The sequence below is a fragment of the Scyliorhinus canicula genome, chromosome 5 (assembly GCF_902713615.1).
Source record: "Scyliorhinus canicula chromosome 5, sScyCan1.1, whole genome shotgun sequence".
NCBI classification, from domain to species: Eukaryota; Metazoa; Chordata; class Chondrichthyes; order Carcharhiniformes; family Scyliorhinidae; genus Scyliorhinus; species Scyliorhinus canicula.
In genome coordinates, this window is record NC_052150.1 from 121,667,518 (window position 1) to 121,739,606 (window position 72,089).

Here is a 72,089-nt window from a genome sequence, read left to right on the forward strand (position 1 = left end):
CCGGTTGAAATTGGACACTGGCGCATCGGCAAACCTTTTCTCGAAATCCGATCTCGACACCATCCGCGTCAGACCAAGCATTCTTCCACCGATCTCCAGCAATCCTGCCGACCTCTGTGACCACCGCATTGGAGGCAGTCCTGCCTATCCAAGTGCAGGCGGTCTCTGATCCACCCTTGAGGCGGTCAACCAGAATACAACATTGTCACGGTGCCCAGATGGCACTGGCAGGGGCACTGCCAGGCTGGTGGTGCCTGGCGGACATTTCCTCCGTTGTGGGGATTAGGTCCGTGGATGCCCTACATGTGTGGCATGCTGTTGGGGGTGGGAGCGGAGCTGTGGACCCCCTCAGAGGTGAATTGGAAGGTTGGGTGGTTGTGGGTTGATTTTTAGGAATGCCATCAGAAATAGCGTCCCAATCTCTTCCTGCGCTGAGGAGCTCTGGTGAGCGAAGCTCCTCAGTGCAAGAAATGGGAATAAGTGCGGCCTCGAAGGGGCGTTCCCCACTGAGGCCACAAATTGCAACACAGTCCCGATAGAGAGCGGGATGTTCCTTGGCGCTGGGAGCTCTGGGAAGCACCCGGATAAACGTGCTTGTGTCATGTGAGAGTACTTTTAAGAAATGGGTGTTTATAAATGGGCATGTATATAAATATCTGTATTGAGAGCACCTTTAAGGAATGGGTGTTTATTACTGCAGTGATGCAAGAGAGTGGGTGGAGCTGGGCTGTCTGTCAGCTTTTTACTTTTGTTTTTGAGCAGGTTGCAGGATGTGTTTTAGTTTTGTTTTCAGAGCTGGAATAGTTGCAGTCACAGCCAGAAGGTGTATGAATCTCACTCTGTAATCTCAAGACTGTAAATCAATCCAGGTGATTTAAAACTAATAACAGTAGTAAATTCAACCTGATGTGCTTCTGGTAAAAGGTGTTTTAAGTCTTATGGATGTTAAAAGGAAAGATTAAAGGATTACTTAGTGTTGTATTCTTTGGGGGTTGTATTTGAATTAATGGTTGCTACGATGTTCACTGTATGTTTTAAAAAGGTTAACTTGGTTCATAGAATAAACATTGTTTTAATTTAAAGGTACAGTAAAGCTCTGTTTGCACCATACCTGTAGAGTGGACCGTGTGCTCCCCATGCCACAAAGTATGAAAGTTGTGGGTCAGGTGAACTCCATGATACACTTTGGGGTTCTCTAAACCCTGGCCCATAACAAATTGCGGCCTCGAGGGGGTTAAACGTCTATCTATTGGATTGGCTTAGTGAAATTAAAGACAGTGAGGGGTGAGCATATTGTGGTTGCTTTTTAGGTGTGGTATTCTAGTTTAAGTGGGGAGTGTGTTGTGGACAATGACTCTTTCAGAGGCTCTGAAGTTTCTGGGGGTGGAGATGGTCACATGCTATACCTTACGGATAGAGAGTAAAAGCAGGCTGTTAGACATGCCGAAAACATTGCAGTTAACATTATCTGACAAAATGCTAAAAGATGAGGTAATTATGGCGGTGGCAAAGCATTTAAAGTTGCCTGAGATACAGTTTGACTCATTGTAAATAGCAAATATTCAGTTGCAAATTAAACAAATGGAACATGAGAAATAATTAAAGCAGCTTGAATACGAAAGAGATAGAGAGGAAAAAGAAAGAGAAAGGGAGATATTGATCAGGGAAAAAAGATAAAGAGAGAGAGTTTGAACTTCATAAAATGGCCATGAAGCATGACAGTCATTTACAATTGGCAGGCATAAAGGGAAACGCACGGTTGGTTGATAGTGATGAGGATAGTGAGAAAGACTGTCAGAGTCAGAGGCTTGGTGGGGATCTATTTAAATATGTCCAAGCATTGCCAAGGTTTGATGAGAAGGAGGTAGAAGCCTTTTTCATTTCATTTGAGAAGGTCGCTGAACAAATGAAATGGCCACAGGGCATGTGGGTATTACTGATTCAAACAAAGCTGGTAGGTAGGGCTAGTGAAGTGTTTGCATCACTACCAGAGGAAGTATCTGAGCCGTATGAGGGGGTGAAAAAATCCATCTTAGGTGCATATGAACTAGTGCCTGACGCCTACAGACAAAGGTTTAGAAATTTAAAGAAATAATTTGATCAAGCACATGGGGCGCGATTCTCCGCTGCCCACGACGGGTCGGAGAATAGCGGAGGGCCTTCCCGACATTTTTCCCGACCTCCCGCTATTCTCCCGCCCCCACGGCCACCCCACGACACGAATCGCTGCTCGCCGTTTTTTACGGCGAACAGAGATTCTCCCCTGGCCGATGGGCCGAGTTCCCAGGCCTTTACGGCCGTTTTCACGAACGCAAACACACCTGCTCTCACCGTTCGTGAAAACGGCCGCAAAGTGCTGTCCCGGACAACCATGGCACCGATTGGCACTGCCGTATCACGGCCGTGCCAAAGGTGGCATGGGCCCATGATCAGTGGGCACTGATCGCGGGCAGCGGGTCCGATACCCGCGCACTTTTTGTCGCACCGCCGTCCGGCAGGATCAGTCCGCGGGGCGGCTGAGGGGCATGACGGACCGCGCATTCGTGGGTTTGACGCATATGCGCGATGACGTCATCTGCGCATGCACGGGTTGGAGCCGTCCAATCCGCGCATGCGCGGCTGACGTCATCGTGCGCGTCAGCCGCCGTGACTCTTAGTGGGCGGGCTTAGCGACGGTCGCTAAGCCCGCGATGCCGTTCTTCACGGGGCCGCGCTGCTAGCCCCGACCGGGGGTGAGAATCGGGTCCCGGGAGGGGACGCGGAGGCTGCCGTGAAACACGGCCAGTTTCACGGCAGCCTTTACGACTCTCCGCATTTGCGGAGAATCGCGCCCATGGAGCTTGAAAGGCTCAAACAAAGTAATTTTGATAGGTGGATAAGAGCTTTGAAAATTGACCAAACCTATGAAGCTCTCAGAGAAATTATACTTTTGGAGGAGTTTAAAAATTCAATTCCTGATGTGAGAACTCATGTGGAAGAGCAGAGGGTTAAAACTGCGAGATTGGCAGCAGAAATGGCAGATAATTATGAATTAGTTCATAAATCAAAGCTTGGTTTCCAATATCAGTTTCAGCCTGTGAGGGATAGAAACTGGGGACATGAGAAATACTCAAGTGGTAAAGGTAAAGGTGATCTGATGGGAGACAATAAAGAGAGTGTACCTCAGATTAAAAAAGAAATCCTGGTGGGTGGAAGAGACATGAAATGTGTTGGTGTTTGACTGTCAGTCAGTCCACTGGCTGACACTTTGTAACTGCCAAAATCTGATCTTCAAGCTTGTCCTCAGAATCCTCTGGCACCCAACAGCACAGCCCTTTCATATCCACACATGGCACCTGTTTTAGACCTCCCTAGCCCATCAAATGTGCAGCTCACAATATCCTCTCTTTGTCCCCCGCAGGAGAATCTAGTCCATAGTATGAGGGAAAGGCCGAAGACAGGGTTCGTGGAGTCCCAGAGATCTGAGCCCTCACCTCCTATGAGGAATGGGTCCTGGAGAGCACGGGGCTGTCCAAGGAGAGAGCAGTGACCAACAGCACGATTGGTCTGCGCCAGAGAGGTGAGAATCCACTACACCTTCACCCAGATAACCTGTCTCAAGTGAGCTGTTGATGTCCCACCAAACTAACCTTCCATTTCACTGAGCACATGTCCATTGTTTTGCAGGATCACCATCTGATGAGGCCAGGTTTCCAGAGTCGTTCCACCTCGCTGCCACCCAAGAGACTACCACGGAGGAGAGCTCCTAGAAGATAATCAGCGATGTGTCACATCTATCACCTGCACCCTCCAAAGTGCAGATTCACACATCTTGGTGGGCTTATAGACTTCAGGGGCACAATCTGGTGAGCATCACACAGCTGCTGATGCACATCAGGTGGAGGAAGAAACATCCAATGGAGAAAGCTGTCGGAGGTCTGCGGAATCCCAGCATACAGCTGGGTCACAACCAAATGCCCAGCCTTTGGACAAGGTACTTCCCCAGCTGATACAGATAATACCCCAGAGCTGTGAGATTGAGAAGGGGGTGTCAGCGAAATTCCTGTATTTGTAAGACCTATTAGAGGAGTCCAAAAGTCTTTAGGCACAGGGGATGGTGCTAGCAATGCGTGGCACCCAGGCTAACACTGCTCGGGTGGCCATCACAATGGAAAACCTGGAGCACGGCATCCATGTCTTGAGTGGTGGTGTCCAGGTCATGACTCAGTCCTCGACAACCATTGCTGAGGGCCTCAACATCTTATTCCAGTCGATGGGGGGCATGCCCCAGACACAGGTAGACATTGTCGAGGCACTCCAGAGCATGGCCCAGTCACTGAGGACCATCGCTGAGGGTGTCAGCACCATACTGCAGACAATGGGGAGCCTCCAGGACTGACAGAGCCAGATGACTCAGAGGCTTCTGAAGCTCGCTCCAGCTTCTGCTCCCTCCTATTGTGTCCCTCAGGGCACTACGGGACCTTCATGAAGGAGGAAGTGCTGGAGACTAACCCAAGGCCTGCCACCAAGGAACCTATGACAGTCTCCAGTTCATCTGATTTCCTGCCTCCTAACACCGGTGCTTCTCAAGGGTTTCAGCAGAACAGGGTGACAGGCGATGCCTGTGACACCAGTAACTCGGGTGGGGCCCTCCGGCTCCAGGCTCTCCAAAGGATGTCCATCAAGGACATCAAAGGCCACAGAGTGCGGCAAACAGTAGTCAGCCTCCACCTCCGATGTGCATCCTGAGGAAACACTTAGATTTTGAGGTAGAGCACGGAGGACTAAGAAGATTAACGATCACTGAGTGGGCACTGGGGCAGGGTGGGGGACAACATCGGCAGCTAGCGGCTGTTATAGTTTCAATTGTTCACCTGAGAAATATGAAGCCTTTGTCACATGATTCTACATTTTGGCTGGACTGCACTCCTACCCCATGTTGCCCCATGCTTTTCCCCCCCATTGCGGGGAGGGGGGGGGGGGGGGTTGGGGGGGGGGGCACCATCAGTAGCTAGCAAGAGTTTGGGTTTCAAGTGTTCACTATTAAACATGTTACACCTGAGAAATGTGAAGCCTCTGTAATGTGAATCTGCATTTTGGGCTGGCCTGCACCTCTGCCCCATGTTTCCCTACTGCTCTTCCCCAGCCCCTGCTCGCCAACTACTGTGATAAACCATGTGAAAGTTATGGATGAGAGCCAGTTGTCGGCAAAAAGACAGATCGAGGAGCACCAGAACTTACTTCACAGTGAGTTATCATCACCCTCCTACTTTGTATAATGACCCACTGACAGTGCCAACTCAGGGCCAGCACCTTGGAATTAAGGTACACAGAGCCTGAGAGCATGGGACAGGGTAACCGGTGTGGGACAGCAGTAAATGTGTGGGGAGAGAATGAGTGAGGGTGAGAATGGGTGGGAAGGGGGTGAGATGATGGTCAAAGCCGCATCCTCAGAGACGCGGGTGAGGATAAGTATCTCCCTGGTCCTGTGGGCATGCAGAACCCTCACCGCCAGCTGTCCTCTGGAATCCCATCAGTGCTGAACAATTGCCACAATTGTACAACGGTGATTTGCGAAGTGGTAGAAGATATTGGGTGAACGACCATCCATTTTGAGTGGGCACCTATAAGGAGCAGAAACACTGCTTAAAGGGCCCCGCAGATTTGGAATGCAAGCGCACTCAAGGGTGTCCTCGCCATTCCCAAGGGTGGGGAGAGGCTGATGAGGGAGCCTCTGGTGTTCCTGGTAATCCACACATTGTTGCACCATTCGCTCGATGTCGCTGTCGTGTCCTGGCCACCACACGTAGCTCTTCGTGAGAATTTTCATTTTAGAAACACCCAGGTGTCCACTATGCAAATTGGCCGTGAGATGACCACGTGACCTCCCCACAGGAGGATACCATGCTCCTCACTGAGCTCCTACTACTCTGCAAGATAGGCTGACAGCTCTTCTGGGGGGTTTCCTTGTAGCCAGCCACACAGGAAGATGCAACGTAATCTCACAAACACTTGTGAAACATGGGATTCTCCGTTGGCTGATGCAGAATCCAGAAACGCGATTGGCCGGAGAACCGCGCATAATGGGAACGTTGTGGCAGATGCCAGGTGTCCTACAGAATATCATGCTCAGGTTCCTCAACAGCGGCATTAATGTATTCTCCTCCACACATACAGTAAACACCGGTTGCATGTCATTAGTGGGCCTAATGGTATTCTCCGCAGCCTCTGTGATGCTCCGTCTCTGCCAGGATAAATCACCGATGGCGAGTCTCACTTGTGGTTTTAAAAATCGGGAATCAGGCACAATGGCTGATGAAGAAGAGAGAGGAGGTAAGACATGCAGAGCCGTGACCATGGGCTGCCGGTCCTGCTGCTGTCTGCGAGGGGGGCAGTGGGGGGGGGGGGGGGGGGGCAGTGGGGGGTGAGTGGGGCATCTGCCCAGCCCGGGGAACAGCAAGAGAATGGGCGGGTGTCCAGGGGATGAGCCGTGCAGTCGGGGTGACACACCCGGGTCAGTGAGTCCAGCATGGACTGCCATTGCCATCTTGCAGCACACCCCACTGACACGCCCTCTGAGGCCCATGGTTGCGCAGAGCGACACCGGCCATTTGGGTTCCCCCACCACACCAGCCCCACCCCGTAACCTACCAACCACCCCCCCCCCCCGCCAAAACTGGTTGCTACCCACCAGCAGGCCAGCACGCTGCCCACTCAGGGGCAAACCCACAGGAAACCTGACAAGAGGGCTCCAGGCTGAAATGGGTTCCAGTCAATGAACGTGCAGCTGGTGTGTGACCATTAGATGTACATGATGCATGTCTGCATCCAATACCTGGGCAGTGTGCACAAAACCTTTATCCTGGCACAGTCGATGGTTCCTGGCAATTCGAGGTGCACCCCCAGCTGAGGGGTTGGGTCTTGGGCGACAGGAATTATCTGCTGCGGTTGTGTCTGATAACACCTATCCGGAGGCCACATACCGATGCTGCAACGATGGGTACATCATTGCAACCATGCTGTGAGGAAAGATGAGATCGAGCAGTTCTTCGGCATCCTGAAGTTACGGCTCAGTATAGCGCTCAGAGTCTCCCACATCGTGGTGGCCTGCTGTGTCCTCTACAACATCGTGCAGCAGAGGGGCGACACTGGAGGAGGATGAACTTCAGGCCTCTTGAAACGAAAAGGATCCGGTGGGAGGGGAGGATGCCAGGAAATGGGGCCCAGGCAGGTACCGGAGGCCACACAATGCGTGCCCCTGGGCCAAAGCACGTGGCACAATAACACAGTGGTTAACACTGTTGCTTCACTGCGCCAAGCTTCCAGGTTCGATTCCCAGCTTGGGCCACTGCCTGTGCGGAGTCTGCACGTTCTCCCCATGTCTGCGTGGGTTTCCTCCGGGTGCTCCAGTTCCCTCCCAGAAGTCCAGAAAGACGTGCTGTTAGGTCATTTGGACATTCTGAATTCTCCCTCTGATGTACCCGAACAGACGGCAGAATGTGACGACTAGTGGCTTTTCACGGTAACCTCAGTGCAGTGTTAATGTAAGCATATTTGTGACAATAAAGATTATTATAAAAGCTCACGGGACGTTCTAATTGCCTCCATTTTCACCAATTAGTAGGCCTGGTCAGAGGCACCCCATCCCACCCCGACACCCCCTCGGGCTGACAACCCCCTCCCATGAACACCTTGCCTGTGCTGCCTCCCCCTCCCTTGCAATCCCCTCCGATATACATACCTGCCACACAAGGGGTGTGGGCCTAGGTTAGCAGCAACAGCGGGTCTGATCCATGGTGTGGAAGCTGCTGACAACCCGCTACGTGATGAGCTCTGGTGCTCTGCATCGTATGACAGCGTCTGACACCTCCCCGTAGCACCTTCCACCGTCCACCTGGGTGACCCCTGCATGTGAGCTGGCCATTCCATGACACGGTCCCACTGAACTATTGGGGTAGTGGAGGTGGGGATGGTGGGGGGAGTGGGTGGGGAGGCAGAGGGGCATGGGGTGGAGAGGGATGGGGGTGCGGCACCGGGGTGGTGAGCTCTGGCTGAACTGGTGCATGATGCCCAGCTCATGGTCACACACCAGCTGCACCTTCATCGAGCGGAATTCCTTGTGGTTTGTGAAGAACAGCCTGTCATGGGATGGTGCTTGTCAAGTGCCCTGCATCCTGTCGATCATCCCCCAGGCCCGGGGCTTCACGGTGATGACGGCGAATCCCGCTGCCTGGGCATCCTTGTGGGCTATATTATCCACATTAAATTTGATATAGTGTGGTGACTGGGTGTACAGGGCGTCCGTGATGGCAAGGATGTACCTGTGCACCGAGCTCTGTGATGTTCCAGACATGTCCCCGCTCGGCGTGTGGAAGGGCCCTGTGATGTAAAAATTCAGGGCGACTGTCATCTTGCTGGTCAGCTGCAGCGGGTGTCCTCCCCATACACCTGTGGTGCCAGGTGACCATGATCTGGAAGATATGTCGCACTGTCCCCCTGCTCAGTCAGAGTCGTCGTCGGCATTTCCGGTCCAACACGTCATCGAATGACAGATGCTGCCAGTACACATGCGGCCTCATGTGGCGATTCCTTTGAACCTCATCCTCAGCCTGTTGGGTGGCCGGCTCTACATCCTCAGTGCATGCCCAATGGCTACGATGACTAGGATGAAGGCCAACATTCCTGGTTGAATTCCAAAGTCCATTGTCTGCAGGGAGTTGTCAGTGCATCCAGTACACGAGTTTCCTAGTTATGTGTGTGGGAGTTTCAATGGGAAATCCCATTGACAAGCGGCGGGAAGAGGGAATCCTGTTGCTCCTGTTATGCGTATTAGATAGTTACTCACCTCTACCTGTTCCCTTATCATCGCTTACCATGTGGCTCTGTATATCATGTAGTTGCCAGTGTTATTCTGCTGTCCCACATGAAACATTGTTTTGCAAACTCCTTTACATTACAATTGAATCAGCCAGTTATTTACAGTGACTGACGTCCAAGTCACCAATGTGCTCTCTACATTTCTTAATATTTCTAACCCTACTGGAACGTCGAGGTGCATTCCCAATATCCGGAACTGAGGTGGATGCAGCCAGTTGACTGCTATGCCCTGTTGCCTGAGGTTCCTTTGGAGGGCACCGTCTGGAGGCTCAAGGTGAGAAATCCCTGGCCGGTTGAGTCTCCTGCTGTTGGGAAAGTGCACCCACCTTCGCCGGAGCAGCTGGAGTTGCTGTGGTCCCGGGCAGAGGGGGCGGAGCAGTTGGAGAGTCCTGTCTGGAATTAGCCCAGTATTTTCAGCTGAGGCCCCTTCTCCCTGTGGGCGCCTGAGGGACCCTCCGTGATTCCAACAGGAGAAAGGCTCCTGGAGAGAGGTTGAGTTGCCCCACCCCACTACTGCTTAGCCAGTGATGAATCTCACTCATGGATTGGGCAATATTGTACAGGCCTGAGAGCACATCTGGCACAACCACTGGATAAAAGTCTCCACAGCTGATGCCTCCCTTTCAATGGTCACGCAATGGGTTTGCATACTAGAGTGATGACATCAGACGGATTGTGTACGGACTCCTCCATCCTCTGTTCTAATCTGCTGATGGCCTTTGATAACCCTGCCTGCTACACCCCTCACTGCCTTTGGTGTGCCAACATCTCTGAGGGCCATTTTCAAGGTCTCCACATCGGACTTGCACTGAGCAGCAGCCTGGCCTCCAGCAGTCCTCAGACTGTCAGAGACCATGACTGTCACTTCCTCCACCTGCTGTAGACCCATCTCTGTGCTGTGTTCACCAGATGGTAACCCCCGAGCAGGTTCTAAAACTAGGTCCTGCTGAGGTGTGTGTCACTGTGTTGGGGGAGTGTGCAGACGGACGCAGTGATGGGTCTTCTTCATGTGCATCCTCGGCCACATCATCCAAGATGCACCAAAGGCTGGGCCTCATGGCCTTTCCTTGCTAGTGGCTGTAATGTAGGGATGAGATACTTAGAGACTGGCTGGAGAAGAACCAATATTAAAGAGCTCTCACAGTGTTGGGGGGTGGGACATGACTCAGTGGCTTGTTGTGAGCCTTAGGCACAGAAGTCATCCCTGTCCTCGCCGGCCTGCGCAACCGCCTGGTCTTCACAGTGGGTGAGTGGTCTGAACACCAGCATTTCCTCCCCCCACCCCCACCTTTGGCCTGAGCTGTCACTTGTTGTGGACAATCCTGTCTTGCATAACGAAAATTGAATAGACTGTCAGCAGGTCATCCGCCAAATCAGATTTTCAGCATGATGTCTACTGTGAGTGTTGAGCAGATCTATGTAAGAGCTGACAATGTGACTTTTGCGGGATATCACCAGAGATGAATGTGTTAAAGTGTGATGAGAGAATCAATGCTGATGCCCTTTCTAGTGGTAAAATGTGAGATCTGCAGTGGGTGAATGTTTATGTGGGTGTCATTAAATATGGCTCCCAGAATCTCAGCCAGCTAAAATAATGGCAGGGCGAACAAATCCCAGGCCACCCTGCCACATATATCGAGTTAAAACTCAGGTGTTTTGGCTTGGCATTCCATGCCATATTGTGCTGATAATCATGATATGCTACACAAATTTCCTGCTGATCCTTCGAAGGACCCTAAGAGATAGAAGTATAAGAATACCATGATGTTCAGTGCCACAGGCTACAACGCTGGCTCTCTGCCATTTGAAGGTAATTTGAGCTCGGCTTGTACAACCTTCCTTCAGGGTAACATTGTCCCCCTGGGCAGCTCTGCTTACACTCCTCTCTGCGGCCTCCTGGTCCTTCAGCATCGCCGGCTGTGTATGCAGTTGGCAAGCTGGTTGCTGCGACCTCTGATCAGCTGTTCTCCACTCCCTCATTCTCCTTCCCTCACCCTCACTTGAGGAACCTCCTCCAGAGTGCACTATTCCCACAGTCTCTGTACCACTTTTTGTTTCAGCCGTCCCTGTGCTGGAACCTCCTTGTGTGAAGCCTCACTTCCAAATGCCTCCCTTCAGCTGAACCCTTCAGTGGCTCAATGTCAGAGATTTGCTCAGTGCTGAGGAAACAATTTCTTCATTCCTCATGCAGTCTCAGCTGCAGCCTCCAACCCCTCATTGTGCTGCTCAGATACTGTCACTTAAACCATCATTGTGCTCCTTCAATGATTCTATCGGGATCGTCTCCTGCCTGTACTTAGTATTTAGCTTTTAATTTACCAATCAAAAGAGGGTGAGAGATGTCCATTGGTGGGGTATTTCCCTACTCCTACACAATGTGGGGCATCATGGACACTTCAAGTGCCCCTGAGGACTACATGTGTGGAATGTGCATTTAGTTGCAAAAGCTCCCCGAACGCATGGATCAGTTAGAGCAGCAGCTGGAAGCACTGAGGAGACAAAATGAGCTGAAATTGTTCGAGAGAATAGCTTCAAAGAGGTGGTCACACCCAAGGTACAGGAAGATAGATGGGCGACCGAAAGACGGGTGGGCAGAGTGCCAGGGTCCACTTTTGCTGTCCCCCTATCTAAGAAGTATGCTGTTTTGGGTACTGATGAGGGGAAGGTCCATCAGAGGACAGCAGCAGCAGTGGCCAGAGAGGCAGCACAATGACTAGCCCTGCTGCACAGACAGAGGGGGGTACAAAGCATAAGAAAGTGATAGTGGTAGGGGATTCAATAGTCAGGGCCACAGATAGGTGCTTCTGTAGTCGCTAAAAGAATTCCAGGATGGTAGTTTGTTCCCTGGTACCAGGGTCCTGATGTCTCTGAGCGGGTGCAAAACATCCTAAAACGGGAGGGAAATCGGCAGGAATGACATAGAATAAGAGTAGGGAGTTTCTGCAATGGCAATTTAGGGAGTTAGGTAGAAGATTAAAAAGCAGGACCTCGAGGGTCGTAATCTCAGGATTACTCCCTGTGCCACGTGCTAGTGAGGATAGCAACAGGGATATAGTGCAGTTGAACACGTGGCCAAAGAACTGGTGCAGGAGGGAGGGCTTCAGAGTTTTGGATCACTGGGATGTCTTCCAGGGAAGGTGGGGCCTGTACAAGAGGATAGGTTATACCTGAACTGGAGGGGCACCAATATCCATGCTGGGAATTTGCTAGCATGGTTCGCGTGGGTTTAAACCAATTTGGCAGGGGCATTGAAATCAGAACAATAAGACAGCTAGTGTAGAGCTTGAGGATGAGCATGGTACCAGGGCCAGCCTGGCTAAGAGGAAGGACAGGCTGGTGGGGGGTCGATCTCAGTGGTCCTGGAGGTCTTGAGTGTATCTGCTTGAATGCACAGATGTGGAGATGCCTGCGTTGGACTGGGGTGAGCACAGTAAGAAGACTTACAACACCAGGTTAAAGTCCAACAGGTTTGTTTCAAACACTAGCTTTCAGAGCACTGCTCCTTCCTCAGGGGAGGAAGGAGCAGTGCTCCGAAAGCTAGTGTTTGAAACAAACATGTTGGACTTTAACCTTGTGTTGTAAGACTTTTTACTGAATGCACAGAGTATAAAAAGTCAGGCAGATCAACTTAATGCCTTGATTTGTGCATGGAACTTGGATGTGGTTGCTGTAACGGAGACATGGGTAAAAATGGGACAGGACTGGCAGCTAAATATTGCAGGATATCGGTGTTTTAGGTGAGGCAGGGAAGGAGGTAAAAGAGTTGCAATACTGGTTAGAGAACATATTACAGCTGTACAGAAGGAGGACACCATGGAAGAATCAAGTAACGAGGCACTGTGGGCCAAACTCAGAAATAGGAAGGGGGCAGTCACTACAGTGAAGGTGTACTACAGGCCGCCCATAAGCCCACGGGACGTTGAAGAACAGATATGTAAGCAGATTCTGGATAGATGTAGAAATTATTGGGTTGTTGTCGTGGGAGACTATAATTTTCCTCAAATTGATTCGAAATCAGTTAGGCTCGGGATCTGGATGGTGAGGAATTTGTTAAGTGTGTCCAAGAATGTTTTTTGGAACAATAGGTGGATAGTCTGGCTAGAGAGGGGACGATATTGGACCTAGGACTAGGGAACGAGCCCAGCCAGATCAAAAGTTGCAGTGGGAGAACATGTGGCGAACACTGACCACAATTCCGTAAGCTTTTGGATACCTATGGAAAAGGATGAGTGTTGTCCTAGGGTTAAGGTGCTAAATTGGGGGATGGCTAACTACAACCAGATTCGGCAGGATTTGGAGGCTGTTGTTTGGGAGAGACTGTTGGAGAGTAAATCCACATTTGGCATGAGGGAGTCTTTTAAGGAGCAGTTGATGGGAGTGCAGGACAGGCATGTGCCAGTAAAAAGGAAGGACAGGAAAGGCAGGATGCAGAAACCAGGGATGACCAGGGAAAGTGCGAATCTTGTGAAAAAGTAAAAAGATGCATATGTGAGGTACAGGCAACTAAAAACAAATAAAGCATTTGAGGAATACAAAGAAAGTAGAAAAGAGCTCAAGCAGGGAGTTAGGAGGGCAAAAAGGGGTCACGAAATGTCCTTGGCAGACAGGAATAAGGAGAATCCTAAGGCATTTTGTACGTATATTAGGAATAAGAGGGTAGCTAGAGAAAGAGTTGGTCCACTCAAGGACAAAGGAGGGAAATTGTGTGTCGAAGGAAGTATTTAAGATACTTAATGAGTATTTTGCATTGACATTCACAAAGAAGAAGGACATGTTGATTGGTGGTGTCTCAGAGAGATGTATAAACAGGTCGTTATTACAAGGGCTGAAGTGTTAGGTGTGTTAAAAAGCATGAAGGTAGACAAATCCCCAGGGTCAGATGGCATCTATCCTAGATTTGTGAGGGAGACAAGAGATGAAATCGGTGGTCCACAACAGAAATCTATTTGTCCTCATTGGCCACAGGAGAGATCCCAGAGAATTAGAGGATAGCCAATGTTTTACTGTTGTTTAAGAAGGGTTGCAAGGATAACCCTGGTAATTATAGGCCAGTGAGCTTGACGTCAGTGATAATGAAATTGTTGGAAAAGATTCTCAAAAATAGGGGGCTGGACTTTCCGGTTGCAGACACTGAAATTGCCTTCGGCGACCCCCCGGAAAATCCAAATTCCCTGCAGAATCGGGGGCGATGCCGCTTTCGTAATGTTCCGCCCCCTTCAAAGCTGAGTATGCCACGCCACGTATCCATGGCTTCAGGCTATTGCCTGAGTCCTGTACCTCGATACTCCACCCCCGACCGGCCGAATCCCCAAAGGCGTGGGTCTCTCATGGCCTCACCCGTTGGGAACTCAGCGGGGCAGCTGCGGACTCAGTTCAGCGCCACCATAGTCGGGGGAGGGCCGATCCGTGGAGAGGGGGCCCATTATTCGGGACTGGGAGCACAGTAGTGGGGAAATCTGGGGCGCGGTTGTCGCCGATAGTGGGGACTATTTTGAGGGTTGGGTCCACGAGCGGCATCCGCCATAAAGCACGGCACGGCCACTACAGGCCGCCGCCGTGTGCATGCGTGGCCACAGACCTGGCAATTCTCCAGCCTGAATCAGCAGCTAGAGCCAGGTGCTCTGCACTGACATCCTGCTAGCCCCCAGCAAAACAATTGTGCGCCAATTTTCCAAAACGCCACCGATCCCACGTCGGTGTGGAGACATAGTCTCCAGATCCGAGAATCCAGCCCGGGATCTATGTAAGTTTGGAAGTGAATGGTCTTATTAATGACAAGCAGAATGGTTTTGTATGAGGGAGGCCATGTCTCACTAATTTAATTGAGTTTTTTGAGAAGACAAAAATGATTTTCGAGGGAAGCGCTGTGGATGTTATCTCCATGGACTTTAGTAAAGCATTTTATAAGGGGTGAACTAGCTGGATGGATTCAGAACTGGCTTGGCCATAGAAGACAGAGGGTAGCAGTGGAAGGGTGTTTTTCTGAATGGAGGTCTGTAACTCATGGTGTTCTTCAAGGATCAGTACTGGGACCTCTGCCCATTTTAATGTATATAAATGACTTGGAAGAAAACATAGCAGGCCTGGTTAGCAAGTTTACGGATGATACTAAGATTGCAGGAATTGTGGATAGTGATGAAGTTTGTCAGAGAATACAACAGGATATAGATAGGCTGCAAAATTGGGAAGAGAAATGGCAGATAGAATTTACCCCGGACAAATGTGAGGTGATGCATTTTGGTCGATCCAATTCAGGTAGGAGCGAGTAAATATATGGCAGAATCAGCAGGAGCCTAGAGACACAAAGAGATCTGGGTGTGCAGGTCCACAGATCCTTTGAAGTGGCAGCACAGGTGGAAATGGTGGACAGAAAGCATATGGCATTTTTGCATTCATAGGATGGGGTATTGAGTATAAAAGCTCAAATTTTATGTTACAGTTATACAGAACGTTGTTAATGCCACATTTAGAATACTGTGTCTAATTCAGGTCACCACACTACCAGAAGGACGTGGAGCTTTTGGAGAGAGTACAGAAAGAGTTTACCAGGAGGCTGCCTGGTATTAGCTCTGAGGACACATTGAATAAACTGGGATTGCTCTCCCTAGAGTCACGGAGGCTTACGGCGACCTGATAGAAGTATAGAAAATTATTAGGGGTATAGATAGGGTGAACAGTTGGATGCTTTTCTCCAGGGCGGAATTTAAAATTACAAGGGAATACAAGTTCAAGGTGAGGTGGGACAGGTTCAGTGGAGATGTGCAGGGAACGTTTTTTACACAGAGGGTGGTGGTGGCAGCAATGCACTGCCAAGTTAGGTGGTTGAGGCAGATGCGCGAGCGACCTTTAAGACTTATCTGAATAGGCACATGATCAGATGGAGTATAGAAGGATACAAGCGATAGGTTTAGATAGGATCATAATCGGTCCAGGCTTGGAGGGCCGAAGGGCCTGTTCCTGTGCTGTATTGTTCTTTGCTCTTTGCAAAGACATTGTGACCACAAATCTTACAGGCAGCAAGAAATCACGGGGAATTGGCGATTGAATCGACACAAATATTTCATAATGTTATAACGTCCCTTTGAGAGATAGCTGCATGATTGCTGAGCCTCAAGAAATTAGTCCACAATATCTTTACCACATTCCTTATGAGCGATTGGTGCCTTGTGTCTTGTCCACTAATTCAGTCCAAGATATTATATCATTATAACAACACAGCACATAATAGGCCTATACTGAAAGGCAGACAGACCTGCTACTTTTAGCCCAACTCATCTTTTGTAATATTTGAGTTGGATGTGATGACATTGGAGACTGTCTCAATGGTGCCAGGCCTGATTGTATGGCAGCAATAGAACATAATTCACCCATTGTGCAAATGTAATATTCTCTCTTTAAAATATGACATCATCAATACAGGTGTAGTTGGAAGCAGGTTCCCATTGAGAATAAATCCCAATGAAAGGATGGAATTTTACAAATTTTAAATCTCTTGGATTTGTGAATTCAGAAATAAAAATGTAAAGTTAGCTTTTACAAAATATTAAAGCAGTATTGTTAGATATAAACTTGTCGACAGAATGATCTGGCAAAATATTTTGATGATTTTTTTAAGAGCTGGAAAGATCATATTGATGGAAATCCATTTAGCACCAGAATAATTGCAATTTTATATTTTGATCTCTTCGCAGGAACTCTTACCCTTCCTGTCACAAGTTCTTTTTCTCAAATGAACATGCACTTTAGAAAAAGCTGTACATTATTGCAAAGGAAATAATGTTGGAACAGAAATGTACCTGCAGGTGGGCAATTCGTTTGGCACTCCGACATAGTTTCAAAGTTGTTTGCATTCCCCCCACAGCCTCCGTATGTAAATTGCTCACAGGCATTTGGGGCGCTATTGTAATAATAACGGGTAATGCTTGCCCTACAACTTCCCACTTCACGTGGCATAGAGCAGATGTGATCGTCTAGAAAAATACAAATTGTTGCATGTAACATCTGTAGAATTACATAATAATTGATTTAATAAACAAAGATCTTGGTTACTACAAAAGTAATAACATGAGGGTCATGATTTATAGGCCGTGTTGTGCCTGCAAGGTGGCAAGGAATGGCCGGTAGAAGGCGGGAGATTCCACTTCTGGGATCTACCCAGCTCACCGCGTCTCGTGAGATATTGCAGGTTCGCGTGAAACATCCCGATCTAAAATCCCACCCATTGTGGGCAGGATCACAATCTGGCAAATCTGCACATTAGTCTTACTCTATTATGCCGCGGAGACGTCGGGTGAGTGCCGTGCAGTGCTGTTTCTCACAAATGCAGAGCAAATGGAACGGCACTTGTTTGGGTCTCCCAAAGGAACAGAAGCTCCCAGATGGTTAACCTCTTTGGCAGGCTGGCATCCAGGGACTGCAGGTGCTACCTTGGCACTGCCAGCCTGGCACTCTGCTAATGCCACCAGGGTGCCAACCAAGCACTGTCAAGGTGCAGATGGCACTGGGAGGGGCACTGCATGACCTTCGTAGCTGGATTATCCCACTTGAGTTTCTGTTTGTATGCCGGGAGAAGAAGAACCGTCTCGTGGTCTGATTTCCCAAAGTGCGGTCGGGGGATGGAATGGTAGGCGCCCTTGATTTTGGAGTAGCAGTGGTCACGAGTGTTGTCGCCCCTGGTGGGACAGGAGATGTGCTGTTGGAATTTTGGCACTACACACTTGAGGTTGGAATTTTATACGTTTATTAGGAACAAGAGGGTAGTTTGAGAAAGAGTTGGTCCGCTCAAGGATACAGGAGCAAAATTATGGGTAGGGCGAAAGGAAGTAGGTGGGATCCTTAATGAGTATTTTGCATCGGTATTCACAAAGGAGAGGGACACGTTGATTGGTGGTGTCTCAGAGGGATGTGTAATTATTTTAGAATAGTTTGTTAATTCGAGAAAGGAAGTGTTTGGTGTGTTAAAAAGCATTTAGGTAGACAAATCCCCAGGGCCAGATGGCATTTATCCTAGATTCCTGAGGGAGACAAGAGATGAAATTGGTAGGTTTCTGACAGAAATCGTTTTGTCCTCATTGGCGACAGGTGAGATCCCGGAGGATTGGAAGATAGCCAATGTTGTACCGTTATTTAAGAAGGATTGCAAGGATAACCTTAATTATAGGCCATTTAGCTTGATGTGAGTGACAGTGATATTGTTGGAAAAGATTCTCAGAGATGGGGGGTTGGACTTTCCGATTCCGGGGCTATGTCCCCGCACCGGTGTGGGAACAGTGAGAAAATGGTGCAAAACGGCCACCGATTCCCCGTTTTGCTCGGGGCTAGCAGGACGCAGCATACAGCACCCGGCATTCATGCTGATACACACCGGAGAATTGCCGGGTCTGTGGTTGCACATACACACAGCAGTGGCCTGCAGCGGCCGCACCGTGCTATATGCAGAGGCCGCTCGTGGACCTGGCCCGCGAAATAGTGTCCCCCACCTTTGGCCGGCTCGAGCGCCCCGGACCATCCTCACATGGTGCCCGCAGCCCCGAATACAGTCCCACCCTGCCTGCGGATTGGCCCTCACCCAACTGTGGTGATGCTGGACTGAGTCCGCAGCCACCATGCCAAGTTCCTGACTGGTGAGACCATGAGTGACCCACGCCTCGGGAACTCGGCTGGTCGGGGGCGGAGCATCATGGAGCGGGCCTCAGGCAATGTCCTGAGTCAGTTGATACGTTGCGCCAAGTACTCCTAGAGTACGCCACTTTTGAGGGGATGGATCATCATGAAAGCGGCGCGGCCCCCGATTTGGTTAGAAACTTGGATTCTTTGGCCGATTGCCTAACATGATTTCGGCGTCAGTGACCGGAGAATCCAGCCCAGGATCTATACACATTTGGAAGTGAATAGTCTTATTTGCGACAGACAGCATGGTTTTGTATGAGGGAGGTCATGTCTCACTAGTTTAATTGAATTTTTTGCAGCGGTGACAAAAATGATTGACGAGAGAAGAGCTGCGGATGTTGTCTACATGGACTTTAGTAAAGCGTTTGAGAAGGTCCATCATGGAAGGCTGGTGCAAAAGATTACATCACATGGGGTCAGGGGTGAACTAGCTGCATGGATTCAGAACTGGCTTGGTCATAGAAGACAGAGGACAGCAGTGGAAGGGTCCTTTTCAGAATGGAGGTCTGTAACTAGTGGGTGTTCCGCAGGATTCAGTACTGGGACCTCTGCTCTTTGTAATATATATAAATGACTTGGATGAAAACGTAACGGATCTGATTAGCAAGTTTGCGGATGACACTAAGATTGCAGGAGTTGCGGATAGGGATGAAGATTGTCAGAGAAGAGAAAGGATATAGATAGGCTGCAAAATTGGGCAGAGAAATGGCAGATGGAATTTAATCTGGACAAATGCAAGGTGATGCAATTTGGTAGATCTAATTCAGGTGGGAGTTAGGAAATAAATGGCAGAACCATCAGGAGCATAGAGACTCAGAGAGATCTGGGCGTGCAGGTCAACAGATCCTTAAAAGTGGCAGCAAAGGTGGAAATGGTGGTAAAGAAAGCATTTGGCATGCTTGACCTCATGGGACGGGGATCGAGTATAAAAGCTTGAAAATTATGTTGCAGTTATATAGAAAGTTGGTTAGGCCACATTTGGAATACTGTGTCCAATTCTGGTCACCACACTGCCAGAAGGACGTGGAGGCTTTGGAGAGAGTACAGAAAAGGTTTACCAGGATGTTGCCTGGTATGGAGGGTATTAGCTATGAGGAGAGATTGAATAAACTGGATTGTTCTCCCGAGAGAGACGGAGGCAGGGGCGACCTGATAGAAGTTTATAAAATGATTAGGGGTATAGATAGGATGAACATTTGGAGGCTTTTTCCCAGGGCGGAATTTAAATTACAAGGAGATACAAGTTCAAGGTTAGGGGGGACAGGTTCAGTGGAGATGTGTGGGGAAAGTTTTTGACACGGAGGGTGGTGGTGGCCTGGAATGCAATGTCAAGTGGTTGAGGCAGATATGTTAGCGACCTTTAAGACTTATCTGGATAGGAACATGAACAGACGGGGTTTAGAAGGATACAGGTGGTTGGTCTAGGTCAGACAGGAGATCGACGCAGGCTTGGAGGGCCGAAGGGCCTATTCCTGTGCTGTATTTTTCTTTGTTCTTTGCTCTTTGTACTTTGTGAAGACTGTGTGACCACAACTCATACAGACAGCGAGAAAGCACGGGGAATCGGCAATTGAATTGCCACAACTATTTTATAATGTTGTAAAGTACCTTTCAGAGATAGCTGCATGATTGCAGAGCCACAAGAAATGAATCCACAACATGTTTACCACATCCCTTATGATTGATTGGAGCCTTGTGTTTTGTACAGTAATTAAGCCCAAAGTATTATATCATTATAATAACACAACACATAATAGACCTATTCTGAAAGACAGACCTGCTACTTTTAGCCCAGCTCCTCTTTTGTAATATTTGAGTTGGGTGTGATGACATTGGAGACTGTCTCAATGTTGCCAGGCCTGATTGTATGGCAGCAATAGAGTGTCACAGGCGGGTTTAGCTCACTAGGCTAAATCGCTGGCTTTTAAAGCAGACCGAGCAGGCCAACAGCACGGTTCAATTCCCGTACCAGCCTCCCTGGACAGGCGGCGGTGGAATGTGGCGACTCGTGGCTTTTCACAGTAACTTCAATGAAGCCTACTTGTGACAATAAGCGATTTTCATTTCATTTAATTTCATTGTGCAAGTGTAATATTCTCTCTTTAAAATATGACATCATCAATACAGGTGGAGTTGGAAGCTGGTTCCCAATTAGAATAAATCTCAATGAAAGGGTGGAATTTGACAAATTTAAATCTCTTGGGTATTGTAGCCACCTGGGGTGGCCATGTGCCGATTACAAAATGGACACTGCAAAGTATGAAGGGAAAAATGGACAATGCTGAGAAAACAAGCAGGTGCAAGGTTTGTCTGTTGATTGGAGTTGTAGCTCCCAGACAAGACCGATACTGCAAATCCATTACCATACTAATGAGCCAACTCCGGGGACAAAAGAGAAACATTTAGGTAAATGATACTAAAGCAGACACCCCGGTGCCAGAGGAGACTAGAACAAAGCAGGCCAACGGCCACCTAGGGCCTGCCCAGCAATCAGGGCACACACCCCTTTATTGGAGGAAATCGATACCAATGATCAGGATACGGTCCAATTAATTGGGACCAAGTTCAAGCAACGCCCAAAAGCGCGCAAAGCCTCTTTGGGTATAAGAAGAAGCCCCCAAGAGAGAATCGTTCTTCTTGGCCTTGGCTCTCAGCGATGAGAGAGCTGCCTAGCAGCTGCACCAGAACAAGTAAGTCCAAAGTCAATGCTACGAGATAGATGCTCCTAGCTACTATTCCGTACCAGCTCGACCCCCGCAGCCTCAGAACTGGACAACGGCCATTGTTCCTCTGACTGAGTGGGCAAACAAAGCTAAGTATAAGCTTTAGTAGTAGTGATTGTTTAGTTGGTAGAGTTTGTGCATGCGTATAATTAACTGTGTGTGTAAATAAATGAGCATTGATTTTGAACTTACTAACTGGTGTATCGAGTCTTCAGTATTTGGTTTTGAACCCTGTGGCGGTATCGAAAGATACCTGGTGACTCTTGGGCAAATGTGATTAGAATTAAGGAAGGTGACTAAATTAACTGCCTTAAACAGAGCCAATTAAAGAGAGAACACAACGAGCAACAGTATGTGAATTCAGAAATAAAAATGTAAAGTCAGCTTTTACAAAATATTAAAGCAGTCTCGTTGGATATAAACTTGTTGACAGAATGATCTGGCAAAATATTTTGAAGATTTTTTTTAAATGCTGGAAAGATCATACTGACAGAAATCCATTTAGCAGGAGAATAAATGCAATTTTATATTTTGTACTCTCAACAGGAACTCTTACCGTTCCTGTCACAAGTTATTTTTCTCAAATGAACATGCCCTTTTGAAAAAGCTGTTGGGTCAGAAACTTACCGACAGTTGGGCAATTCCTTTGGCACTCCGACATAGATACAAAATTGTTTGTATTCCCCCCACAGCCTCCGTACGTAAATTCCTCACAGGCCGTTGTGGCGTTATTGTAATAAAAACGGATAAATCTTGCCCTACATCTTCCCACTACACGTGGCAGAAAGCAGGCGTGATTGTCTAGAAAAATACAAATTGTTGCATGGAACATCTGTAGAATTACATAATAATTGATTCAATAAACAGAGATCTTGGTTACTACAAAAATAATAACAGGAGGGGCCTGATCTATTGGCCGTGTTGCGTCTGCAAGATGACAAGACATGGCTGGTAGAAGCCAGGAGATCCCTCTTCTGTGACCTACCAAGTTCGCCACGTCTCGTGAGATATAACAGGATCTTATGAAGCATCACAATCTAAATCCCGCCCATTGCAGGCAGGATAACTATCTGGCAAATCTGCACATTAGAGTGAGATAACTAGTCTCACTCTATTACTCAATTGCTAGATCCACTGAGGGCCTGGAATCTAACCCCTTTGCCTCGGAGACCTCGGGCGAGCACGGTTCAGTGCTGGTCCCCACAAAAGCAGAGCAGATGGAATGGCACTTGGTGGGACTCCAAAGGAATCGGAGGCCCCCAGATGGTTGACCTCTTCGGCAGGGTGACATTTTGGAAATGTAGATGCCTTTGTGGCATCTTTGCACTGCCAGCCTGGCACCCTGCTAATGCCATCTTGGTGCCAGCCAAGCACAGCCAAGGTGCCCAGGTGGCATTGGCAGGGGCACTGCCTGGCTGGTGGTGCCTTGCTGACATTTTTCCTGTGGTGGAGTTTGGTCTGGCGGTGCCTTGCGTGTGTGGGATGGAGGTTGGGGCGGAACCTGAGACCCCCTCATAGGTGAATTGGGTCTTTGGATGGTTGTGGGTTGAGTGTTAGGGATGACATCGAAAAATAGCAGCCCAATCTCTTCCTGTATTGAGGAGTTCTGGCGAGTGGAACTCCTGAGTGCAGGAAACAGGAATAAGTGCAGCCTCGAAGGGGAGTTCCCCGCTGAGGCTGCAAATTGCAACACAGTCCCGATAGATAACGTAGTGTTGCTTGCCTCTAGGAGCACCGGGAAATACCGGGAAAAATGTGCTCATCACAGGATTCCAAATTGGTTAGATCGCACTGAATTGAAATCGGAACCATTTCTGGTGAGTAAACTCCCTCCAGTAGTTAGTGCCAAAAATGCACCCCGACATGTGTAATATTCCACACGGTGTCATAATATCCACACATGTATATAATGAGATGCAGACACACAGGATGACCAATGAACACACAAAACAGAACAACCAATCACCAGACAGGACACCACCACTATAAAGCTCACAGGGCATTAAGACTCCCGCTCTTTTCGGGACCTACATACTGAGACAGTCAGAGTGCACAAGTCAGTGGACATTATTGCCATGTGGTAGCGAATAAGTTTGGTCGAGCCAGTAAGAGGTCATCAGTAGGATTAGTAGAGCGTCAACCTACAGCTGAACATGTACAGCAGTTCATAGTTAAATCAGTGTTGGATCATCTCCGGTGTCAGACGTTTGTTTCTAGCTTTCCTGCATCCAGTTACAGTCAACGTCGAACCAACCTGCCAAACACATCACACGGGGTGGGAATGATGATCGTCCTGTGGTCCTTACGGAGTACAAGCCAGGGGTGGGGGATCTCTATTAACCTCTGTATAAATAGTCGGCCAGTAAGGCACTGACCAGAGCAGGAACCGGGAGAGATCTACCGGGCAGTGTAAATATTGTTTGTAAATAAAACAATGTTTCATTATTTAATTTGGTGTGGACTGCCCATGTCCTTATTAAAAAATGAATCTTGCCATTCCTGGCTCCCTCGCTGACTGATTCGTCCAACTTGAATCTCAGCTGCTTGTCGCAAACAAAGGGGAGCTATTTATCAGCACTCCCTCCCACTCACTCCCAGTCTGTACACAGACATGACAGCGTGCAGACCTGTTTCTCTCTTTGGCGATGCTGACCTGATCAGACTTCTCGATGCCGTCGATGAGAGATGGGGAACCCTGTTCCCCTGACGTGGCTGTAAAACCAGCCGCAGGGTCAGCAATGCCTCCTGGGAGGCAGTGGCAGCTGCAATGAGTGTGGGCAGTGTGACCAGGGGGACCGCCGTCCAATGTAGGAAGAAGACAATTAACCTCCAACAAGCTGCAATGGTAAGTTACCACCTCCTTTCTGACATCAGTTCCACCTGTACCCCTCAATTTCCCAAACCCTCCCCCCAATCCACAGGCTGACACCTCGTAACCCCAAAATCTGATCTTCAAGCTTGTTTCTCAGATTCCTCTGGTACCCACCAGCACAGCCATTTCATGTCCAGGTGCAGTACCCACACATGCCACCTGCTATAGACATCCCTGACCCATCAAACGTGCAGCTCACAATGTCCCCTCTTTGGACCCGCAGGAGAACCTAGTCCATAACAAGAGGGAAAGGGTGAAGACGGGGAGCGTGGAGTCCCAGAGATCTGAGTCCTCACATCCTTTGAGGAATGGGACCTGGAGATCACGGTGCTGTCCAAGGAGAGAGAAGTGACCAAGAGCAAGATTGGCCTGCACCAGAGAGGTGAGGATCCATTGCCCGTTCACCCAGATGACCTGTCTCAAGAGAGTTGTTGATGTCCCACCAAATATCCTTCCATTTCACTGATCACATGTCCATTGTGTTGAAGGATTGCCATCTGATGAGGCTAGACCTTCCGGAGTCGTTCCAATGTGCTGTGACCCAAGAGACCACCGCAGAGGAGAGCTCCAAGAAGAACCTCGGTGATGTGTCACAGCTATCACCTGCACCCTCCAGCAGTGCAGATTCACACATCTTGGAGGGCTTATAGGCTTTGGGAACACAATCTGATAAGTATCGCACAGCTGCTGATGCACATCAGGTGGCGGAAGGAACATCCAAGGGAGACAACTGTCAGAGGTCTGCGGAATCCCAGCATACAGCTGGGTCACAACCAGATGCTTTGCCTTTGGACAGGTAGTTCCCGAGCTGCTACAGATGAGAGGCCAGAGTTGTGAGATTGAGAAGGGGGTATTAGCAATATTCCAGTGACTGTAAGGCTGATTGGAGGAGTCCCAGAGTCTTCAGGCTCAGAGGATGGTGCCGGCAATGCGTGGCACCCAGCCTAACACTGCTAGTGTGGTGAACTCAATGGAAAACCTGGAGCACAGCATCCGCACCTTGGGTGGTGGTGTTCAAGCCATGGCTAAATCCATGACAACCATTGCTGAGGGCCTCAACATCATATTCCAGTCGATGAGGGGCATGTCCCAGACACAGGTAGACATTGTCGAGGCACTCCAGAGCGTGGCCCAGTCACTGAGGACCATCGCTGAGGGTGTCAGCACCATACTGCAGAAAATGGGGAGCCTCCAGGACTGACAGAGCCAGATGACTCAGAGGCCTCTGAAACTTACTCCAGCTGCTGCCCCCTGCCATGGAGTCCCTCAGGGCCCTACGGGCACCCTAATGTTGGAGGAAGTGCTGGAGGCCAATCTGAGTTCTGCCACCAACAAAATTATGGCGGTCTCCAGTTCTTCTGATTTGTCTCCTCCTAACACCTGGCATCTCAAGGGTTTCAGCAGAACAGGGTGACAGGCGATGCCTGTGACACCAGTAACTCGGCTGGGATTCTCCGGCTCTAGGCTCTCCAAAGGATGTCCACCAAGGGCGTCAAAGCTCACAGAGTGTGGGAAACAGTAGGCTGCCTCCAGCTCCAATGTGCATCCTGGGGAAATAATTCGGCTTAACGGCAGAGCACGGAAGACTAAGAAGGTTAAGGATCACTGAGTGGGCACGGGGGGGGGGGGGGGGGGGGGGGGGGTAGGGTGGGGGGGACACCATCGGTAGCAGGCAATAGTCATAGTTTTAATTGTTCACCTGAAGCCTTTGTCACATGATTCTACATTTTGGCTGGAATGTACCCCCCCCCCCCCCCCCCCCCCCCCCCCACCCCTCCCACCCGTTGCCCCTGCTCTCTGACTGCAGTGACATGCCATGGGAAAATTATGGGTGAGGGCCGGTTGGCAGCACAAAGACAGGAGTCAGACTACGACACAGATCAAGGAGCACCTGAGCTTACTTCACAGTGAGTTATCATCACCCATCATGCTTTGTATAATGACCCACTGATAGTGCCAACTCAGGGTCAGCACCTGGAATGAAGGTACACAGACCCGGAGAGCATGGGACAGGGTGACCAGCAGGGCAGAGGGGTAAATGAGTAGGGAGAGATTGGGTGAGGATGAGAATGGGTGGTAAGGGGGTGAGTTAATGAACAAAGCCACGCCCGTGAGAAGCGAGTGAGGATAAGTGTCTCCCTGGTCCTGTGGGCATGCAGAACCCTCGCCGCCAGCTGTCTTCTGGAATCCCATCAGTGCTGAACAATTGGCGCAATTGTCCCATGGTGATTCGTGGGGAGGAAGAAGGTATTCGGTGAACGTCCATCCATTTTGAGTGGGCATCTATAAGGAGCAGAAGCATTGGACACAAAAAGGGGCCAGCAGATTTGGCATGCAAGCGCACCCAGGGGTGTCCTGGCCATTCCCAAGGGTGGAGAGAGGCTGATGAGGAAGCTTATGGTGTTCCTGGTAATCCACACATTGTTGCACCACTCGCTCAATGTCGCTGTCGAGTCCTGACCACCACACGTAGCTCTTCATGAGAATTTTCATTTTAGAAACACCCAGGTATCCACTCTGCAAATCTTGGAAGATCGTGCGCTGACCTGGCATAGGCCTACAGATCTTCTGGGGGTTTTCTTGTCGCTGTCGAGTCCTAGTCACCAAACGTAGTTCTTCACAAGAATATTCATTTTAGAAAAACCCAGGTGTCCACTATGTAAATCATGTCAGATCGTGCACCGACCCAGCCACGGGATGACCATGTGACCTCCCCACAGGCGGATACCATGCTCCTCACTGAGCTCCTACTGCTCTGCAAGATAGGCTGACAGCTCTTTCTGGGGGGGTTTCCTTGTAGTAAGCCACACAGGAAGATGCAATTTAATGCGAAACGGGATTCCCCGTTGGCTGATGGCTGAATTGGGAAAGGCGAAAGGCTGGGGAACCTGCATGAGGGGAAAATCATGGCCGGGGCCAGGCTCCCAACAGAATATCATGCTCAGGTGCCTCGACAGCAGCATCAATGCATTCTACTCCACACGTACAGTAAACACCATTGGTATATCATTAGTGGGCCAGATGGTATTCTCCGAATCCTCTGATATTCCACCTCTGCCGGGATGAAATACCGATGGCAATTCTCACTAGTGGTTTTAAAGAAATGGGAATCAGGTGCCATGGCTGATGAAGGAGAGAGCAGAGGTAAGACATGCAGAGGACATGTCGAAGGACACTCAATCCCGGTGGCCGTCAAGATGACCATTTACACCACGGGGGCCTGCCAGGCGCCTGGTGGGGGCCTGTTGAGGATCTCTCAGAACTCGGTGCACAAGTGCATCCACTCCGTCATGGACACCCTGGGCGGGATTCTCCGACCCCACGCAGGGTCCGAGAATTGGCGGGAAGCGGCGTTATTTCCGCTCCCGCAGGTTTTCGAATTCTCCCGCCGGTAAAAAACCGGCGTTGTGCAAATCCCGTCGGCAGCCTGTGAAAACAGCTGGCGCCGGCGGGATTTCATTTTATTTGCACTGACCTGAAATCTCCGGCTCGGATGGGCCGAAGTCCCGCCGACGTGGCCACGGGTCACGTCGGCGAAAATCACAGTTGATTTAAAACGGCGTCAACCATTGATGATGGTTGACGCCGTTCAGTGTCGGGGGTGGGTTGAGGCATTGGGGGGGGGGTGGGTTGCGGCCATCGGGGGGTTGCGGCCATCGGGGGAGTGGGTTGCAGCATCGGGGGAGTGGGTTGCGGCCATCGGGGGAGTGGGTTGCGGCCATCGGGGGAGTGGGTTGCGGCCATGGGGGGAGTGGGTTGCGGCCATCGGGGGAGTGGGTTGCGGCCATCGGGGGAGTGGGTTGCAGCATCGGGGGAGTGGGTTGCGGCCATCGGGGGAGTGGGTAGCGGCCATCGGGGGAGTGGGTTGCGGCCATCGGGGGAGTGGGTTGCAGCATCGGGGGAGTGGGTTGCGGCCATCGGGGGAGTGGGTAGCGGCCATCGGGGGAGTGGGTTGCGGCCATCGGGGGAGTGGGTTGCAGCATCGGGGGAGTGGGTTGCGGCCATCGGGGGAGTGGGTTGCGGCCATCGGGGGAGTTGCGGCCATCGGGGGAGTTGCGGCCATCGGGGGGGTTTGGGGGCAGCGGCGGGCAGAGAGGGGGGGGCGACGGATGCCCGGGGCCAACGCACCGTCGCCCCCCCCCCTCTGTACGCCGCTGCCCCCTACCCTAACCACCCCCCCCCCTCACCACCCCTACCTCCCTCCAACGCCCCTACCCCCCTCCCCACCACCCCTACCCCCCTCCAACGCCGCCCCCCATCTCTCGCAACGCCGCAACCCCCCCCCCCCCACAACTGCCGGAACACACACCCCCCCCCCCACCACAACTGCCGGAACACACCCCCCCCCCACAACTGCCGGAACACACACCCCCCCCCCCCCACCACAACTGCCGGAACACACCCCCCCCCCCCCACCACCACAACTGCCGGAACACACACCCCCCCCCCCCCCCCCCCCCCCACCACAACTGCCGGAACACACCCCCCCCCCCCCCCAACTGCCGGAACACACACCCCCCCCTCACAACTGCCGGAACACACCCCCCCCCCCCCCCCACCCCCACCCCCACCACCACCACCACTGCCGGAACACACCCCCCACCCCCCACCACCACCACCACCACCACAACAACAACTGCCGGAACACACCCCCCCCACCCCCCCACCCCCACCACAACTGCCGGAACACACACACCCCCCCCCCACCACCACCACAACTGCCGGAACACACCCCCCCCCCACAACTGCCGGAACACACGCACACACACACCCCAACTGCCAGGTCTGTCTCTCTCTCTCCTCCTTATCCTCCAAAAGACGCCGGGTCTCACCACTTCCGCAGCTGGAGAAACTGACGCGTATCGCGTCAGTCAGCTGCTAGCCCCTCCGGGAACGGAGAATAGCGGCCTTAAAGAAGGCCCCGGCGCCGGAGTGATTAACACCGATTTTTTTCGCAGGCAACCCGCGTTACGAAGGGCTACGGAGAATCCCGCCCCCTATATGCCTGTTAAGCACAATATATCAAATTCAATGTGCAGGATGTGAAGAATCACATGGGAAGCGACTTCATGTGCATCCTCGACCCCATCATCCAAGATGAACTAAAGGGTGGGCCTGATGTGCTGGTTTCTCATGGCCTTTCCTTGCTAGTGGCTGTAATGTAGGGATGAGATACTGAGAGACTGGCTGGAGAAGCACCAAACATTAAAGAGCGCTCTCAGTGTCGGGGGGTGGGACATGACTCAGTGGCTTGTTGTGAGCCTTTGGCACAGAAGTCGTCCCTGTCCTCGCCGACCTGCTCCACCACCTGGTCTTCACAGTGAGTGAGTGGCCTGAATTCCAGCATATCCTCCCCCCACCCCCACACACACACACCCAACTCCACCCCCACCACCCACACACCCCCTTTGGTCCGAGCTGTCTCTTGTTATGGACAATCTTGTCCTGCATAAAGAAACTTGAATAGACTGTGAGCAGGACATGAGCCAAATCAGATTTTCAGCATGATGTCTACGGTGAGTGTTGGGCATTTCTATGTAAGAGCTGACAATGTGACTTGTGAAGTATACCACAAGAGATGAAGACGTTAAAGTGTGATGAATCACTGCGGATGCCCTTTCTCGTGGTAAACTCTGAGATCTGCTGAGGGTGAATGTCTATGCGGGTGTCATTAAATACGGCACCCAGGACCTCAGTCAGCTAAGCTAATGGCAGGGTGGACAAATCCCAGGCCATCCTGCCATTCATACTGAGTTAAACTCAGGTGTTTTGGCTTGGCATTCCATGCCATATTGAGCTGGCAATTCATGATGGACCAAAAACCTTTTCAAACTGGCTTTCATCATCAGTGGTAGAGTTTATCAAGTCATACACACACCTGAACACTCCATCTGTGACTATCTCAGTACGATATTGGGCTGATAATCATGATATGCCACAAAGATCTCCTGTTGATCCTTAGAAGGATCCTGAGGGATAGAAGTATAAGAACATCATGATATTCAGTGCCACAGGCTACAACGCTGGCTCTCTGCCATCTGAAGGTAATTTGAGCCCTGCTTGTACAACCTTCATGTGCGAGAAGTGTGTCCAGCTGCAGCTCCTGTTAGACCGCATGACGGCTCTGGAGCTGCGGATGGACTCACTTTGGAGCATCCGCGATGCTGGGGAGGTCGTGGATAGCACGTTCAGTGAATTGGTCACACCGCAGATTAGGATTGGTGACGGATACAAGGAATGGGTGACCAAAAGGCAGAGAAAGAGCAGGAAGGCAGTGCAGGTGTCCCCTGCGGTCATCTCCCTCCAAAACAGGTATACCGTTTTGGATACTGTTGGGGGAGATGACTCACCAGGGAAAGGCAGTAGTAGCCAGGCTCATGGCACCGTGGCTAGCTCTGCTGCACAGAAGGGCGGGAAAAAGACTGGCAGGGCTATAGTCATAGGGGATTCAAATGTAAGGGGAGTAGACAGGCGTTTCTGTGGTCGAAAACGAGACTCCCGAATGGTATGTTGCCTCCCGGGTGCTCGGGTCAGGGATGTCTCCGATCGGCTGCAGGACATACTGAAGGGGGAGGGTGAACAGCCAGTTGTCATAGTGCATATAGGCACCAACGATATAGGTAAAAAAAGGGATGAGGTCCTACAATCAGAATTTAGGGAGTTAGGAGATAAGTTAAAAAGTAGGACCTCATAGAACACAGAACATAGAACATAGAACAGTACAGTACAGAACAGGCCCTTCGGCCCTCAATGTTGTGCCGAGCCATGATCACCCTACTCAACCCACGTATCCACTCTATACCCGTAACCCAACAACCCCCCCCTTAACCTTACTTTTATTTGGACACTACGGGCAATTTAGCATGGCCAATCCACCTAACCCGCACATCTTTGGACTGTGGGAGGAAACCGGAGCACCCGGAGGAAACCCACGCACACAGGGGGAGGACGTGCAGACTCCACACAGACAGTGACCCAGCCGGGAATCGAACCTGGGACCCTGGAGCTGTGAAGCATTTATGCTAACCACCATGCTACCCTGCTGCCCTAAAGTCCTCAAAAGTACCCTGCTGTCCTCAAAGGTAGTAATCTCAGTGCCACGAGACAGTCAGAGTAGAAATTCAAGAATAGTCAGAATGAATACGTGGCTTGAGAGATGGTGCAGGAGGGAGGGGTTCAGATTGTTGGGACATTGGAACCGGTTCTGGGGGCGGTGGGACCATTACAAACCGGATGGTCTACACCTGGCCAGGACTGGAACCAATGTCCTAGGGGGTGCTTTTCCTAACACTGTTGGGGAGTTTTTAAACTAATGTGGCAGGGGGATGGGAACCAGATTAGAAAGGTAGAGGTCAGTAAAGAAGCAGCACTTAAAGCCAGTAAGGTACGAGACAATAAACTCAATGTGACTAAGGGGAAGAGTAGACAGGGAAGAGATGATGAATGCAAAGGTGGTCTGAGGTGCATTTGTTTTAATGCGAGAAGTGTAGCAGGTAAGGCAGATGAACTTAGGGCTTGGATCAGTACCTGGGAATATGATGCTATTGGTATTACTGAGACTTGGTTGAGGGAAGGGCAGGACTGGCAACTGAATATCCCAGTATAGATGCTTCAGGATGGATAGAGAGGGAGGTAAAATGGGTGGAGGAGTTGCATTACTCGTCAGAGATGATATCACAGCTGTGATTAAGGAGGGCACGGTGGAGGATTCGAGCACTGAGGCAATATGGGTGGAGCTGAGAAATAGGAAGGGTGCAGTAACATTGTTGGGACTTTACCTCAGGCCTCCAAAAAGCGAGCATGAAGTAGTGGTACAAATATGCAGACAGATTATAGAAAAATGTTGGAGCAATAGGGTAGTCGTGATGGGAGATTTTAACTTCCCCAACATTGAATGGGATTCGTGCAGTGTTGGAGGCATAGATGGAGCAGAGTTTGTAAGGAGCATCCAGGAGAGTTTTTTAGAGCAGTATGTAAATAGTCCAACTCGGGAAGGGGCCATACTGGACCTGGTATTGGGGAATGATCCCGGCCAGGTGGTTGAAGTTTCAGTCGGTGATTACTTTGGGAATAGCGATCACAATTCCGTAAGTTTTAGAATACTCATGGACAAGGACAAGAGGGGTCCGAAAGGAAGAGTACTAAATTGGGGAAAGGCAGAGTATAACAAAATTCGGCAGGAGCTAGGGAATGTGGATTGAAAGCAGCTGTTTAAGGGTAAATCCACATTTGAAATGTGGAAGTCTTTTAAGGAAAGGTTGATTAGAATGCAGGACAGACATGTTCCTGTGAAAATGAAAGATAGAAATGGCAAGATTAGGGAACCATGGATGATGGGTGAAATTGTGAGACTAGCTAAGATGAACAAGGAAGCATACATAGGATCGAGGCAACTCAAAACTGATGAAGCTTTGGAGGAATATCGGGAAAGTAGGACGAATCTCAAACGCGCAATAAAGAGGGCTAAAAGGGGTCATGAAATATCTTTGGCTAACAGGGTTAAGGAAAATCCCAAAGCATTTTATTCGTATGTAAGGAGCAAGAGGGTAACTAGAGAAAGGATTGGCCCACTTAAAGACAAAAGAGGGAATTTATGCGTGGACTCAGAGGAAATGGGTGAGATTCTTAATGAGTACTTTGCATCGGTATTCACAAAGGAGAGGGACAAGACGGATGTTGAGGCTAGGGATGGATGTTTAAATACTCTAGGTCAAGTTGTCATACAGAAGGGGGAAGTTTTGGGTATTCTAAAAGACATTAAGGTGGACAAGTCCCCAAGACCGGATGGGATCTATCCCAGGTTACTGAGGGAAGCGAGGGTCGAAATAGCTGGGGCCTTAACAGGTATCTTTGCAGCATCCTTGAGCACGGGTGAGGTCCCGGAGGACTGGAGAATTGCTAATGTTGTCCCTTTGTTTAAGAAGGGTAGCAGGGATAATCCAGGGAATTATGGACCTGTGAGCTTGACGTCTATGGTAGGCAAACTGTTGGAGAAGATACTGAAGGATAGGATCTATTCACACCTGGAAGAAAATAGACTTATCAGTGATAGGCAGCATGGTTTTGTGCAGGCAAGGTCATGTCCTACAAACCTAATAGAATTCTTTGAGGAAGTGACAAAGTTAATTGATGAGGGAAGGGCTGTAGATGTCGTATACATGGACTTTAGTAAGGCGCTTGATAAGGTTTCCCATGGCAGGTTGATGGAAAAAATGAAGTCGTATGGTGTTCAGGGTGCACTAGCTAGATGGATAAAGAACTGGCTTGGCAACAGGAGACAGAGAGTAGTGGTGGAAGGGAGTGTCTCAAAATGGAGAAGGGTGACTACTGGTGTTCCACAGGGATCCGTGCTCGGACCACTGATGTTTGTGATCTACATAAATGACCTGGAGGAAGGTATAGGTGGTCTGATTAGCAAGTTTGCAGATGATACTAAGATTGGTGGAGTTGCAGATAGCGAGGAGGACTGTCAGAGAATACAACGAAATATAGATAGATTGGAGAGTTGGGCAGAGAAATGGCAGATGGAGTTCAATCCAAGCAAATGCGAGGTGATGCATTTTGGAAGATCAAATTCAAGAGCGGACTACATGGTCAATGGAAGGGTCTTGGGGAAAATTGATGTGCAGAGAGATCTGGGCATTCAGGTTCATTGTACCCTGAAGGTGGCAACGCAGGTTGATAGAGTGGTCAAGAAGGCATACAGCATGCTTGCCTTCATCAGACGGGGTATTGAGTACAACAGTTGACAGGTCATGTTACAGTTGTATAGGACTTTGGTTCGGCCACATTTGCAATACTGCGTGCAGTTCTGGTCGCCACATTACCAGAAGGATGTGGATGTCTTGGAGAGGGTGCAGAGGAGGTTCACCAGGATGTTGCCTGGTATGGAGGGTGCTAGCTATGAAGAAAGGTTGAGTAGATTAGGATTGTTTTCATTGGAAAGACGGAGGTTGAGGGGGGGACCTGATTGAGGTCGACAAAATTATGAGAGGTATGGACAGGGTGGATAGCAACAAGCTTTTCCCAAGCGTGGGGGTGTCAGTTACAAGGTGTCACGATTTCAAGGTGAGAGGGGAAAGTTTAAGGGAGATGTGCGTGGAAAGTTTGTTACACAGAGGGTGGTGGGTGCCTGGAACGCTTTACCAGCGGAGGTGGTAGAGGCGGGCACGATAGCATCATTTAAGCAGCATCTAGACAGGTATATGAACGGGCGGGAACAGAGGGAAGTAGACCTTGGAAAATAGGTGACAGGTTTAGATAAAGGATCTGGATCGGCGCAGGCTGGGAGGGCCGAAGGGTCTGTTCCTGTGCTGTAATATTCTTTGTTCTTTGTTCTTTGTTCTTCCTTCGGGGTAACATTGTCTCCCTGGGCAGCTCTGCTTACACTCCTCTTTGAGGCCTCCTGGTCCTTCAGCATCGCCGGCTGTGTATGCAGTTGGCAAGCTGGTTGCTGCTACCTCTGATCAGTTGTTCTCCACTCCCTCATTCTCCTTCCCTCACCCTCACATGGGGAACCTCCTCCAGAGTGCACTATTCCCACAATCTCTGTACCACTTTTTGTTTCAGTTTTCCCTTTGCCGGAACCTCCTTGTGTGAAGCCTCACTTCCAAAAGCCTCCCTTCAGCTGAACCCTTCAGTGGCTCAATGTCAGAGATTTGCTCAGAGTGCTGAGGAAACAATTTCTTCATTCCTCATGCAGTCTCAGCTGCAGCCTCAAACCCCTCATTGTGCTGCTCAGATACTGTCATTTAAACCACCATTGTGCTCCTTCAATGATCCTGTCGGAATCGTCTTCTACCTGTACTTAGTATTTAGTATTTAGTTTTTAATTTTAACAACAAAAAGAGGGAGAGAGTTGTCAACTGGTGGGGTTGTGTGCTACTCCTGCACAATGTGGGGGATCATGGACACTTCAAGTGGCCCCAGGATTACATGTGTGGAAAGTGCATTCAGTTGCACAAGCTCACTGAGAGCATGAATCGGTTGGAGCAGCAGCTGGAAGCACTGAAGAGCCCACAATTAGCTGAATGCTAATAGCTTCAGAGATGTGGTCACACCCAAGGTACAGGAATATAGATGGGTGACCATCAGACAGGATAGGCATAGAGTGCAGGGGGATCCAATGGCTTTCCCCAAACTGACCAGTATGCCGTTTTGGATATTGATGAGGTGGAAGGTGCATCAGAGGACAGCAGCAGCAGTGGACAGAGTGAAGGCTCCACTATCAGCCTCCTGCACAGACGGAGGGGGGTACAAAGCATAGGAAAGTGATAGTGGCAAGGGAATTAATAGTAAGGGGTACAGATAGGCACGTCTGTAGCCACAAAAACGACTCCAGGATGGTAGTTTGCCTCCCTGGTGCCAGGGTTCTGGATACAGAGCGGGTTGAAAGCATCCTAAAACAGGAGGGAAATCAGACAGAGGTCATGTCCATAATAGCATGAATGACACAGGTAGAAAGAGTAGCGAGGTCCTGCAATGGCAATTTAGGGAGTTAGGTAGAAGATTAAAAAGCCAGACATCTTGGGTAGTAATCTCAGAATTACTTCCACTGCCACATGTTAGCGTGGCTAGCAACAGGGATAGAGTGCAGTTGAACACAGCAGGTGTAGAAACTGGGGATGATCGTGGTACCAGGGCAAGGCTGGCTAAGAGGATGGGCAGGCTGGGGGAGGTCGAACTCAGTGGGCCTGGAGTGTACCTGCTTCAATGCACGGAGTATAACAGGTGAAACAGATTCATTTAGTGCCTTGATTCACGCGCGGAACCTGGATATGCTTGCTGTAACGGAGACTTGGTTAAAAAAGGAACAGGACTGGCAGCTAAATATTCCAGGATATAGGTGTTTTAGACGAGACAGGGAGGAAGAAAAGAGGAGTTGCAGTACTGGTTAGAGAACATATGACAGTTGTACAGAGGGAGCACACCATGGAAGAATCAAATAACGAGGCACTGTGGGTCGAACTCAGAAATAGGAAAGGGGCAGTCACAAGAATGGGGGAGTACTACAGGTCTCCCAACAGCCCACGGGAAGTTGAAGAACAGATATGTCAGCAGATTCTGGATCGATGTAGAAATAATAGGTTTGTTGTAGTGGGTGACTTTAATTTTCCTCCTGTTAGCTGGAAATCCCTTAGGGCTAGGGGTCTGGATGTTGAGGAATTTGTTAAATGTGTCCATGAAGGTTTTTTGGAAAAATATGTGGATAGTCCGACTAGAGACTATATTGGACCTCGTGCTAAGGAATGATCCCGGTCGGGTCATCAAAGTTGCTGTGGGAGAACATGTGGCGAACACTGACCACAATTCCGTAAGCTTTCGGATACTCATGGAAATGGACAAGTGTTGTCCTAGGGTTAAGGTGCTAAATTGGAGGAAGCCAACTGCAACCAGATTAGGCACGATTTGGAGGCTGTTGTTTGGGAGAGGCTGTTTGAGGGTAAATCCACATTTGGCATTGTGGGAGTCTATCAAGGAGCAATTGATGGGAGTGCAGGGCAGACATGTGCCGGTAAAAAGGAAGGACAGGACACGCAGGATTCAGGAACCATGGATGACCAGGGAAATTGAGAATATAATCAAAAAGAAAAACAATGCAGATGTGAGGTGCAGGCAACTAAAACAGATTAAGCACTTGAGAAATACAAGAAAAGTAGGCAAGAGTTCAAGCAGGGCGTTAGGAGGGCAAAAAGGGGTCACAAAATGTCCTTGGCAGACAGGATTAAGGAGAATCCCACGGCATTTTATGCATATATTAGGAACAAGAGGGTAGCTTGAGAAAGAGTTGGTCCACACAAGGATAGAGGAGCGAAATTATGGGTAGAACCAAAGGATGTAGGTGATAACCTGAATGAGAATTTTGCATCGGTATTCACAAAGGAGAAGGACACGTTGATTGGTGGTGAATCAGAGGGATGTGTAAACACTTTAGAACAGGTCCTTATTACAAGGAAGTAAGTATTAGGTGTGTTAAAAAGAATTAAGGTAGACAAATCCCCAGGGCCTGATGGCATCTATCCTAGATTCCTGAGGGAGACAAGAGACAAAATTGATGGGCTTCTGACAGAAATCTTTGTGTCCTCGTTGGCCACTGGTGAGATCCCAGAGGATTGGAGGATTGCGAATGTCGCACCATTATTGAAGAAGGGTTGCAAGGACAACCCAAGTAATTATAGGCCAGTTAGCTTGACATCAGTGATAGTGAAATTGTTGGAAAAGACTCTCAGAGATAGGGGGCTGGATTCTACGACAGACATACCTGCTACTTTTAGCCCAGCTGATCTTTTGTAATATTTGAGTAGAGTGTGATGACATTGGAGATTGTCTCAATGGTGCCAGGCCTAATTGTATGGCAGCAATAGAACATCATTCACCCATTGTGCAAATGTAATATTCTCTCTTTAAAATCTGGACATCATCAATACAGGTGGAGCTGGAAGCAGGTTCCCATTGAGAATAAATCCCAATGAAAGGATGGAATTTGACAAATTTAAAACCTCTTGGGTATGTGAATTCAGAAATAAAAATCTAAAGTTAGCTTTAACAAAATATTAAAGCAGTATCGTTAGATATAAACTTGTCGACAGAATGATCTGGCAAAATATTTTGAAGATTATTTTTAAAAGCTGAAAAGTTCATATTGGCAGAAATCCATTTTGCACGAGAATAAAGGCAATTTTATATTTTGTTCTCTCAGCACAAACTCTTACCCTTCCTGTTACAAGTTCTTTTTCTCAAATGAACATGCCCTGTTGAAAAAGCTGTACATTACTGACCAGGAAATTATGTTGGAACAGAAACTTACATGCAGGTTGGCAATTCGTTTGGCACTCCGACATAGTTTCAAAGTTGTTTGCATTCCCCCCACAGCCTCCGTATGTAAATTGCTCACAGGCCAGGGTGTTTTGATTGTAATAAAAACGGATAAAACTTCCCCGACATCTTCCCACTTCACGTGGTAGAGAGCAGGTGTGATACGCTGGAAAATTACTGATTCTTTCACCTGTAGAATTACATAATAATTGTGTCAATAACAGGATCTCGTGAAGCATCGCGATCTAAATCCCGCCCATTGCGGGCGGGATCATTATCTGGCAAATCTGCACATTATAGTGAGACAACTAGTCTCACTCTATTATGCACTTGGCAGATCTAATGAGGGCCTGGAAGCTAACCCCTTTGCCTTGCAGACCTCGGGCAAGCACCGTTCAGTGCGGGTCTCCACAAATACAGAACAGATGAAACGGCACTTGTTGGGGTCTCCCAAGGAATCGGAGCCCCCCCAGATGGTTGACCTCTTTGGCAGGGTGGCATCCTGGAACTGCAGGTGCTACCTTGGCATCTTGGCACTGCCAACCTGGCACAGCCAGCTAATGCTACCTGGGTGCCAGTCACACATTGTCAAGGTGCCCAGGTGGCACCGGCAGGGGCATTGCCACTATGGTGGTGCCTGGCTGACATTCTTCCCGTGGTGGGGATTGGGTCCGGGGGTGCCCTATTTGTGTGGGATGCGGGGGGTGGGGGGTGGGGGCGGTGGGGGGTGGGGGGGGGGGGTGGTGGTGCAGGGAAGCTGTGGCCCCCTCACAGGTGAATTGAGTCTTTGGATGATTGTGAGTTGAGGATAGGGATGTCATCTAAATATAGCGTTTCAATCTCTTACTGCACTGAGGAGGTCTGGCGATCGGAGCTCCCCAGTGCAGGAAACGGGAATAAGTGCGGCCTCAAAGGGGAGTTCCCCACTGAGACCGCGAAATGCCACACAGTCCCGATAGATAGCGGGATGTTCTTTGGCGCTGGGAACTCTTGAAACACCCGGCTAAACGCGCTCGCCACAGGATTCCAATTTGGTTCGATCGCACTGAATTGGAATCAAAACCATTACTGGTGAGCAAACTCCATCCAGCACTTAGTGCCAAAAATGATTCCCCACATGTGTAATATTCCGCATGGGACGACGGGATCGGAATGATTATCTTCCCCGTGGCCCTTGCGGAGTACGAGTCGGGGCGGGGATCTCTATTAACCTCTGTAGAAATAGTCGGCCCAAAAGGCACTGACCAGAGCAGACACCCGGGAGGAATTCTACCGGGCAGTGTAAATATTGTTTGTAAGTAAAACAACGATTCCTTAATTTACTCGGTTTGGACTGCCCGTGTCCTTATTAAAAAATGAATCTTGCCATTCCTGGCTCCCTCGCTGTCTGATTCGTCCAACTTGAATCTCATCTGTTCGTCGCTAACAAAGGGGAGCTATTTATCAGCACTCCCTCCCACTCACTCCCAGTCTGTACACAGACATGACAGCGTGCAGACCTGTTTCTCTCTTTGGTGATTCCGACCTGATCAGACTTCTCGATGCCATCGATGAGAGATTGGATTGGATTTATTTATTGTCACATGTACCAAGGTACAGTGAAAAGTATTTTTCTGCGAGCAGCTCAACAGATCATTAAGTACATGGGAAGAAAAGGGAAGAAAAGAAAATACATAATAAGACAACACAAGGAACACGATGTAACTACATAAGCACCGGCATCAGATGAAGCATACAGGGGTCTAGTGTTAATGAGGTCAGTCCATAAGAGGGTCATTTAGAAGTCTGGAAGCAGCTGGGAAGAAGCTGTTTTTGAGTCTGTCAGTGCGTGTTCTCAGACTTTTGTATCTCCTGCCCGATGGAAGAAGTTGGAAGAGTGAGTAAGCCGGGTGGGAGAGGTCTTTGATTATGCTGCCCGCTTTCCCCAGACAGCGGGAGGTGTAAATTGAGTCAATGGATGGGAGGCAGGTTTGTGTGATGGACTGGGCTGTGTTCACGACTCTCTGAAGTTTCTTTGCGGTCCTGGGCCGAGCAGTTGCCATACCAGGCTGTGATGCAGCCAAAGAGGATGCTTTCTATGGTGCATCTGTAAAAGTTGGTAAGGGTTAATGAGGGAATTTGAAACTGCTAACCATCTCCACATTGATGCTGACAGTGGTGTGTACAGATGGGGAACCCTGTGTGAAATTCTCCCCTACCCGGCGGGGTGGGGGTCCCGGCGTAGCGGAGTGGCACGAACCACTCCGGCGTCGGGCCTCCCCAGAGGTGCAGAATTCTCTGCACCTTTAGGGGCTCGGCCCGCGCCGGACTGGCTCCCGCTCCACCGACTGGCGCCAATTGCCTTTGGCACTACGCCGATCGGCATCGAGGCAGGCCGAAAGGCCTTCGCCGGTCGGCAGGAGTCCACGCATGCGCCGGAGAGACAGCGGCCGCTGACGTCACCACCGGCACATGTGTGGTGGAGGGGGTTTCTTCCGCCTCCGCCATGGTGGAGGCTGTGGCGGCGGCGGAAGAAAAAGAGTGCCCCCACGGCACTGGCCCGCCCACCGATCGGTGGGACCCGGTCGCGGGCCAGGCCACCGTGGGAGCACCCCTCGGGGTCAGATTGCCCCGAGCCCCCACCAGGACTCCAGGGGCCCACTCACGCCGCCAATCCCGCCGGCACAGAGGTGGTTTAAACCACGTCAGCGGGAGAGGCCTGACAGCGGCGGGACTTCGGCCCATCGCGGGCCGGAGAATCACTGCGGGGGGCCCGCTGATCAGTGTGGTGGGCCTGCTGACCGGCGGGGCGTGATTCCCGCCCCCGCCAATTCCCGGGTGGCGGAGAATTCCGGCTACAGCGGGGGCAGGATTTTCGCTAGCCCCGGGTGATTCCCCGACCCTGGGGAGGGGGGGGGGGGGGGGGGGGGGGGGGGCGGGGTGGGGGGGGGTGTCGGGGAATTCCGCCTCCTATTCCCCTGAGAGGGTTGTAAAACCAGCAGCAGTGACAGCAATGCTTCCTGTGAGGCAGTGGCAGCTGCAATGAGTGCGGGCAGTGTGACCAGGAGGACCGCGTCCAATGTAGGAAGATGACAATTAACCTCCAACAAGCTGCAAAGTTACCAGGTACCTCCTGGCATCAGTTCCGCCTGCCACCCCTTAATTACCCCACCAATCCATTGGCTGACACCTCATGACCCCGAACATCAGATCTTCAAGCTTGTTCCTCAGGACCCTGTGGCACTCACCAGCACAGCCCTTTCATGTCCAGGTGCAGTGTCCACACATGCTACCTGCTATAGACATCCCTGACACATTAAACCTGCGGATCACAATGTTCTCTATTTGTCACCGCAGGAGAACCTAGTCCACAATAAGATGGAAAGGGTGAAAAACGTGAGCAGGTGTAGGGGGGGAGGAATTGCCTCTGGGGATCACAGGGCTATGCAAGGAGAGAGCAGTGACCAACAGCAAGTTTCACCTGCGCATGGAGGTGTTCATTGTCTTGTAGGATCACCATCTGATGAGGGCGGGCCATCCGGAGTCGTTCCACCGCATTGCCACGCAAGAGACCACCGCGGAGGAGAGCTACAAGAAGTAAATCGGTGATGTGTCACAGCTATCACCTGCATCCTCCAGCAGTGCAGATTCACAAATCTTGGTGGGCTTATAGGCTTCAGGGGCACAATCTGGTAAGTATCGCACAGCTGCTGATGCACATCAGGTGGAGGAAGGAACATCCGAGGGAGACAGCTGTCGGAGGTCTGCGGGTGGGCAGCATGGTAGCAGTGTGGATAGCACAATTGCTTCACAGCTTCAGGGTCCCAGCTCTGATTCCGGCTTGGGTCACTGTCTGTGCGGAGTCTGCACATCCTCCCCGTGTGTGCGTGGGTTTCCTCCGGGTGCTCCAGTTTCCTCCCATAGTCCAAAGATGTGCAGGTTAGGTGGATTGGCCATGCTAAATTGCCCTTAGTGTCCAAAATTGCCCTTAGTGTTGGGTGGGGTTACTGGGTTATGGAGATAGGGTGCAGGTGTTGACCTCGGGTAGGGTGCTCTTTCCAAGAGCCGGTGCAGACTCAATGGACGAGTGGCCTCCTTCTGCACTGTAAATTCTATGATAATCTATGATAATCCCAGCACACAGCTGGGTCACAACCAGATGCTTTGCCTTTGGACAAGGTACTTCCCGAGCAGATACAGATGATAGGCCAGAGCTGTGAGTTTGAGAAGGGGGTGTCAGCGACATTCCAGCAATTGTAATGCCGATTAGAGGAGTACCATAGCCTTAAAACTCAGGGGATGGTGCCGGCAATGCGTGGCACCCAGGCTAACACTGCTAGGGTGGCCATCACAATGGATCACAATGCGTGGCATCCAGATCTTGGGCGTTGGTGTCCAAGTCATGGCTCAAACTGTGACAAACATGGCTGAGGGCCTCAATATCATATTCCAGTCGATGAGGGGCATGCCCGAGACACAGGTAGAGAATGTCGAGCACTCCAGAGCGTGGCCCAGTTACTGAGGACCATCACTGAGGGTGTCAGCACCATACTGCAGACAATGGGGAGCCTCCAGGACTGACAGAGCCAGATGACTCAGAGGCCTCTGAAGCTTACTCCAGATGCTGTTCACTCCCATAGTGTCCCACGGGCCCCTGCAGGCACTCTCAGGTCGGAGGAAGTGCTGGAAGCCAATCCGAGGCCTGCCACCAAGGAAACCATGGCGGTCTCCTGTTTTTCTGATTTCCCCCCTCCTAACACCTTGCACCTCAAGGGTTTCAGCAGAACAGGGTGGCAGGCGATGCCTGTGACACCAGTAACCCGGCTGGGACCCACCAGCTCCAGGCCCTCCAAAGGTTGTTCGCCAAAGGCATCAAAGGCCACAGAGTGCGGGAAACAGTAGGCTGCCTCCAGCTCCAATGTGCATCCTGGGGAAATAATTAGATTTTGCGGAAGGGTAGGGAGGACTAAGAAGATTAAGGATCACTGTGTGGACACTGGCGGGAAGGGTGGGGAGCAACATCGGTAGCTGGTGACAGTTCGGGTTTCAATTGTTCACTACTGAACATGTTACACCTGAGACATGTGAAGCCTTATTGGCTTACTTACTGTCATGTTATTTTGCATTATGGTGAGAGCCGGTTGTCAACAAAAAGACAGGAGTCAGACTACACCACAGATCAAGGAGCACCAGAGCTTACTTCATAGTGATTTATCATTACCCTCGTGCTTTGTATAATGACACACTGACAGTGCCAACTCCGGGTCAGCACCCTGGAATGAAGGTTCACAGACCCTGAGAGCAGGGGTTATCTGCCGTGGCTGATGATGCCTATCAGGAGGCCACAGGCTGATGCAGAAACCCGTTACAACGATGCCCGTGCCGTGAGCAGAGGCGAGATCGAGCCGTTCTTCGGCATCCTGAAGATGCAGTTCAGTATAGCGCTAGGGGTCTCCCACATTGTGGTGGCCTGCTGTGTCCTCCACAACATTGCGCAGCAGAGGGACACTGGAGGAGGAGGATGAATACTAGGCCTTGTGAAAAGAGGAGGATGCGGGAAGGGGGAGGATGGGCAGAACATGGGGCCCAGGCAGGCACGGGAGGCTGAAAAACTGGTGCCCTGGTTCAAAGTGGGTGGCATGGTAGCACAATGGTCAAATCTGTTGCTTCACTGCACCAAGTTCTCAGGTTCGATTCCGGGCTTGGATCACTGTGTCTGCAGAGTCTGCACATTCTCTCTGTGCCTGCGTGGATTTCTTCCAAGTGCTCCGGTTTCCTCTCACAAGTCCCGAAAGACGTGCTGTTAAGTAAGTCAGACATTCTGAATTCTCCCTCCATATACCCGAACAGGCGCCAGAATGTGGCGACTACGGACTTTCATGATAACTTAATTGCAGTGTTAATGTAAGCCCGCTGTGACAATAAAGATTATTATTATGGGGAGGCGGGGGGGTATGGGATGGAGAGGGGTGGGGGTGGGGCACCGGGGCGGTGAGCTCCGGCTGAAATGGTGCATTGGATATTCACTCACCTCCACCTGTTTCCTCGTAGTTGTATACCATGTGACTCTGTACATCATGCAGTAGGCAGTGCTATTCTCCAGTCCTGCATAAACCCTTGCACTGCAAACTCCTTTACATTCCAATTGTATCAGGAAGACAACACAGCAAAGGACTTACTGAAGAGATTATAAACAATGGGAAATGAGTGATGAGCAGGTATCTGTTACACTTGGATGACCTGGCTGCCCTGCATCAGATGGAAGAACCACTCACTAGATGAGGCTTTCAGAAAAGCAAAATGTATTTACAGATGTACAAATTATATACAGTGAATGTTCACATAAACCACCACTGTGCTCTCTGCATTTCTTAATATTCCTAACCCTACTGGAACGTCGAGGTGCATTCCCAATATCCGGAACTGAGGTGGATGCAGCCAGTTGACTGCTATGCCCTGTTGCCTGAGGTTCCTTTGGAGGGCACCGTCTGGAGGCTCAAGGTGAGAAATCCCTGGCCGTTTGAGTCTCCTGCTGTGGGGAAAGTGCACCCACCTTCGCCGGAGCAGCTGGAGTTGCTGTGGTCCCGTGCAGAAGGGGCGGAGCAGTTGGAGAGTCCTGTCTGGATTAGTCTAGATTTCCAGCTGATGCTCCTTCTCCCTGTGGGAGCCTGAGGAACCCTCCCTGATTCCTGCAGGGGAAGGGCTCCTGAAGAGAGGTTGAGGTGCCCCATACCTCTCTTGCCAAGCCCGTGATGGCTCCTACTCATGGATTGAGCAATATTGTACAGGCCCAAGAGCACATCTGGCACAACCACTGGATAAAAGTCTCCACAACTGATGCCTCCCTTTCAATGGTCACGCAATAAGTTTGCATGCCTGAGTCATGACATCAGACGGATTGTGTACGGACTCCTCCATCCTCGTTGTAATCTGCTGATAGCCTCTGATAACCCTGCCTGCTACACCCCTCACTGCCTTTGGTGCGCTATCATCTCTGAGGGCCGGTTTCAAGGTCTCCACATCGGACTTGCACTAAGCAGCAGCCTGGCCTCCAGCAGTCCTCAGACTGTCAGAGACCATGACTGTGTCTTCCTCCACCTGGTGTAGACCCATTTCTGTGCTGTGCTCAGCAGATGACATCCCCCGAGCAGGTTCTAAAACTAGGTCCTGCTGCGGTGTGTGTCACTGTGTTGGGGGAGTGTGCAGACGGACGCAGTGATGGGTCTTCTTCATGTACATCCTCGACCCCATCATCCAAGATGAACCGAAGGCTGGGCCTGATGTGCTGGTTTCTCATGGCCTTTCCTTGCTAGTGGCTGTAATGTAGGGATGAGATACTTATAGACTGCCTGGAGAAGCACCAAACATTAAAGAGCGCTCTCAGTGTCGGGGGGTGGGACATGACTCAGTGGCTTGTTGTGAGCCTTTGGCACAGAAGTCATCCCTGTCCTCGCCGACCTGCTCCACCGCCTGGTCTTCACAGTGAATGAGTGGTCTGAACACAAACATCACACACCCCCCACACACACATCCTCACCCCCCACCCCCCATCCCAGCTTTGACCTGAGATGTCTTGTGTGGAAATTCTTGTCTTGCATGAAGAAAATGGAATAGACTGTGAGCAGGACATAAACCAAAGCAGATATTAAGCATGATGCCTGCTGTGAGTGTTGGGCAGATCTATGTAAGAGCTGACAATGTGACTTGTGCGGGATATCACAAGAGATGAAGATGTTAAAGTGTGATGAGAGAATCAATGATGATGCCCTTTCCAGTGGTAAAGTGTGAGATTTCTGTGGACTGTAACTCTGCAAAAGCCTGATGGCCCTTTCAGAGTGTGAGTTTCGAGTGAGGGGAAGATTGACTTACTCTGTTGGAGCAGATGAGAACACTCATTCTCTTTCTGCATTGAGAGCAGACCTCTTCTGAGGTCCACAGTCGTTATGACCTCCTTTCAAACCTGGGTGGTGAGGTTTGTAGACCTCCAGCACCCGTTGTAGGGGTACAGGACCTCACACCAGTCTTCCATTACCTGTAGGACTCTCTCCACTCTCTCCAGAATCTTGTTGCTGAACTTGGGGTAGAGAGTTTGCCTCTCTGGAGCGTCTTCACCAGCCACAACGAGTTCTGGGCTGCTGAGAGTGAATGTTTATATGGGTGTGTAACCTCAGCCCGCTACGATAATGGTAGGGCGGACAAATCCCAGGCCACCCTGCCACTTATACTGAGTTAAAACTCTGGTGATTTAACGTGGCAATCTATGATGGATCCAAAGCCTTTTGATCTCTCAACCAGGCTGTCACTATCAGTGGTAGAGTTTATCAAATTATACACACACCTGAACAATGATCTGTGACTATCTCAGTACAATATTGGGCTGATAATCATGATATCCTCTCTGAGGCCTCCTGGTCCTTCAGCATCGCCGGCTGTGTATGCAGTTGGCAAGCTGGTTGCTGCTACCTCTGATCAGCTGTTCTCCACTCCCTCATTCTCCTTCCCTCACATGAGGAACCTCCTCCAGAGTGCACAATTCCCACAGTCTCTGTACCTCTTTTTGTTTCAGTAGTCCCTGTGCTGGAACCTCCTTGTGTGAAGCCTCACTTCCAAATGCCTCCCTTTTGCTGAACCCTTCAGTGGCTCAATGTCAGAGATTTGCTCCGTGCTGAGGAAACAATTTCTTCATTCCTCATGCAGTCTCAGCTGCAGCCTCCAACCCCTCATTGTGCTGCTCAGATACTGTCATTTAAACCACCATTATGCTCCTTCAATGATCCAGTCATGATCATCTCATATCTGTCAAGACAGTGTGACCACAACTCATACAGGCAGCGAGAAATCACGGGGAATTGGCAATTGAATTGCCACAATTATCTCATAATGTTGTAAAGTCCCTTTAAGGGATTCCTGCATGATTGCCGAGCCTCAAGAAATGAATCCACAACATGTTCATCACATCCCTTATGAGCAATTGGTGCCTTATGTCTTGTACAGTAAATATGCCCAAGGTATTATATCATTATAACAACACAGCACATAATAGGCCTATACTGAAAGGCAGACAGACCTCCTATTTTTAACTCAGCTCCTCACTTAATATTTGAGTTGGGTGTGATGACATGGGAGACTGCCTCAATATTGCCAGGCCTAATTGTCTGGCAGCAATAGAACGTCATGCACCCATTGTGCAAATGTAATATTCTCTCTTTAAAATCTGGACATCATCAATACAGGTGGAGCTGGAAGCAGGTTCCCATTTAGAATAAATCCCAATGAAAGGATTGAATTTTACAAATTTTAAATCTCTTGGGTCTGTGAATTCAGAAATAAGAATGCAAAGTTAGCTTTTACAAAATATTAAAGCAGTATCGTTAGATATAAACATGTCGACAGAATGATCTGGCAAAATGCTTTGAAGATTTTTTTTAAAAGCTGGAAAGATCATATTGACAGAAATCCATTTAGCACGAGAATAAATGCAATTTTATATTTTGTTCTCTCAGCAGGAACTCTTACCCTTCCTGTCACCTGCAGGTGGGCAATTTCTTTGGCACGCTGACATAGTTTCAAAGTTGTTTGCATTCCCTTCACAGCCTCCGTATGTAAATTGCTCACAGGCCCTGGTCCTTTGATTGTAATAAAAACGGATAAAACGTGCCCGACATCTTCCCACTTCAGGTACCAGAGAACAGGTTTGATCGTCTAGATAAATACAAAGTGTCCCATGTAACATCTGTAGAATTATTAAATAATTGATTTAATGAACTGATATCTTGATTATTACAAAAATAATAACATGAAGGGCATGATCTATTGGCCGTGTTGCGTCTGCAAGATGGCAAGGCATGGCCGCTAGAGGCTGGGAGATCCCTCCTCTGCGATCTACCCAGTTCGCCACATCTCGCAAGATATAACATTATCTTATGAAGCATCGCAATCGAAATTCCGCCCATTGCGGGCAGGATCACTATCTGCCAAATCTGCACCAGATCTGGCAACTAGTCTCACTGCTGGATCCACTGAGGGCCTGGAATCTAATCCCTTTGCCTTGGAGACCTCGGGCGAGCGCCGTTCAGTGCTGGTCCCCACAAATGCACAGCAGATGGAATGGCACTTGGTGGGGCTCCAAAGGAATCGGAGGCCCCCAGATGCTTGACCTCTTCGGCAGGGTGGCATCCTGGAACTGCATGTGCGACCTTGGCATCTTGGCACTGCCAGACTAGAACCGTGCTAATGCCACCTGGGTGCCAGCCAATCATTGTCACGGTTTCCAGATGGCACCGACAGGGGCACTGCCAGGCTGCTGGTTCCTGGCTGACATTTGTGCCATGGTGGGGATTGGGTCTGGGGTTGCCCTACGTGTGGGGATGCAGGGGGGGGGGGGGGGGGGGGGGGGGGGGGGGGGGGGGGGGGAGCTGTGACCCATTCAGAGGTAAGTTGGAGCTTTGGATGGTTGTGAGTTGAGTGATAAGGATGACATCGAAAAATGGCATCCCAATCTTTTCCTGTACTGAGCGATCAGAGCTCCTCAGTGCTGGAAACAGGAATAAGTGCGGCCTCGAAGGGGAGTTCCCTGCTGAGGCCGTGAATTGGAACACAGTCCCGATAGATAATGGGGTCTTGCTTGGCGCAAGGAGCACCGGGAAACATTCGATAAATGCGTTCAACATGGGATTCTAATTTGGTTAGATTGCACGGAATTGAAATCTGAACCACTACTGGTGAGTAAACTCCATTCAGCAGTTTGTGTCAAAAATGAGCCCCCACCGTGTAATATTCCGCACGGAAATATGGGGTGGGAATGATTATCTTCCCCGTGATCCTTACGGAGTACGAGCCAGGGACGGGGGATCTCTTTTAACCTCTGTATAAATAGTCAGCCAGTAAGGCACTGACCAGAGCAGGAACCCGGGAGGGGATCTACCAGGAAGTATAAATATAACAATATTTCCGTATTTTACTCGGTTTGGACTCCCCTAGACCTTATTAAAAAATTAATCTTGCCATTCCTGGCTCCCTCGCTGCCTGATTGGCCTAACTTACCTCTCAGCTGCTCTTTGCTGACAAAGGGGAGCTATTTATAAACACTCCCTCACCACTCACTCCCAGTCTGCACACAAACATGACAGCATGCAGACCTGCTTCTCTCTTTGATGATACCGACCTGATCAGACTTCTTGATTCCGTCGATGAGAGATGGAGAATCCTCTGATCATCTTGTATGCCTCTATTAAGTCACATCTTAACCTTCTCTCTAACAAAAACAGCCTCAGGTCCCTCAGCCTTTCCTCATAAGATCTTCCCTCCATACCAGGCAACATCCTGGTAAATCTCCTCTGCACCCTTTCCAATGCTTCCACATCCTTCCTACAATGCGGCGACCAGAACTGCACGCAATACTCCAAATGCGACCGCACCAGAGCTTGGTGCAGCTGCAACATGACCTTAATGGCTCTGAAATTCAATCCCTCTACCAATAAAAGCTAACATACCGTACGCCTTCATAACAACCCTATCAACCTGGGTGGCAACTTTCAGGGATCTATGGACATGGACACCGAGATCTCTGCTCATCCACACTAACAAGAATCCTACCATTAGCCCAGTACTCTGTCTTCCTGTTATTCCTTCCAAAATGAATCACCTCACACTTTTCTGCATTAAACTCCATTTGCCACTTCTTAGCCCAGCTCTGCAGCTTATCTATGTCCTTCTGTAACTTGCAACATCCTTCCGCACTGTCCATAACTCCACCGACTTTAGTGTCATCCACAACTTTACTCACCCATCCTTCTACGCCCTCCTCCAGGTCATTTATAAAATAACAAACAGCAGTGGCCCCAAAACAGATCCTTGTGGTACACCACTAGTAACTGAACTGCAGGCTGAACATTTCCCATCAACCACCACCCTCTGTCTTCTTACAGCTAACAGATTTCTGATCCAAACTGCTAAATCACTTTCAATCCCATGCCTCCGCATTTGCTGCAATAGCCTACGTGGGGAACCTCATCAAACGCTTTACTGAAATCCATATACACCACATCAACTGCTTTACCCTCGCCCACCTGTTTGGTCACCTTCTCAAAGAACTCAATAAGGTTTGTGAGGCACGACCTACCCTTCACAAAACCTTGTTGACTATCTCTAATCAAATTATTCCTTTCTAGATGATTATAAATCCTATCTCTTATAAACCTTTCCAAGACTATGCCCACAACAGAGGTAAAGCTCACTATAGTTACTCACTCTATACTTACCGGGGTTGTCTCTATTCCCCTTCTTGAACAAGGGGACAAAATTTGCTATCCTCTAGTCTTCTGGCACTATTCTTGTAGACAATGACGACATAAAGAACAAAGCCAAAGGCTCAGCAATCTCCTCCCTAGCTTCCCAGAGAATCCTAGGATAAATCCCATCCAGCCCAGGGGACTTATCTATTTTAACACTTTCCAGAATTGCTAACACCTCCTCCTTATGAACCTTAATCCCGTCTAGTCTAGTAGCCTGTATCTCAATATTCTCCTCAACAACATTGTCTTTTTCCTGTGTTAATAGGCTGGTGGGTTTATAGGCTTCGGGAGCACAATCTGGTGAGTTTCACACAGCTGCTGATGCACATCAGGTGGAGGCAGGAACATCCAAGGGAGACAGCTGTCGGAGGTCTACTGAATCCCAGCATACAGTGGGGTCGCAATCATAGAACATAGAACATAGAACAGTACAGCACAGAACAGGCCCTTCGGCCCTCGATGTTGTGCCGAGCAACGTATCCACCCTATACCCGTAACCCAACAACTCCCCCCTTAACCTTACTTTTTAGGACACTATGGGCAATTTAGCATGGCCAATCCACCTAACCCGCACATCTTTGGACTGTGGGAGGAAACCGGAGCACCCGGAGGAAACCCACGCACACACGGGGAGGACGTGCAGACTCCGCACAGACAGTGACCCAGCCGGGAATCAAACCTGGGACCCTGGAGCTGTGAAGCATTTATGCTAACCACCATGCTACCGTGCTGCCCCAAATCAGATGCCTAGCGTTTGGACAAGGTACTTCCCCAGCTGATACAGATAATACCCCAGAGCTGTGAGATTGAGAAGGGGGTGTCAGCGACGTTCCAGCGACTGTAAGGCCAATTGGAGGAGTCACAAAGCCTTCAGGAACAGGGGATGGTTCCAGCAATGTGTGGCACCCAGGCTAACACCGTTAGGGTGGCAATCACAATGGAGAACCTGGAGCACGATCCGTGTCTTGAGTGGTAGTGTCCAAGTCATGGCTGAGGGACTCAAAATCATATTCCAGTCAATGAGGGACATGCCCCAGACACAGGTAGACATTGTTGAGCACTCCAGAGCGTGGCCCAGTCACTGAGGACCATCGCTGAGGGTGTCAGCACCATACTGCAGACAATGGGGAGCCTCCAGGACTGACACAGCCAGATGACTGAGAGGCCTCTGAAGCTTACTCCAGTTGCTGCTCCCTCGAATGGAGTCCCTCAGGGCACTCCGGGCATGCTCATGTAGGAGGAAGTGCTGAAGGCCATCCATGGAATTGCCAGATCCATGGCTGCACATGAGCATGGCAGCGGCCTGCAGCAGCTGCAGCGTGATACATGGTGGAGTCTGCTCGTGCGCCCGGACCACCCCCCCACAGTGCCCCCAGCCCTTAATACAGTTCCACCCTGCCTGCCAATTGGCCCTCCCATGACTGTGGCGATGCTGGACTGAGTCCGCAGCCGCCACACCGAGTTCCCGGTTGGTGAGACCAAGAGTGACCCATGCCATCGGGAACGCGGAACGTCGGTGGCGGGGCATCAGAGAGCGGGCCTCAGGCAATGTCCTGAGGTCATCGAGATGTGGGGCCAAGTACTCCTGGAGTACGCTGTATTAGAGGGGGCAGAGCATTGCGAAAGTGGCGCCGCCACCGATTTGGTTGGAAACTTGGATTCTCCGGCCGATTGCCGAACCCAATTTAACTGTTGCTGACCAGAAAATCCAGCCCATGATCTATACACATTCGGAACTGAGTGGTCTTATTAGCGACAGACAGCATAGTTTTGTACGAGGGAGGTCATGTCTCACTAATTTAATTGAGTTTTTTGAGGAGGTGACAAAAATGATTGACAAGGGAAGGGCTGTGGATGTTGTCGACATGGACTTTAGTAAAGCATTTGATCAGATCCCTCATGGAAGGCTGGTGCAAAAGATTACATCACATAGGGTCAGGGGATGAACTAGCTGGATGGATTCAGAACTGGCTTGGCCATAGAAGACAGAGGGTAGCAGTAGAAGGGTGTTTTACCGAATGGAGGTCTTTAACTAGTGGTGTACACAGGGGTCAGTACTGGGACCTCTGCTCTTTGTAATATATATAAACGACTTGGAAGAAAACATGGCGGGTCTGATTAGCAAGTTTGCGGATGATACTATGATTGCAGGAATTGCAGATAGGGATGAAGATTGTCAGAATACAACAGGATTTTGATAGGCTGCAAAATTGGGCAGAGAAATGGCAGCGGGAATTTTATCCAGACAAATGTGAGTGATGCATTTTGGTAGATCCAATTAAGGAGGGAGCTATAAAATAAGTGGCATAGAGAGACAGAGAAGCATCTGGGTCCACAGGTCCTTAAAAGTGGCAGCACAGTTGGAAATAGTGGTAAAGAAAGCATATGGCATTTTGCCTTCATAGGGCGGGGTATCAAGTATTTAAGCTTGAAAATTATGTCGCAGTTATATAGAAAGTTGGTTAGGCCACATTTGGAATACTGTGTCCAGTTCTGGTCACCACACTGCCAGAAGGACGTGGAGGCTTTGGAGAGTGTACAGAAAAGGTTCACCAGGATGTTGCCTGGTATGGAGGATATTAGCTATGAGGAGAGATTGAATAAACTGGGATTGTTCTCCGTAGAGAGACCGAGGCTGAGGGGCAACCTGACAGAAGTTTATAAAATTATTAAGGATATGGATAGGGTGAACAGTTGGAGGCTTTTTTCCAGGGCGGAATTGAAAATTACAAGTTCAAGGTGAGGGGGGACAGGTTCAGCGGAGATGTGTGGGGAAAGTGTTTTACACAGAGGGTGGTGGTGGCCAGCAATGCACTGCCAAGTGAAGTGGTTGAGGCAGATACGTTAGTGACCTTTAAGATTTATCTGGATAGGCACATGAAAAGACGGATAGAAGGATACAGGCGGTTTGTCTAGACAGGACACGTGATCGGCGCAGGCTTTGAAGGGCCGAAGGGCCTGTTCCTGTGCTGTATTGTTCTTTGATCTTTGGCCTTTGTGAAGACTGTGTGACCACAAATCATACAGACAGCGAGAAATCATGGGGATTTGTAATTGAATTGCAACAATTATTTCATAATGTTGTAAAGCACCTTTCAGAGATAGCTGCATGATTGCAAAGCCACAAGAACTGAATCTACAACATGTTTACCACATCCCTTATGAGTAATTGGTGTCTTGTGTCTTGTTCAGTAATTAAGCCTAAAGTATTATTTTTAAAAATAAATTTAGAGTACCCAATTGCTTTTTTTCCAATTAAGGGGCAATTTAGCGTGGCCAATCCACCTAACCTGCACATCTTTGGGTTGTGGGGGTGAAACCCAAGCAGACATGTGGAGAATGTGCAAACTCCACATGGACAGTGACCCAGGGCCAAGCCCAAAGTATTATAAACATAATAGGCCTATACAGAAAGGCAGACAGACCTGCTACTTTGAGCCCAGCTCCTCTTTTGTATTTGAGTAGAGTGTGATGACATTGGAGATTGTCTCAATGGTGCCAGGCCTAATTGTATGGCAGCAATAGAACATCATTCACCCATTGTGCAAATGTAATATTCTCTCTTTAAAATCTGGACATCATCAATACAGGTGGAGCTGGAAGCAGGTTCCCATTGAGAATAAATCCCAATGAAAGGATGGAATTTGACAAATTTAAAACCTCTTGGGTATGTGAATTCAGAAGTAAAAATCTAAAGTTAGCTTTAACAAAATATTAAAGCAGTATCGTTGGATATAAACTTGTCGACAGAATGATCTGGCAAAATATTTTGAAGATTATTTTTAAAAGCTGAAAAGTTCATATTGGCAGAAATCCATTTAGCACGAGAATAAAGGCAATTTTATATTTTGTTCTCTCAGCACGAACTCTTACCCTTCTGTTACAAGTTCTTTTTCTCAAATGAACATGCCCTGTTGAAAAAGCTGTACATTACTGACCAGGAAATTATGTTGGAACAGAAACTTACCTGTAGTTGGGCATTTCGTTTGGCACTCCGACATAGTTTCAAAGTTGTTTGCATTCCCCCCACAGCCTCCGTATGTAAATTGCTCACATGCCTGGGTGTTTTGATTGTAATAAAAACGGATAAAACTTCCCCGACATCGTCCCACTTCACGTGGTAGAGAGCAGGTGTGATCCGCTGGAAAATTACTGATTCTTTCACCTGTAGAATTACATAATAATTGTGTCAATAACAGGATCTCGTGAAGCATCGCGATCTAAATCCCGCCCATTGCGGGCGGGATCATTATCTGGCAAATCTGCACATTATAGTGAGACAACTAGTCTCACTCTATTATGCACTTGGCAGATCTAATGAGGGCCTGGAATCTAACCCCTTTGCCTTGGAGACCTCGGGCAAGCACCGTTCAGTGCGAGTCTCCACAAATACAGAACAGATGAAACGGCACTTGTTGGGGTCTCCCAAGGAATCGGAGCCCCCCCAGATGGTTGACCACTTTGGCAGGGTGGCATCCTGGAACTGCAGGTGCTACCTTGGCATCTTGGCACTGCCAACCTGGCACAGCCAGCTAATGCTACCTGGGTGCCAGTCACACATTGTCAAGGTGCCTAGGTGGCACCTGCAGGGGCATTGCCACGATGGTGGTGCCTGGCTGACATTCTTCCCGTGGTGGGGATTGGGTCCGGGGGTGCCCTATTTGTGTGGGATGCGGGGGGCGGGGGGTGGAGGTGGGGGGCGTTGGGGAGGGGGGGTGGTGGTGCAGGGAAGCTGTGGCCCCTTCACAGGTGAATTGAGTCTTTGGATGATTGTGAGTTGAGGATAGGGATGTCATCTAAATATAGCGTTTCAATCTCTTACTGCACTGAGGAGGTCTGGCGATCGGAGCTCCCCAGTGCAGGAAACGGGAATAAGTGCGGCCTCAAAGGGGAGTTCCCCACTGAGGCCGCGAAATGCCACACAGTCCCGATAGATAGCGGGATGTTCTTTGGCGCTGGGAACTCTTGAAACACCCGGCTAAACGCGCTCGCCACAGGATTCCAATTTGGTTCAATCGCACTGAATTGGAATCAAAACCATTACTGGTGAGCAAACTCCTTCCAGCACTTATTGCCAAAAATGATTCCCCACATGTGTAATATTCTGCATGGGACGACGGGATAGGAATGATTATCTTCCCCGTGGCCCTTGCGGAGTACGAGTCGGGGCGGGGGATCTCTATTAACCTCTGTAGAAATGGTCGGCCCAAAAGGCACTGACCGGAGCAGACACCCGGGAGGAATTCTACCGGGCAGTGTCAATATTGTTTGTAAGTAAAACAACGATTCCTTAATTTACTCGGTTTGGACTGCCCATGTCCTTATTAAAAAATGAATCTTGACATTCCTGGCTCCCTCGCTGTCTGATTCGTCCAACTTGAATCTCATCTGTTCGTCGCTAACAAAGGGGAGCTATTTATCAGCACTCCCTCCCACTCACTCCCAGTCTGCACACAGACATGACAGCATGCAGACCTGTTTCTCTCTTTGGTGATTCCGACCTGATCAGACTTCTCGATGCCATCGATGAGAGATTGGATTGGATTTGTTTATTGTCACATGTACCAAGGTACAGTGAAAAGTATTTTTCTGCGAGCAGCTCAACAGATCATTAAATACATGGGAAGAAAAGGGAAGAAAAGAAAATACATAATAAGACAACACAAGGAACACAATGTAACGACATAAGCACCGGCATCAGATGAAGCATACAGGGGTCTAGTGTTAATGAGGTCAGTCCATAAGAGGGTCATTTAGAAGTCTGGAAACAGCTGGGAAGAAGCTGTTTTTTGAGTCTGTTAGTGCGTGTTCTCAGACTTTTGTATCTCCTGCCCGATGGAAGAAGTTGGAAGAGTGAGTAAGCCGGGTGGGAGAGGTCTTTGATTATGCTGCCCGCTTTCCCCAGACAGCGGGAGGTGTAAATTGAGTCAATGGATGGGAGGCAGGTTTGTGTGATGGACTGGGCTGTGTTCACGACTCTCTGAAGTTTCTTTGCGGTCCTGGGCCGAGCAGTTGCCATACCAGGCTGTGATGCAGCCAAAGAGGATGCTTTCTATGGTGCATCTGTAAAAGTTGGTAAGGGTTAATGAGGGAATTTGAAACTGCTAACCATCTCCACATTGATGCTGACAGTGGTGTGTACAGATGGGGAACCCTGTGTGAAATTCTCCCCTACCCGGCGGGGTGGGGGGGTCCCGGCGTAGCGGAGTGGCACGAACCACTCCGGCGTCGGGCCTCCCCAGAGGTGCAGAATTCTCTGCACCTTTAGGGGCTCGGCCCGCGCCGGACTGGCTCCCGCTCCACCGACTGGCGCCAATTGCCTTTGGCACTACGCCGATCGGCATCGAGGCAGGCCGAAAGGCCTTCGCCGGTCGGCATGAGTCCACGCATGCGCCGGAGAGACAGCGGCCGCTGACGTCACCACCGGCACATGTGTGGTGGAGGGGGTTTCTTCCGCCTCCGCCATGGTGGAGGCTGTGGCGGCGGCGGAAGAAAAAGAGTGCCCCCACGGCACTGGCCCGCCCACCGATCGGTGGGACCCGGTCGCGGGCCAGGCCACCGTGGGAGCACCCCTCGGGGTCAGATTGCCCCGAGCCCCCACCAGGACTCCAGGGGCCCACTCACGCCGCCAATCCCGCCGGCACAGAGGTGGTTTAAACCACGTCAGCGGGAGAGGCCTGACAGCGGCGGGAATTCGGCCCATCGCGGGCCGGAGAATCACTGCGCGGGGCCCGCTGATCAGTGTGGTGGGCCTGCTGACCGGCGGGGCGTGATTCCCGCCCCCGCCAATTCCCGGGTGGCGGAGAATTCCGGCTACAGCGGGGGCAGGATTTTCGCTAGCCCCGGGTGATTCCCCGATCCTGTGGGGGGGGGGGGGGGGGGGGGGGGGGGGGGGGGGGGGTGTCGGGGAATTCCGCCTCCTATTCCCCTGAGAGGATTGTAAAACCAGTCGCAGTGACAGCAATGCTTCCTGGGAGGCAGTGGCAGCTGCAATGAGTGTGGGCAGTGTGACCAGGAGGACCGCGTCCAATGTAGGAAGATGACAATTAACCTCCAACAAGCTGCAAAGTTACCAGGTACCTCCTGGCATCAGTTCCGCCTGCCACCCCTTAATTACCCCACCAATCCATTGGCTGACACCTCATGACCCCGAACATCAGATCTTCAAGCTTGTTCCTCAGGACCCTGTGGCACTCACCAGCACAGCCCTTTCATGTCCAGGTGCAGTGTCCACACATGCTACCTGCTATAGACATCCCTGACACATTAAACCTGCGGATCACAATGTTCTCTATTTGTCACCGCAGGAGAACCTAGTCCACAATAAGATGGAAAGGGTGAAAAACGCGAGCAGGTGTAGGGGGGGAGGAATTGCCTCTGGGGATCACAGGGCTATGCAAGGAGAGAGCAGTGACCAACAGCAAGTTTCACCTGCGCATGGAGGTGTTCATTGTCTTGTAGGATCACCATCTGATGAGGGCGGGCCATCCGGAGTCGTTCCACCGCATTGCCACGCAAGAGACCACCGCGGAGGAGAGCTACAAGAAGTAAATCGGTGATGTGTCACAGCTATCACCTGCATCCTCCAGCAGTGCAGATTCACAAATCTTGGTGGGCTTATAGGCTTCAGGGGCACAATCTGGTAAGTATCGCACAGCTGTTGATGCACATCAGGTGGAGGAAGGAACATCCGAGGGAGACAGCTGTCGGAGGTCTGCGGGTGGGCAGCATGGTAGCAGTGTGGATAGCACAATTGCTTCACAGCTTCAGGGTCCCAGCTCTGATTCCGGCTTGGGTCACTGTCTGTGCGGAGTCTGCACATCCTCCCCGTGTGTGCGTGGGTTTCCTCCGGGTGCTCCAGTTTCCTCCCATAGTCCAAAGATGTGCAGGTTAGGTGGATTGGCCATGCTAAATTGCCCTTAGTGTCCAAAATTGCCCTTAGTGTTGGGTGGGGTTACTGGGTTATGGAGATAGGGTGCAGGTGTTGACCTCGGGTAGGGTGCTCTTTCCAAGAGCCGGTGCAGACTCAATGGACGAGTGGCCTCCTTCTGCACTGTAAATTCTATGATAATCTATGATAATCCCAGCACACAGCTGGGTCACAACCAGATGCTTTGCCTTTGGACAAGGTACTTCCCGAGCAGATACAGATGATAGGCCAGAGCTGTGAGTTTGAGAAGGGGGTGTCAGCGACATTCCAGCAATTGTAATGCCGATTAGAGGAGTACCATAGCCTTAAAACTCAGGGGATGGTGCCGGCAATGCGTGGCACCCAGGCTAACACTGCTAGGGTGGCCATCACAATGGATCACAATGCGTGGCATCCAGATCTTGGGCGTTGGTGTCCAAGTCATGGCTCAAACTGTGACAAACATGGCTGAGGGCCTCAATATCATATTCCAGTCGATGAGGGGCATGCCCGAGACACAGGTAGAGAATGTCGAGCACTCCAGAGCGTGGCCCAGTTACTGAGGACCATCACTGAGGGTGTCAGCACCATACTGCAGACAATGGGGAGCCTCCAGGACTGACACAGCCAGATGACTCAGAGGCTTCTGAAGCTTACTCCAGATTCTGTTCACTCCCATAGTGTCCCACGGGCCCCTGCAGGCACTCTCAGGTCGGAGGAAGTGCTGGAAGCCAATCCGAGGCCTGCCACCAAGGAAACCATGGCGGTCTCCTGTTTTTCTGATTTCCCCCCTCCTAACACCTTGCACCTCAAGGGTTTCAGCAGAACAGGGTGGCATGCAATGCCTGTGACACCAGTAACCCGGCTGGGACCCACCAGCTCCAGGCTCTCCAAAGGTTGTTCGCCAAAGGCATCAAAGGCCACAGAGTGCGGGAAACAGTAGGCTGCCTCCAGCTCCAATGTGCATCCTGGGGAAATAATTAGATTTTGCGGAAGGGTAGGGAGGACTAAGAAGATTAAGGATCACTGTGTGGACACTGGCGGGAAGGGTGGGGAGCAACATCGGTAGCTGGTGACAGTTCGGGTTTCAATTGTTCACTACTGAACATGTTACACCTGAGACATGTGAAGCCTTATTGGCTTACTTACTGTCATGTTATTTTGCATTATGGTGAGAGCCGGTTGTCAACAAAAAGACAGGAGTCAGACTACACCACAGATCAAGGAGCACCAGAGCTTACTTCACAGTGAGTTATCATTACCCTCGTGCTTTGTATAATGATACACTGACAGTGCCCTGGAATGAAGGTTCACAGACCCTGAGAGCAGGGGTTATCTGCCGTGGCTGATGATGCCTATCCGGAGGCCACAGGCTGATGCAGAAACCCGTTACAACGATGCCCGTGCCGTGAGCAGAGGCGAGATCGAGCCGTTCTTCGGCATCCTGAAGATGCAGTTCAGTATAGCGCTGGGGGTCTCCCACATTGTGGTGGCCTGCTGTGTCCTCCACAACATTGCGCAGCAGAGGGACACTGGAGGAGGAGGATGAATACTAGGCCTTGTGAAAAGAGGAGGATGCGGGAAGGGGGAGGATGGGCAGAACATGGGGCCCAGGCAGGCACAGGAGGCTGCAAAACTGGTGCCCTGGTTCAAAGTGGGTGGCATGGTAGCACAATGGTCAAATCTGTTGCTTCACTGCACCAAGTTCTCAGGTTCGATTCCGGGCTTGGATCACTGTGTCTGCAGAGTCTGCACATTCTCTCTGTGCCTGCGTGGATTTCTTCCAAGTGCTCCGGTTTCCTCTCACAAGTCCCGAAAGACGGGCTGTTAAGTAAGTCGGACATTCTGAATTCTCCCTCCATATACCCGAACAGGCGCCAGAATGTGGCGACTACGGACTTCATGATAACTTAATTGCAGTGTTAATGTAAGCCCGCTGTGACAATAAAGATTATTATTATGGGGAGGCGGGGGGGGGGGGGGGTATGGGATGGAGAGGGGTGGGGGTGGGGCACCGGGGCGGTGAGCTCCGGCTGAAATGGTGCATTGGATATTCACTCACCTCCACCTGTTTCCTCGTAGTTGTATACCATGTGACTCTGTACATCATGCAGTAGGCAGTGCTATTCTCCAGTCCTGCATAAACCCTTGCACTGCAAACTCCTTTACATTCCAATTGTATCAGGAAGACAACACATCAAAGGACTTACTGAAGAGATTATACACAATGGGAAATGAGTGATGAGCAGGTATCTGTTACACTTGGATGACCTGGCTGCCCTGCATCAGATGGAAGAACCATTCACCAGATGAGGCTTTCAGAAAAGCAAAATGTATTTATAGATGTGCCAATTATATACAGTGAGTGTTCACCCAAACCACCACTGTGCTCTCTGCATTTCTTAATATTCCTAACCCTACTGGAACGTCGAGGTGCATTCCCAATATCCGGAACTGAGGTGGATGCAGCCAGTTGACTGCTATGCCCTGTTGCCTGAGGTTCCTTTGGAGGGCACCGTCTGGAGGCTCAAGGTGAGAAATCCCTGGCCGTTTGAGTCTCCTGCTGTGGGGAAAGTGCACCCACCTTCGCCGGAGCAGCTGGAGTTGCTGTGGTCCCGGGCAGAGGGGGCGGAGCAGTTGGAGAGTCCTGTCTGGATTAGTCTAGATTTCCAGCTGATGCTCCTTCTCCCTGTGGGCGCCTGAGGAACCCTCCCTGATTCCTGCAGGGGAAGGGCTCCTGAAGAGAGGTTGAGGTGCCCCATACCTCTCTTGCCAAGCCCGTGATGGCTCCTACTCATGGATTGAGCAATATTGTACAGGCCCAAGAGCACATCTGGCACAACCACTGGATAAAAGTCTCCACAACTGATGCCTCCCTTTCAATGGTCACGCAATAAGTTTGCATGCCTGAGTCATGACATCAGATGGATTGTGTACGGACTCCTCCATCCTCGTTGTAATCTGCTGATAGCCTCTGATAACCCTGCCTGCTACACCCCTCACTGCCTTTGGTGCGCTATCATCTCTGAGGGCCGGTTTCAAGGTCTCCACATCGGACTTGCACTAAGCAGCAGCCTGGCCTCCAGCAGTCCTCAGACTGTCAGAGACCATGACTGTGTCTTCCTCCACCTGGTGTAGACCCATCTCTGTGCTGTGTTCACCAGATGGTAACCCCCGAGCAGGTTCTAAAACTAGGTCCTGCTGAGGTGTGTGTCACTGTGTTGGTGGAGTGTGCAGACGGACGCAGTGATGGGTCTTCTTCATGTACATCCTCGACCCCATCATCCAAGATGAGCCGAAGGCTGGGCCTGATGTGCTGGTTTCTCATGGCCTTTCCTTGCTAGTGGCTGTAATGTAGGGATGAGATACTTATAGACTGCCTGGAGAAGCACCATTATTAAAGAGCGCTCTCAGTGTCGGGGGGTGGGACATGACTCATTGGCTTGTTGTGAGCCTTTGGCACAGAAGTCAACCCTGTCCTCGCCGACCTGCTCCACCGCCTGGTCTTCACAGTGAATGAGTGGTCTGAACACCAACATCACACACCCCCCACACACACATCCTCACCCCCCACCCCCCATCCCAGCTTTGACCTGAGATGTCTTGTGTGGAAATTCTTGTCTTGCATGAAGAAAATTGAATAGACTGTGAGCAGGACATAAACCAAAGCAGATATTAAGCATGATGCCTGCTGTGAGTGTTGGGCAGATCTATGTAAGAGCTGACAATGTGACTTGTGCGGGATATCACAAGAGATGAAGATGTTAAAGTGTGATGAGAGAATCAATGATGATGCCCTTTCCAGTGGTAAAGTGTGAGATTTCTGTGGACTGTAACTCTGCAAAAGCCTGATGGCCCTTTCAGAGTGTGAGTTTCGAGTGAGGGGAAGATTGACTTACTCTGTTGGAGCAGATGAGAACACTCATTCTCTTTCTGCATTGAGAGCAGACCTCTTCTGAGGTCCACAGTCGTTATGACCTCCTTTCAAACCTGGGTGGTGAGGTTTGTAGACCTCCAGCACCCGTTGTAGGGGTACAGGACCTCACACCAGTCTTCCATTACCTGTAGGACTCTCTCCACTCTCTCCAGAATCTTGTTGCTGAACTTGGGGTAGAGAGTTTGCCTCTCTGGAGCGTCTTCACTAGCCACAACTAGTTCTGGGCTGCAGAGGGTGAATGTTCATGATGGTGTCATTAAACATGGCACCCAGAACCTCAGCCCGCTACGATAATGGCAGGGCGGACAAATCCCAGGCCACCCTGGCACTTATACTGAGTTAAAACTTTGGTGATTTAACGTGGCAATTCATGATGGACCCAAAGCCTTTTGATCTCTCAACCAGGCTGTCATCATCAGTGGTAGAGTTTATCAAATTATACACACACCTGAACAATGATCTGTGACTATCTCAGTACAATATTGGGCTGATAATCATGATATCCTCTCTGAGGCCTCCTGGTCCTTCAGCATCGCCGGCTGTGTATGCAGTTGGCAAGCTGGTTGCTGCTACCTCTGATCAGCTGTTCTCCACTCCCTCATTCTCATTCCCTCACATGAGGAACCTCCTCCAGAGTGCACAATTCCCACAGTCTCTGTACCTCTTTTTGTTTCAGCCGTCCCTGTGCTGGAACCTCCTTGTGTGAAGCCTCACGTCCAAATGCCTCCCTTTTGCTGAACCCTTCAGTGGCTCAATGTCAGAGATTTGCTCAGTGCTGAGGAAACAATTTCTTCATTCCTCATGCAGTCTCAGCTGCAGCCTCCAACCCCTCATTGTGCTGCTCAGATACTGTCATTTAAACCACCATTATGCTCCTTCAATGATCCTGTCGGGATCGTCTCCTACCTGTGAAGTCTGTGTGACCACAAATCATACAGGCAGCGAGAAATCACGGGGAATTGGCAATTGAATTGCCACAATTATCTCATAATGTTGTAAAGTCCCTTTAAGGGATTCCTGCATGATTGCCGAGCCTCACGAAATGAATCCACAACATGTTCATCACATCCCTTATGAGCGATTGGTGCCTTGTGTCTTGTACAGTAAATATGCCCAAGGTATTATATCATTATAACAACACAGCACATAATAGGCCTATACTGAAAGGCAGACAGACCTCCTATTTTTAACTCAGCTCCTCACTTAATATTTGAGTTGGGTGTGATGACATGGGAGACTGCCTCGATATTGCCAGGCCTAATTGTCTGGCAGCAATAGAACGTCATGCACCCATTGTGCAAATGTAATATTCTCTCTTTAAAATCTGGACATCATCAATACAGGTGGAGCTGGAAGCAGGTTCCCATTTAGAATAAATCCCAATGAAAGGATTGAATTTTACAAATTTTAAATCTCTTGGGTCTGTGAATTCAGAAATAAGAATGTAAAGTTAGCTTTTACAAAATATTGTATCGTTAGATATAAACATGTCGACAGAATGATCTGGCAAAATGCTTTGAAGATTTTTTTTAAAAGCTGGAAAGATCATATTGACAGAAATCCATTTAGCACGAGAATAAATGCAATTTTATATTTTGTTCTCTCAGCAGGAACTCTTACCCTTCCTGTCACCTGCAGGTGGGCAATTTCTTTGGCACGCTGACATAGTTTCAAAGTTGTTTGCATTCCCTTCACAGCCTCCGTATGTAAATTGCTCACAGGCCCTGGTCCTTTGATTGTAATAAAAACGGATAAAACGTGCCCGACATCTTCCCACTTCAGGTACCAGAGAACAGGTTTGATCGTCTAGATAAATACAAAGTGTCCCATGTAACATCTGTAGAATTATATAATAATTGATTTAATGAACTGATATCTTGATTATTACAAAAATAATAACATGAAGGGCATGATCTATTGGCCGTGTTGCATCTGCAAGATGGCAAGGCATGGCCGCTAGAGGCTGAGAGATCCCTCTTCTGCGATCTACCCAGTTCGCCACATCTCGCAAGATATAACATTATCTTATGAAGCATCGCAATCGAAATTCCGCCCATTGCGGGCAGGATCACTATCTGGCAAATCTGCACCAGATCTGGCAACTAGTCTCACTGCTGGATCCACTGAGGGCCTGGAATCTAACCCCTTTGCCTTGGAGACCTCGGGCAAGCGCCGTTCAGTGCTGGTCCCCACAAATGCACAGCAGATGGAATGGCACTTGGTGGGGCTCCAAAGGAATCGGAGGCCCCCAGATGCTTGACCTCTTCGGCAGGGTGGCATCCTGGAACTGCATGTGCGACTTTGGCATCTTGGCACTGCCAGACTGGAACTGTGCTAATGCCACCTGGGTGCCAGCCAATCATTGTCACGGTTTCCAGATGGCACCGACAGGGGCACTGCCAGGCTGCTGGTTCCTGGCTGACATTTGTGCCATGGTGGGGATTGGGTCTGGGGTTGCCCTACGTGTGGGGATGCAGGGGGTGGGGAGTGGGGGGGGGGGGGGGGGGGGGAGCTGTGACCCATTCAGAGGTAAGTTGGAGCTTTGGATGGTTGTGAGTTGAGTGATAAGGATGACATCGAAAAATGGCATCCCAATCTTTTCCTGTACTGAGGAGTTCTGGCGATCAGAGCTCCTCAGTGCTGGAAACAGGAATAAGTGCGGCCTCGAAGGGGAGTTCCCTGCTGAGGCCGTGAATTGGAACACAGTCCCGATAGATAATGGGGTCTTGCTTGGCGCAAGGAGCACCGGGAAACATTCGATAAATGCGTTCAACATGGGATTCTAATTTGGTTAGATTGCACGGAATTGAAATCTGAACCACTACTGGTGAGTAAACTCCATTCAGCAGTTTGTGTCAAAAATGAGCCCCCACCGTGTAATATTCCGCACGGAAATATGGGGTGGGAATGATTATCTTCCCCGTGATCCTTACGGAGTACGAGCCAGGGACGGGGGATCTCTTTTAACCTCTGTATAAATAGTCAGCCAGTAAGGCACTGACCAGAGCAGGAACCCGGGAGGGGATCTACCAGGAAGTATAAATATAACAATATTTCCGTATTTTACTCGGTTTGGACTCCCCTAGACCTTATTAAAAAATTAATCTTGCCATTCCTGGCTCCCTCGCTGCCTGATTGGCCTAACTTACCTCTCAGCTGCTCTTTGCTGACAAAGGGGAGCTATTTATAAACACTCCCTCACCACTCACTCCCAGTCTGCACACAAACATGACAGCATGCAGACCTGCTTCTCTCTTTGATGATACCGACCTGATCAGACTTCTTGATTCCGTCGATGAGAGATGGAGAATCCTCTGATCATCTTGTATGCCTCTATTAAGTCACATCTTAACCTTCTCTCTAACAAAAACAGCCTCAGGTCCCTCAGCCTTTCCTCATAAGATCTTCCCTCCATACCAGGCAACATCCTGGTAAATCTCCTCTGCACCCTTTCCAATGCTTCCACATCCTTCCTACAATGCGGCGACCAGAACTGCATGCAATACTCCAAATGCGGCCGCACCAGAGCTTGGTACAGCTGCAACATGACCTTAATGGCTCTGAAACTCAATCCCTCTACCAATAAAAGCTAACATACCGTACGCCTTCATAACAACCCTATCAACCTGGGTGGCAACTTTCAGGGATCTATGGACATGGACACCGAGATCTCTGCTCATCCACACTAACAAGAATCCTACCATTAGCCCAGTACTCTGTCTTCCTGTTATTCCTTCCAAAATGAATCACCTCACACTTTTCTGCATTAAACTCCATTTGCCACTTCTCAGCCCAGCTCTGCAGCTTATCTATGTCCTTCTGTAACTTGCAACATCCTTCCGCACTGTCCATAACTCCACCGACTTTAGTGTCATCCACAACTTTACTCACCCATCCTTCTACGCCCTCCTCCAGGTCATTTATAAAAATAACAAACAGCAGTGGCCCCAAAACAGATCCTTGTGGTACACCACTAGTAACTGAACTGCAGGCTGAACATTTCCCATCAACCACCACCCTCTGTCTTCTTACAGCTAACGGATTTCTGATCCAAACCGCTAAATCACCCTCAATCCCCAGCCTCCGCATTTGCTGCAATAGCCTACATGGGGAACCTTATCAAACACTTTACTGAAATCCATATACACCACATCAACTGCTTTACCCTCGCCCACCTGTTTGGTCACCTTCTCAAAGAACTCAATAAGGTTTGTGAGGCACGACCTACCCTTCACAAAACCTCGTTGACTATCTCTAATCAAATTATTCCTTTCTAGATGATGATACATCCTATCTCTTATAAACCTTTCCAAGACTGTTGTTACCCACAACAGAGGTAAAGCTCACTATAGTTACTCACTCTATACTTACCGGGGTTGTCTCTATTCCCCTTCTTGAACAAGGGGACAAAATTTGCTATCCTCTAGTCTTCTGGCACTATTCTTGTAGACAATGACGACATAAAGAACAAAGCCAAAGGCTCAGCAATCTCCTCCCTAGCTTCCCAGAGAATCCTAGGATAAATCCCATCCAGCCCAGGGGACTTATCTATTTTAACACTTTCCAGAATTGCTAACACCTCCTCCTTATGAACCTCAATCCCGTCTAGTCTAGTAGCCTGTATCTCAATATTCTCCTCAACAACATTGTCTTTTTCCTGTGTTAATAGGCTGGTGGGTTTATAGGCTTTGGGAGCACAATCTGGTGAATTTCACACAGCTGCTGATGTACATCAGGTGGAGGCAGGAACATCCAAGGGAGACAGCTGTCGGAGGTCTACTGAATCCCAGCATACAGTGGGGTCGCAATCATAGAACATAGAACATAGAACAGTACAGCACAGAACAGGCCCTTCGGCCCTCGATGTTGTGCCGAGCAACGTATCCACCCTATACCCGTAACCCAACAACTCCCCCCTTAACCTTACTTTTTAGGACACTACGGGCAATTTAGCATGGCCAATCCACCTAACCCGCACATCTTTGGACTGTGGGAGGAAACCGGAGCACCCGGAGGAAACCCACGCACACACGGGGAGGACGTGCAGACTCCGCACAGACAATGACCCAGCCGGGAATCGAACCTGGGACCCTGGAGCTGTGAAGCATTTATGCTAACCACCATGCTACCGTGCTGCCCCAAATCAGATGCCTAGCGTTTGGTCAAGGTACTTCCCCAGCTGATACAGATAATACCCCAGAGCTGTGAGATTGAGAAGGGGGTGTCAGCGACATTCCAGCGACTGTATGGCCAATTGGAGGAGTCACAAAGCCTTCAGGAACAGGGGATGGTTCCAGCAATGTGTGGCACCCAGGCTAACACCGTTAGGGTGGCAATCACAATGGAGAACCTGGAGCACGATCCGTGTCTTGAGTGGTGGTGTCCAAGTCATGGCTGAGGGCCTCAAAATCATATTCCAGTCAATGAGGGACATGCCCCAGACACAGGTAGACATTGTCGAGCACTCCAGAGCATGGCCCAGTCACTGAGGACCATCGCTGAGGGTGTCAGCACCATACTGCAGACAATGGGGAGCCTCCAGGACTGACACAGCCAGATGACTGAGAGGCCTCTGAAGCTTACTCCAGATGCTGCTCCCTCGAATGGAGTCCCTCAGGGCACTCCGGGCATGCTCATGTAGGAGGAAGTGCTGAAGGCCATCCGAGGCCTGCCACCGAGGAAACTCTGGCGGTCTCCAGTTCTTCTGATTTCCCCCCTCCTTACACTGGTGCATCTCAATGTTAGCGGGCATAACTGGGTGGCAGGCGTTACATGTTACACCTGAGAAATGTGAAGCCTCTTGTCACATTAATCTGCATTTCAGGAAGGCCTGCACCTACGCCTCTTGTTGCATTCTGCTCTTGCCCAGCTCCTGCTCCCAGACCACATACCATGGGCAAGTTATGGGTGAGGGCCGGTTGTCAACACAAACACAGGAGTCATAGATCATAGATCATAGAATTTACAGTGCAGAAGGAGGCCATTTGGCCCATCGAGTCTGCACCGGCTCCTGGAAAGAGCACCCTACCCAAGGTTAACACCTCCACCCTATCCTCATAACCCAGTAACCCCACCCAACACTGAGGGCAATTTTGGACACTCAGGGCAATTTATCATGTCCAATCCACCTAACTTGCACATCTTTGGACTGTGGGAGGAAACTGGAGCACCCGGAGGAAACCCACGCACACACGGGGAGGATTTGCAAACTCGCACAGACAGTGACCCAAGCCAGAATCGAACCTGGGACCCTGGTCAGACTAGTCAGACTATGGCACAGAACGAGGAATACTAGAGCTTACCTCACAGTGAGTTATCAACATCCTTGTATTATCGCCTTGTATAATGACCCACTGACTGTGCCAAATCAAGGCCAGCACCCTGGAATGAAGGTACACCGACCCTGACAGCACGGAACAGGGTGACTGGCATGGGAGAGGGGTAAATGGGTGGGGGGGTTGGGGAAATGAGTGAGGGTGGATGGGAAGGGGGTGAGATGATGGGCAAAGCCCCATACTGAAAGTGGGTGAGGAAGCTGGTTCTCTGGACATGCAATAACCTCACCGCCAGCTCTCCTCTGTAATCCATCAGTGCTGAATGATTGACGCAATTGTCCCATGGTGATTCGGAGGGAGGTAGAAGATGTTTCATCCATTTTGAGTGGGCATCTGTAAGGAGCAGAAACATTGACCCCGTAAAGGGCCCAGCAAATGTGGCATGCAAGCGCACCCAGGGGTGTCCTGGCAATTCCCAAGGGTGGAGAGAGGCTGATGAGGAAGCTTGTGGAGTTCCTGGTAATCCACACATTGTTACACTATTCGCTCGACGTCGCTGTCGAGTCCTGGCCACCACAGGTAGCTCTTCGTGAGAATTTCCATTTTAGAAACACCCAGGTGTCCACTATGCAAATCGTGCAAGATCGTGCACCGACGCGGCCGTGAGATGACCACGTGACCTCCCCACAGGCGGATACCATGCTCCTCACTGAACTCCTACTGCTCTGCAAGATAGGCTGACAGCTCTTTCTGGGGGGGTTTCCTTGTAGCCAGCCACACAGGAAGATGCAACATAATTTCACAAACACATGCAAAATATGAGGGGCGCGATTCTCCACTGCCCACGACGGGTCGGAGAATAGCTGGAGGGCCTTCCCGACAATTTTCACGGCCTCCCGCTATTCTCCCCCCCCCCCCCCCCCCCCCCCCCCCCCCCCCGGCCGCCCCCGTCACGAATCACTGCTCGCCGTTTTTTACGGCGAACAGCGATTCTCCGCAGGCCGATGGGCCGAATACCTGCTTTCAGCGTTCGTGAAAACGGCTGCAAAGTGCCCGTCCCGGACAACCATGGCACCGATTGGCACGGCCGCACCACGGCTGTGCCAAGGGTGGCATGGGCCTGCGATCGGTGGGTCCGATACCCGCGCACTATTTGTTCTTCCGCCGCCCCACAGGATCAGTCCGTGGAACGACTGAGGGGCATGAAGGCCTGCGCATTCGCGGATGACGTCATTGTGCGCGTCAGCCGCCGTGACTCTTGGCGGGCGGAGTTAGCGAAGTGCGCTAACTCCCCGTCGCCGTGATTCCCCCGGCCCCGATACCAGCCCCACCCGGGGGGGGGGGGAGAATCGGGTCCTGGGACGGAGCTCCGAGGCTGGCGTGAAACACGGCCAGTTTCACGCCAGCCTTCACGGCACGCCGGATTTGTGGAGAATCACGCCCGGGATTCTCCGTTGGTTGACGGCGGAATCAGGAAAGGCGATTGGCCAGAGAACCCGCATGAGGGGAAAATCGTAGCCGGCACCAGGCATCCGACAGAATATCATGCTCAGGTGCCTCGACAGCAGCATCAATGCATTCTACTCCACACGTACAGTAAACACCGTTGGTATATCATTAGTGGGCCAGATGGTATTCTCCGAAGCCTCTGTGATATTCCGCCTCTGCCGGGATGAATTACTGATGCCGATTCTCACTAGTCATTTTATAAATCGGAGATTAGGCGCCATGGCTGATGAAGAAGAGAGAGGAGGTAAGACATGCAGAGGCGCGACCATGGGCTGCCGGTCCTGCCTCTGACTGTGGATGAAAAGCAGTGGTTTACAAAGAGTGACTAGGGGTTGGCCATTTGGGCTGGGTTGACACCCCCGGGACGGTGTGTGCATCACTGACCGACATTACCGTGTACTGCAAGGTAGCCATCATGCTACGCATCCCACTGACCCTCTCCGAGGCATGTGATTGCACAGAGTGACACCGACCATAGGGGTTTCCCCACCACACCATGCCCCACACACCAGCCCCTACCCTCCACCCCACCAACACCGCACACTAGCCTCACCCCCTACCCTACCAACTCCCCCCACAACCGGTTGGCACCCACCGACAGGTTGGTACGCTGCCCACTCAATGGCAAACCCACTGGAACCGTGAAAGGAGGTCGGCAGAAGGCTGTTGGGGAGCATACCACTGTCATAGGTAATGTAGCCCAATGGACCTGGTAGATCACGGGACTATGCACCAAGCTAACGTGTCTGCCATTGAACTCCTGCAGACAATGGCTATTGGAATCCATCCAGGGATAGTGACTGGCTGCTGCAACCCCAGGGAATGCACTCAGGTTCAGCAAGCTGGAGTGTCTTTGGGGGGAAGCTGCAGCAGTGGAGCCTGTCCCAGAGGAACAATAGGCAGTCGGTGAGGATGAAGAGCTGGCCGCCCAACAGGCCAAAGAGGAGGCAGGAAGGACGCGCCGCATCAGGTCTCACGTGAACGGACAGCACCTGTCATTTGAGGACTTGCCAGAGTGGCCTCGCCATCGAAGGACACTCGCTCCCGCTGGCCGTCAAGGTGGCGGTCGCTCTGAACGCTTCCTTCCAGCCGCTGAGTGGGGACCTGTCAGGGATCTCGCAGATCTCAATGCACAAGTGCCCTTACACCAACATGGAGGCCCTATATGCCCTCTCAGCACAAGATATCAAATTCAATGTGGATAATGGAGCCCACCAAGATGCCCGCGCAATGGGTTTCAACTTCATCGCCGCGATACCTGGGTCCAGGGGATGATTGACAGGATGCATTTCACAGTATGAGCACCTGCAGATGACAGGTCACTTTGCACAATCCGAAATGGGTTCCACTCAATGAACATGCAGCTGGTGTGTGACCATGAGATGCACATCATACACATCTGCCCTGATACCTAGGCAATGTGCACGACAACTTTATCCTGGCACAGTCAACGATTCCCTTTGGGCAGCACGGTAGCATAGTGGTTGGCACAATTGCTTCACAGCTCCAGGGTCCCAGGTTCCATTCCCGGCTTGGGTCACTGTCTGTGCGGATTCTTCACGTTCTCCCTGTGTGTGCGTGGGTTTCCTCCGGGTGCTCCAGTTTCCTCCCACAGTCCAAAGATGTGCAGGTTAGGTAGATTGGCCATGCTAAATTGCCCTTAGTGTTCAAAATTGCTCTTAGTGTTGGGTGGTGTTACTGGGTTATGGGGATAGGTTGTAGGTGTGGGCTTGGGTAGAGTGCTCTTTTAAAGAGTCGGTGCAGACTCGATGGACCGAATGACCTCCTTCTGCACTGTAAATTTCATGATTCCTGGCATTTCGAAGCACAGCCCCAGCTGAGGAGTTGGCTTTCGGGCGACAGGCGTTATTTGCTGCGGTCGTGGCTGATGATACTTATCTGGAGGCCACAGACTGATGCGGAAACCTGCTCCATTGACACCCATGCCATGAGCAGAGGCGAGATCGAGCAGTTCTTCGATATCCTGAAGATGCGGTTCAGTATAGGGCTCGGAGTCTCCCACATCATGGTGGCTGCCGTGTCCTCCACACTAAGGGGCGACGCTGGAGGAGGTGGATGAATGCTAGGCCTCGGAAACAAGGAGAATGTGGGGAAGGGGGAGGATGGGCAGGACATAGCCCCTGGCAGGCACAGGAGGCCACACAACATGTGAACCTGTGCCAAAGCACACAAGAAGGTCTAATCACCTACATGTTCACTGATTAGGGCACCTGGCCAGCGACATGGACACC

The 72,089-nt window shown here is 50.2% G+C and overlaps 1 protein-coding gene and 1 long non-coding RNA gene across 2 annotated transcripts; one reads left to right on the forward strand and one right to left on the reverse strand.

The window, feature by feature from the left end:
- The first annotated feature begins 3,417 nt into the window (after positions 1–3,417).
- On the forward strand, positions 3,418–16,609 carry LOC119966228. Its single transcript, XR_005460704.1, has 3 exons — positions 3,418–3,559; positions 3,667–3,973; positions 16,548–16,609. It is a non-coding gene; the product is annotated as an uncharacterized LOC119966228 (long non-coding RNA).
- A 6-nt stretch (positions 16,610–16,615) lies between these two features.
- Positions 16,616–60,209, reverse strand: LOC119965678 (carboxypeptidase inhibitor SmCI-like). Its single transcript, XM_038796442.1, has 5 exons — positions 60,179–60,209; positions 54,175–54,372; positions 37,928–38,125; positions 16,685–16,826; positions 16,616–16,652 (listed from the first exon to the last, which is right to left on the reverse strand). The coding sequence occupies exons 1-5, from the start codon at positions 60,207–60,209 to the stop codon at positions 16,616–16,618; spliced, it is 606 nt and encodes a 201-aa protein (XP_038652370.1).
- Between the last annotated feature and the right edge of the window lie 11,880 nt (positions 60,210–72,089).

What these genes read in the sequence shown, in the direction of transcription:
- LOC119965678 (XM_038796442.1), bottom strand. Translation starts at nt 60,209, where the DNA reads ATGGTATACAACTACGAGGAAACAGGTGGAG. An exon ending in CTACGAGGAAACAGGTGGAG is followed by an intron (nt 54,373 to 60,178) that starts GTGAGTGAATAT and finishes GTAATTCTACAG; the next exon opens with GTGAAAGAATCAGTAATTTT. An exon ending in GCAAACAACTTTGAAACTAT is followed by an intron (nt 16,653 to 16,684) that starts GTCGGAGTGCCA and finishes GCCCACCTGCAG; the next exon opens with GTACATTTCTGTTCCAACAT.